Source organism: Hordeum vulgare, chromosome 3H, assembly GCF_904849725.1.
Source record: "Hordeum vulgare subsp. vulgare chromosome 3H, MorexV3_pseudomolecules_assembly, whole genome shotgun sequence".
Taxonomy (NCBI): domain Eukaryota; kingdom Viridiplantae; phylum Streptophyta; class Magnoliopsida; order Poales; family Poaceae; genus Hordeum; species Hordeum vulgare.
Window position 1 is genome coordinate 595,663,861 of NC_058520.1, and position 72,089 is coordinate 595,735,949.

Consider the following 72,089-nt stretch of genomic DNA (forward strand, 5'->3'; position numbering starts at 1 on the left):
CCATGAAAATTGTTATGCAGCAACGTCATTAGTCTTTCAGCACAGATACATTGACAATATTTTCCCTTACCTTCTTCCATCTTGGAACAAGGATGCCCTCTTGCACAATGCGTCATGTTTCACGAGCGCTTCTGCAAAAGCAAGTGTGTAGAATATTGTTAGCCACCTAAAACCATATCCTTATTTAGTTTGCAAAGAGAGTCTTGACTTAGTGGTTGGGCATGCAATTGTGCAGCCTAATAAGCCTAGTTCAATTTCTAAAATTGACTAGTGCTGCACGTGTTCATCATCAAATATAAATGTGAGTATGCTCAAAGGATCCGAAATTTAAAATCCATATCCTAGTATAATTTATAATAAATTTGCATAAATGGGAACCTATATAAAACTATTCTAGAATGAGCTTTCGGAGATAAATTATAATTGAACATAAGAATCTTAACATTCCTTTCAAAAACCAATAAATGCATTCAAGAAACAAAATGCTAGGTGTTTGCCAAGAGGCATTTGATATTAATATAAAAATAAATGAGGTTACATTTGCTTTTAACATCATCTACTACCACTAAAAAAGCACGAGAGGGCAGATCCAATTCGCAATCTCAGCCGTCTAATAGCATCATCAATGGTTTAAAATCATCGTTAACGAAAAACGAATCTTCGTTAACGCTAATCCCCCGTCCACTTCGCCAACTGCCCGCCCGCACGCACCACAGTTTTGCCCTCGCTCTGCGCGCTGCCCTTGTCTCCGCCCACTGCCCCCGTCTCAACCTCGCCTCCGCCGCTCGCCACGTCCGTCGCCTCCCCTTCGTGTCGCCCCGCTCAGCCCCGCCTCCGCCCGCTCGACCATCCCACCGCCTCCCCTTCAGACCGCCCCCGCTCATCCTTGCCCTCGACCGCCGCCCCCCTTCACGCCCTTGGGATAGTTAGGCGGAGTGCCGGCCTCCAGATCCGCCACCGCCCGATCCGACCTCCTCTCATGTTCTTTGCCTAAGGAGCAGCTCCCCACGCGCCGCTCTGTCTCCTAGATGGCATTGTACTGCTCGGCGAACGCCGATTCTTCCTCCACCTCCTCGACGCGCGCTGGTGAGCTCACCCATGGCGATCGTGGATCTCCGACCATGGTGGGTTGGCATGAATCCCTACCATCCACCCTTCTCTTCTCTGTTTCTTCATCTACACATCTTCTGATTCTTTCTTCCTTTGTTTTATGTGCAGATTGCTCCGATCTGGAGAAGAAGCAGCTGCAGGAAACTAAAACAGCAACATAAAACTGCAGGGGATGGTACCATGTCATATTTCTAGGCCTTTTCCATGTACAAGCAAAGCAAGATGAATACGAGGATGACCAAAGATTTGCACATACATAGCATGATTAATTCTACGGCATAACGCAACCAGATGTCCCGCAGACAGATTCACAGTGGAATATTAAAACACTTGGTACTGAAATTAACCACTCACCCTTGATCGACGAGCCAATGTACCATTCTAGCAGTGATGCCCTTTGTCACCGAGAAAACCGGAAACAGATCAGAATCAGGTTGAACGGGGCGCGGATCGTATTTCCCCAATGTGCCAGCAGAAGTATCTATTATGACCTTTCCATCTTTGTATGCGCATACCTGTGAGAAGAATATCATATCAATATGGCTGCATTGCAACAAGGTAACCATCATATGCATATATCGTAGCTAAACTCGTGATGCAAAGTTTTGGCATACAAATATTGCTACAACAACATCATGGCATGTAAATGAATGGCAAGAGACTATTGACCCACTTGTAAACCCAAAATTTTGTCGCTTCCCATCTCAATTAGAAGATTCCTCAGTTTAGACTCCACTTTAGAGTTAACAGGTGAGTCATAGATCCACTCGCTGTTAGTTGAGGGACTGCGTGTCATACTCCTGATATCAATGAAATCATAAATTAGCAAATTCGAAAAAGATGATCCCTACAAAGCTGATGCAAACATAAGCATGACGCGCATCTCACCCTAGCAAAGTTGATTCAGCAATATGGCCTCATGATGTCTAAATAAACTATCCTAACATTCAGTGAAGCCGAAAGCCCTGCAGGTATAAATGAAAAACTGCCACTGTGATGCTGGAAATATTAGAGGAATGTACAAGTTCAAGAGACCAAGACATGCCTCTAAGAAGATTCAAGACCCTCATGAAAATTATCGCATCCCCAGGGGAAGCGTCAACCTGACAGCGAGAAAACCTCCATTTAACACCGGACTCTTGGTTGACAAACCCAACACAGCTTACAGGAAAGTAATTAAAGTACCAGGATGAGGATCTCCGTTGAAGAAACCGTCAATGTATATTTGATGAGCATAAGCATGGGTTATCTCTTCAACGAGTTTTTTTTCTTATCGACACCATATTCTTCCAATGAATCATTGTCATGTAAGCGAATTCCGTCCATGTATTCCAGAATCAGAATCTTTTCAGTAGACTGATACAGAAAAGAATGGGTCAGATGATGGTCCCGGTTCACGTGATTTGCAAACTCTAATGCAAGACAAACAGAATAAAGTTTAGGCTGCCGGTTAATACCTGAATAATTTCTGGTATCAGTACATCAACATCACTGGAAACACTGCCACTCCCACCTTCAGTTTTCCAACTAAGATTCTTCGAGACGGTCCTAGTGTTCTCTGAAAGTAGATTTTGCACCTTACATTATCATGATGACCTCTTTATGAATGACTGTACCTAAGAATCTGAGCAAGGAGAAGTACATGCTTCATGATTGAAATCAAGTTCCTTGGGTGCCTCCTTGCACCATTCATCAATCATTGGTTTGAAGTCATATTGAGGTTCTGCCCATGCAATCCATTCGATCAATGATTTTGCATTCTTCAAATCCTGACCACAGATGAAAAGTTGCAATAGCAATCCTACTTATCTTACAAAACACTATTCACAGAAAAGAAAAGAACCTCTAATATGTTCTCTTTGATACCATCATGCTGAATTTTCACAACAACTTCTCTGCCATCTTCCAGAGTTGCACGATGAACGTGTGCTATCTGTCAAGAAGTGTTCATTCACTTGAGCATATTACGAATTTACACCAGTGAAAGTATAGTTCATTTGGGAGGCATGGAACTTACTGATGCGGTTGCAAGAGGGTCAAGGACAAAAGTAGCAAAGAGTTCACTCATGGGTTTACCAAGTTCTTTTCCTATGGTTCCACGAACCTGCACACGACAGACAAAAACCAAGACTAAGATAAACTGCATCACAGTTATGCTATCTGATGATGCCAGTTTGATTGGTCACAAATGAATGGAAGTACAGTTACTTATGATACCATTTACTAATGAACAGTTTTTCTTTCTTTCTTGAGAGTAACTAATGAAGAGGAAATGCATACCTCTTCAAGAGGGCGTGGAGGAAGCGAGTCCTACAACTGCTTCAGGACCTCTATGTATGGCTCAGGAAGCACGTCCGCTCTGGTGAACAAATACTAGCCCATCTTCACCCACAAACCTTCTAGCTCTATCAACAGGAGTGAGTTCAACGAATCAACTTGAATAATTCATGCGGCTACAAAGATACAAACTGTAAAGATGAACTGTTGTGGGAAGCGAGGCGGAGGAGGAGCAGGATCTGGGACGGACCTGTAACTCGCGCCGGCGGGCTTCTTCCTGGACAGGGACGTGGCGAGCGGGGGAGGCGGATGGCGTCCTGCGGCGCGAGCGGGGGGAGGCGGGGCGAGCGCGGCACGTGGCGAGCGGGGCGAGCGGGGGAGGCGGCGCGGCGTCCTGCGGCGCGAGCGGGGGGAGGCGGGGCGAGCGCGGCGCGGCGCGGTGGCTCGCTCGCCGGCCGGGCGAGCGCGTCGCGAGCGGCGGGGCGAGCGGCGCGGCGCGGCGGGGGGGAGCGACGCGGCGGCCTGGATGGCCGAGCAGGGCGAGCGGGGAGCGGCATGGGGGCGACGGCGGCCAAGCGAGGCGCGGCGCAGGGAGAGCGCAACGGGGCGCGGCACGGCGCGAGGAGAGCGGGGTGCGACGCGGGGCGAGCGGGATCGGCGCTGAAAGGAGGGCGGCGGTGGCGCGGCACGGGGCGGGGAGAGCGGGGTGCGGCGCGGGGCGAGCGCAGCGGGGCGCGGCGCGGGGCGGGGAGAGCGGGGTGCGGTGCGGGGCGAGCGCAGCGTGGCGCGGCAAGGCACGGGTAGCGGCGTGGGGCGAGCGGAAGCGGATGGCGGCGATGGCAGGGCGGGAGAGGAGGGCGGCGGTGGCGCGGGGCCAACGGTGGCGGTACTCGGCGACGGGAGAGGAGGGTCGCGGCGGCGGGTCGGGAGAGGAGGGCGGCTCGGGGGCGGGGAGCGGGGGGAGGGGTCGCGGCAGCTGGGCGAGTGGGAGCGGCGCGCGGGGGCGAGTAGGAGCGGCGGGCGATCGGGGTGAGCGGGGCGAGGGCTTGCGGGAGCAGTTCCAGATCGGGGTGAGGGGGAGGCAGACGGGGAGGGGGAGTTGGACGCAGAAAGTTTCGTTGGTGGAGTATGTTCAGCCAATTATAATTGCTAAGTACACCCAGCAGACGGTGGATTAACGAGGGCTATTAGATTAAGATCTGTGGGATTAATCGTGGGGTGCTCATTGGTTTTTTTTATGGGGCGTTTCATGAGGTGCCTGTAGTGTAATTCTTGTTCGATTGTTTAATAGTAGTATAGATAGGTGATACACAAGAGTTTTTCCTCATTTATAAAGTATCAAGTTTGATGTGCTGAAACCACTCATTTAAAAGTATCATATTTATCTTGGTACCCGTACTAAAATGGATGTATGCATCTTCAGTTGATGTACAGGCTAGGAAGTGAAAATATCTCCCATTAAAAGGTGTGATGGGTTTAACCGCAAGATATTTCTTTTGTGACGCGCGGGGTGGCTCGGCCGTGCGGATCTGACGCGCGGGGTTCCTTTCACTTGGCGAGGAGGTGCAGGAAGGCACAACGTGTGGGGAGGTTCGGCACCGGCGAGGCCGGGAAGGGAGGCTCGACGGGCGTGCGAATGAGGCCCGAGTAGCTTGGATCGACTGGATGGCCACCTGCAGGTGGTAGAGGGGCTTGGGCAACCTACATGGTGCTGGGCAGCGGCTTCGGCCGCGAGGGGCGCAGGGTGCACTGATACGTCCATTTTGCATCATGCTTTCATGTTGATATTTATTGCTTTATGGGCTGTTATATTACTTTGTGGTACCATATTTATGCCTTTTCTCTCTTATTTTGCAAGGTTTATTTGAAGAGGGAGAATTCAGGCAGCTGGAATTCTGGACTGAAAAATGAGCAAATCTTAGTCCACTATTTTGCACATCTCCAAATGCCCTGAAAATTTACGTGAATTTTTTTGGGATTATATAAAAAATACTGGGCTAAAGAAGTACCAGAGGGAGCCACCAGGGCGCCACAAGCCTTGCCACCGCCACCCCCTGGTGGCGGCTAGCAAGCTTGTGGGGTCCTTGACGGCCCACTGGCCCCCTCTTTTGCTATATGAAGGGTTTCGTTCCAGAAAAAATCAATCGGAAGCTTTTTCGTGGTTTCGCCGCCGCCACGAGGCAGAACTTGAGCAGATCCAATCTAGAGCTCCGGCAGGACGATCCTGCCGGGAAGACTTCCCTCCCTAAGGGGGAAATCGTCGCCATCGTCATCACCAACACTCCTCTCGTCGGAGGGGAGGCATCTTCATCAACATCTTCATCAGCACCATCTCCTCTCCAATCCCTAGTTCATCTCTTATAACCAATCTCCGTCTCACGACTCCGATTGATACTTGTAAGGTTATTAGTAGTGTTGATTACTCTTTGTAGTTGATGCTAGTTGGATTACTTGGTGGAAGAGTTTATTTTCAGATCCTTGATGCTATTCATTACACCTCTGATCATGATTATGATTATGCTTTGTGAGTAGTTACTTTTGTTTCTGAGGACATGAGATAAGTCATGCTGATAATAGTCATGTGAATTTGATATTCGTTCGGTATTTTGATATGTTGTATGTTGTTTTTCCTATAGTGGTGTTATGTGAACGTCGACTACATAACCCTTCACCATATTTGGGCGTAGATGAAGGCATTGGTGAGTAGTAAGTAGATGATGGGTTGTTGGAGTGACAGAAGCTTAAACCCTAGTCTATGTGTTGCTTCGTAAGGGGCTGATTTGGATCCACTAGTTTAATGCTATGGTTAGATGTTGTCTTAATTCTTCTTTCGTAGTTGCGGATGCTTGCGAGAGGGGTTAATCATAAGTGGGATGCTTGTCCAAGTAAGGGCAGTACCCAAGCGCCGGTCCACCCACATATCAAACTATCAAAGTAATGAACGTGAATCATATAAACATGATCAAATTAGCATGACAGAAATTCCCGTGTGTCCTCGGGAGCGTTTTTCCTCCTATAAGACTTTGTTCAGGCTTGTCCCTTGCTACAAAAGGGATTGGGCCACTTGCTGCACAATTGCTATTACTTGTTACTTGTTACTTTTCGCTTGCTACGTTTCACCTCACTACACCATCACTTGTTACCGCTACTTTCAGTGCTTGCAGTTATTACCTTGTTGAAAACCGTTTATCAGAGCCTTCTGCTCCTCATTGGGTTCAACACTCTTACTTATTGAAAGGACTACGATTGATCCCCTATACTTGTGGGTCATCAAGACTCTTTTCTGGTGCCGTTGCCGGGGAGTGAAGCGCATTTGGTAAGTGGAAATTGGTAAGGAAACATTTATATACTGTGCTGAAATTTATTGTCACTTGTCACTATGGAAACTGTTCCTTTGAGGAGTTTGTTCGGGGTATCTTCACCACGAACGAAAGCACGAGGAGTTGTTCCTCAACCTGTGGTACCTACTGAAAATATCTTTTATGAAATTCCTTCGGGTATGCTTGAGAAACTGCTGGCTAATCCTTTCACAGGAGATGGATCTTCACATCCAGACTTGCATCTGATCTATGTAGATGAAGTTTGTGGTTTATTTAAGCTTGCAAGTTTGCCCGAGGATGAGGTAAAGAAGAAAGTCTTTCCTTTATCTTTGAAGGATAAGGCGTTGACATGGTATAGGCTATGTGATGATACTGGATCATGGGACTACAATCGGTTGAAATTGAAATTTCATCAAAAGTTCTATCCTATGCATTTAGTACATCGTGATCGGAACTTTATTTATAACTTTTGGCCTCGTGACAGGGAAAGCATACCTCAAGCTTGGGGGAGGCTTAAATCAATGCCATATTCATGCCCCAATCATGAGCTCTCGAGAGATATTATCACTCAAAACTTTTATGCTCGGCTTTCTCATGAAGATCGTACCATGCTTGACACTTCTTGTACCGGTTCTTTTATGAAGAAGGATATTGACCACAAGTGGAATTTATTGGAAAGAATCAAATGTAACTCTGAAGATTGGGAGCTGGAGGAAGGTAAGGAGTCAGGTATGAATTTCCAGTTTGATTGCGTTAAATCTTTTGTTGAGACAAACACTTCTAGAGATTTTAGCGCTAAGTATGGACTTGACTCTGAGATCGTAGCTTCTCTATGTGAATCTTTTGCTGCTCATGTTGATCTTCCCAAAGAGAAGTGGTTTAAGTATCATCCTCCTGTAGAAAGCAACGTCGTCAAAACCAATCTAGTTGAGGAGAAAGTCATTGCTTTTAGTGATCCTATTGTTCCTTGTGCCTACACTGAGAAACCACCATACCCTGCTAGGATAAAGGATTATTCTAAAGCTCCAACTGTGATATGTAGGGGTTACATTAGACCACTTGCGCCCCCTGAGGAGATTAGAGTTGAACCTAGTGTTGCTATTATCAAAGATCTCCTAGCCGAAGACGTAGACGGGCATGTTATCAAATTTTGTGAGGACTCCGCTAGAATTGCTAAACCTCACGCGAAAGACAAACACGGACCTGTAGTTCGCCTGCCCGTTGTTTCTGTCAAGATAGGAGATCACTGTTACCATGGTTTATGTGATATGGGAGCTAGTGTTAGTGCAATACCCCGTTCTTTATATGATGAAATCAAAGATGAGATTGCACCTGCTGAGCTAGAACCCATTGATGTCACTATTACGCTAGCTAATAGAGACACTATCTGCCCTTTGGGAATTGTGAGAGACGTAGAAGTCCTCTGTGGTAAGACGAAGTATCCTACTGATTTCCTCGTCCTTGGTACTGCACAAGATAGCTTTTGTCCCATCATATTTGGTAGACCCTTTCTCAACACTGTCAATGCTCACATTGATTGCATTAAGCAGACCGTCACTGTTAGTTTCAAGGGTGTGTCTCATGAATTTAACTTCTCCAAGTTTGGAAGACAACCCCATGACAAAGAGTCATCTGGTAGGGATGAAATCATTGCTCTTGCCTCTATTGTCGTACCTCCTACGGATCCTTTAGAGCAATATCTGCTTGAGCATGAAAATGATATGCATATGGAGGAGAGAGATGAGATAGATAAAACTGTCTTAGAACAATATCCTATTCTCAAGAGTAATCTGCCTGTTGAACTGCTTGGGGATCCTCCCCCACCAAAGGGTGATCCTGTGTTCGAGCTTAAACAGTTGCCTGATACTCTTAAGTATTCCTATCTTGATGAGAAGGAGATATATCCTGTTATTATTAGTGCTCTCCTCTCAGAGCACGAAGAGAAGAAGTTACTAAAAACTCTGAGGAAGCACCGTGCTGCTATTGGATATACTCTTGATAATCTTAAGGGTATTAGTCCCACTCTATGTCAGCACAAGATTAAAACCGATCCTGACTTTAAACCAGTTGCTGATCATCAAAGGAGATTAAATCCTAAGATGAAAGAGGTCGTTAGAAAAGAAATATTAAAGCTTCTGGAAGCAGGAATCATTTATCCTGTTGCTCATAGTGATTGGGTAATTCCAGTACATTGCGTACCTAAGAAGGGAGGTATGACCGTCGTTCCTAATGATAAGGATGAACTAATCCCACAAAGGATTATTACTCTCTATAGGATGGTGATAGACTTACGGAAACTGAACAAGGCAACCAGGAAAGATCATTATCCTTTGCCATTTATCGACCAAATGCTAGAAAGGCTATCCAAACACACACACTTATGCTTTCTAGACGGTTATTCAGGTTTCTCGCAAATACCTGTTGCACAATCTGATCAGGAGGAAACCACTTTCACCTGCCCCTTCGATACCTTTGCTTATAGACGTATGCCTTTTGGCTTATGCAATGCACCTGCCACCTTTCAAAGATGTATCATGGCTATATTCTCTGACTTTTGTGAAAAGATTGTAGAGGTTTTCACGGATGACTTCTCTGTTTACGGGTCTTCCTTTGATGATTGCCTCAGCAACCTTGACCGAGTCTTACAGAGATGCGAAGATACCAACCTCGTCTTGAATTGGGAGAAGTGCCACTTTATGGTTAATGAAGGCATCGTCTTAGGACACAAAATCTCTGAAAGAGGCATTGAAGTTGATAAGGCTAAGGTTGATGCAATTGAGAAAATGCCTTGCCCCACAGATATCAGAGGCATACAAAGTTTCCTAGGTCATGTTGGTTTCTATAGAAGGTTCATTAAAGACTTCTCTAAGATTTCTAGGCCTCTTACCAACCTCTTGCAGAAGGATGTTCCTTTTGTTTTTGATGAGGATTGTGAGGAAGCCTTCGAAATACTTAAGAAGGCTTTGATAACCGCACCTATCGTTCAACCACCTCACTGGAACTTTCCCTTTGAAATCATGTGCGACGCTAGTGATGATGCTGTTAGTGCTGTTCTAGGACAAAGAGTTGACAAGAAGATGAATGTTATTCACTATGCTAGTAAAACTCTAGAGAGTGCCCAAAGAAACTATACCACTACGGAAAAGGAGTTTTTAGCAGTTGTGTTTGCATGTGAAAAGTTCAGATCTTATATAGTTGATTCCAAAGTCACTATTCACTCTGATCATGCTGCTATTAAGTACCTTATGGAGAAGAAGGACACTAAGCCTAGGCTGATCAGATGGATTCTCCTGCTACAGGAATTTGATTTGCACGTCGTTGATCGAAAGGGTGTTGATAACCCTATAGCAGATAACTTGTCTAGGCTAGAGAATGTCCTTGATGACCCACGACCTATTGATGACAACTTTCCCGATGAGCAATTAAATGTCATCCGCACTTCACACAGTGCACCATGGTATGCCGATTACGCAAACTATATCGTAGCCAAATACATACCACCCAGTTTCACCTATTAGCAAAAGAAGAAGTTCTTCTTTGATTTGAGACACTACTTTTGGGATGATCCTCACGTTTATAAGGAAGGAGTAGATGGTGTTATTAGAGGTTGTGTGCCTGAACATGAACAGGGACAGATCTTGCAGAAGTGTCATTCCGAAGCCTACGGAGGACACCACGCTGGAGATAGAACTGCACATAAGGTATTGCAATCAGGTTTCTATTGGCCCACTCTCTTCAAGGATGCCCGTAAGTTTGTCTTGTCTTGTGATGAATGCCAAAGAATAGGGAACATCAGTAAGCGTCAGGAAATGCCTATGAACTATTCACTTGTCATTGAACCATTTGATGTCTGGGGCTTTGATTATATGGGACCCTTCCCGAGTTCCAATGGGTACACTCACATCTTAGTTGCTGTGGATTACGTCACTAAGTGGGTAGAAGCTATCCCCACTAAAAATGCTGATCACCACACCTCTATTAAGATGTTAAAGAAGTAATTTTCCCAAGATTTGGAGTCCCTAGATATTTGATGACTGATGGCGGTTCACACTTCATTCATGGTGTTTTCCGCAAGATGCTCGCTAAGTATGATGTCAACCATAGAGTTGCATCTCCTTATCATCCTCAGTCTAGTGGTCAAGTGGAGTTGAGTAGTAGGGAGATCAAATTGATCCTAAAAAAGACCGTCAATAGATCTCGAAAGAATTGGTCTAGCAAACTTGACGATGCACTATGGGCTTATAGGACTGCTTATAAGAATCCCATGGGCATGTCGCCGTATAAAATGGTTTACGGTAAGGCCTGTCATTTACCTCTTGAGCTGGACCACAAAGCTTATTGGGCAATCAAAGAGCTCAACTTCGATTTCAAACTTGCCAGTGAGAAGCGGTTGTTTGATATCAGCTCATTAGATGAATGGAGGGCCCAGGCATATGAGAATGCCAAGTTGTTCAAGGAAAAGGTTAAGAGATGGCACGACAAACGAATACAGAAACGAGAGTTCAATGTAGGTGATTATGTCCGGCTATACAATTCTCGTTTGAGATTCTTCGCACGCAAGCTTCTCTCTAAATGGGAAGGTCCTTACGTTATGGAGGAAGTATATCGTTCCGGTGCCATCAAAATCAATAACACGGAAGGAAATTTTCCTAGAGTGGTAAATGGGCAAAAGAATCAAGCATTACATCTCCGGTACTCCCATAAATGTTGAGACCAATATCATCAATGTCATAACTCCACAAGAGTACATAAGGGATGTTTATCAGCCTGTTTTAGACCCTGAAAACGAAGAGGTATCTGTTTCGGTAAGAAATTGGACTCCGATGCTTTTCCAATAGGAAATTTCCTCCGTTTTGGAATTTTTGGAAAATTAGAAAAATAAAAAGCAGTCCGAAGAGCGCACGAGGCGGCCACAAGCTTGGAAGCCGCCACCTACCCCCTTGGTAGTGGATGGAGGGCTTGTGGGCACCTCGTGTGCCTCTCGGACTCCGTTTTCTTGCGGAGCACTCCTTCTGGTCCAGAAAAAATCAATATATATTCGCCCAAAGGTTTTGATCTCCGTATCGCGCACTCTTTCTCTGTTTTCGTTTCGAGCCTATTTCTGTGGCAGATCTAGATCATCATGACTTCCCCAAACGCTCCTAAAGACAAGATCTTCGAGAAGGTCATCAATCCCTACCTCACGGAAGTGCTGAAACACCCTCAATCTATCAAGATGAGCGAGGGGATGTTGCACATCCGTGATGTTGAGGGTCCTAAGAAGACCGGAAGCGTGGAGACGAGGCTCGAAGCAATGGAGCAACAAGTCTTCAAGTTCCAAGGGATGGTGGAGCGTGGACTCAACGCCAAGCACATGATGATCACGGAGTTCACCAGCAAGCACAATATGGATGCCATTGACATTGGGAAACACCTCTCCAGGCTCTATGACAGGGTTGATCAACTTCAGGGCCAGATCTATGACCAGCAGAACCAAAACTGTGAGTATGAGTACACATTTAAATCAATAAGGTTGGCTATAGATTTGAGGATTCCGGCGACTCGTTCATCCTGCCATGATGGAGCACCTATGCCTTGGAAGACGGAGGATCAGACTACTTCAACAACACCACCACCATCACCACCAAAGGAAGACAACTAAGCATTGGTATGGGCAATACCCTTGGCTTTTGCCAAGCTTGGGGGAGTTGCCCTGGTATCGTATCACCTTTATATCTTTTGCTTTTACCTTTGTTTTAGTTCTTTCCTTTTCAGTTTTTTATCTCTTCTCTTAGAGGAATAAGTCTTTAGTGTTTAGTTTGAGTCTTTTTCTTTTGTCTCTTCCCCGATGTATTCGAGCTCGTGAGCTATATAATAAATAGTATCTTAGTCAAAAGCTTTGCGTTATGTCGTTATCAGAAGTATGAAAAGAACGATAGCATGAAAGATCATGAGACGATCTTATGGAAAGTGATAGCTTCACACATGACACGTATGATGACTGAAACTTGTTGAGAATAAAACAACATAGACCTCAGTCATTGTTGCAATTAATAATAAGTAATAAGGAAAGAGAGGTTCACATATATATAAATATATCATCTTAGACACTTTTTACAATTGTGAGCACTCACAAAACTATTACATGCTTAGGAGTAGATGTTGGACAAGGAAGACAATATAATGAATTGTGTTTGCTTGATTCCAAACAATGTTATATGATTAGAGATCCCTTAGCATGTGATGATTTCTTCCACCTCATATTAGCCAAAACTCCCGCACCAAGTAGAGATACTACTTGTGCATCCATAAACCTTCAACTCAGTTTTGCAATGAGAGTCCACCATACCTACCTATGGATTGAATAAGATCCTTCAAGTAAGTTGTCATCGGTGCAAGCAATAAAAATTGCTCTCTAATATGTATGACCTATTAGTGTGTGGAAAATAAGCTTTGTACGAACCTGTGATGAGGAAGACATAAAAGCAACAGACTGCATAATAAAGTTCTTTATCACAGGAGGCAATATAAAGTGACGTTCCTCCGCACTAAGAGGACACGCATTCCAACCTCAAAAGCGCATGACAACCTCTGCTTCCCTCCGCGAAGGGCCTATCTTGTACCTTTACTTTTTGCCCTTGTAAGAGTCATGATGATCTTCACCAATTCCCTATTTTTGCCTTTGTCTTGGCTATCGTCACATGCTTGGGAAAGATCTATATTCATATATCAACTTGGAGTTGAGTACTTATGCTTTATTGTTGTTGACTTTACCCTTGAGGTAAATCGTTGGGAGGCAAAACTATAAGCCCCTATCTTCCCTCGTGTCCAGCTGAAACTTTGACACCATGAGTACCACGTGAGTTGTAATAATTGTGGAAAACAAAAGAGATGATTGAGTATGTGGGTTTGCCTTACAAGCTCTTATTTGACTCTTTCTGATGTATGATAAATTGCAATTGCTTCAATGACTATGGACTGTTGTTGGTTACTTCTCGGTAAGGTTTTTGCTTCATACTTTGCTTTGTGAAGGAATTGTTACTTTCCCATAAGAATCTTTATGATATATTGCTGTTTTATGTGTGATCATGATGCCATCATGTCCGTATTATGTTTTATCGACACCCTCGTCCCTAAACATGTGACATGTTTATGGAACTTAGTTTTCGCTTGAGGACAAGCGAGGTCTAAGCTTGGGGGAGTTGATACGTCCATTTTGCATCATGCTTTCATGTTGATATTTATTGCTTTATGGGCTATTATATTACTTTGTGGTGCCATATTTATGCCTTTTCACTCTTATTTTGCAAGGTTTATTTGAAGAGGGAGAATTCAGGCAGCTGGAATTCTGGACTGGAAAAGGAGCAAATCTTAGTCCACTATTCTGCACATCTCCAAATGCCCTGAAAATTTACGTGGAATTTTTTGGGATTATATAAAAAAATACTGGGCTAAAGAAGTACCAGAGGGGAGCCACCAGGGCGCTACAAGCCCTGCCACCGCCAGCCCCTGGTGGCGGCTAGCAAGCTTGTGGGCTCCCTGACGGCCCACTGGCCCCCTCTTTTGCTATATGAAGGGCTTCGTTCCAGAAAAAAATCAATCGGGAGCTTTTTCGTGGTTTCACCGCCGCCATGAGGCGGAACTTGAGCACATCCAATCTAGAGCCCCGGCAGGACGATCCTGCCGGGGAAACTTCCCTCCCGGAGGGGCAAATCGTCGCCATCGTCATCACCAACACTCCTCTCGTCGGAGGGGAGGCATCTTCATCAACATCTTCATCAGCACCATCTCCTCTCCAATCCCTAGTTCATCTCTTGTAACCAATCTCCATCTCACGACTCCGATTGGTACTTGTAAGGTTATTAGTAGTGTTGATTACTCTTTGTAGTTGATGCTAGTTGGATTACTTGGTGGAAGAGTTTATGTTCAGATCCTTGATGCTATTCATTACACCTCTGATCATGATTATGATTATGCTTTGTGAGTAGTTACTTTTGTTCCTCAGGACATGGGATAAGTCATGCTGATAATAGTCATGTGAATTTGATATTCGTTCGGTATTTTGATATGTTGTATGTTGTTTTTCCTCTAGTGGTTTTTGATAAGTCTCCAACGTATCTACTTTGCCAAACTATTTTGCCCTTGTTTTGGACTATCATTTGCATGATTTGAATGGAACTAACCTGGACTGACGCTGTTTTCAGCAGAATTGCCTTGGTGTTATTTTTGTGCAGAAATCGAAGTTCTCCAAACGTCCTGAAAATTCACGGGGAGCAGTTTTGGAAAATATCAAAAATATATGCGCCAAGTTCCACCTCAGGGAGTGGGCTAGTGGGCCACAAGCCCCTGCTCCGCCACCACCCCCCTGGTGGTGGTGGGCAGGCTTGTGGGGCCCACAGGCACATGCCGCCCCCAACTCCAGCTCTATAACTTGTCTTTCGTCCCAGAAAAAATAAAAAGAGAAGTTTTCGTCGCGTTTTCGATACGGAGGCGCCGCCACCACCTGTTCTTCATCTGGAGGGCAGATCTGGAGTCCATCTTGGGCTCCGGAGAGGGGAAATCATCGCCATCGTCATCATCAACCTTCTTCCCTCTCCAATTCCTTGAAGCTCTTCGTCGTTCGTGAGTAATCTATTCGTAGGCTCGCTGGGCGGTGATGAGTAGGATGAGATCTATCATGTAATCGAGTTAGTTTGGATGGGGATTGATCCCTAGTATCAATGTTCTGAGATTTGATGTTGCTACTACTTTGCCATGCTTAATGCTTGTCACTAGGGCCCGAGTGCCATGATTTCATATCTGAAATTATTATGTTGTCACCAATATATGTGTGCTTTAGATCCGATCTTGCAAGTTGTAGTTACCTACTATGTGTTATGATCCGGCAACCCCGGAGTGACAATGACCGGAACCACTCCCAGTGATGACCATAGTTTGAGGAGTTCATGTGTTCACCAAGTGCTAATGCGTTGGTCTGGTTCTTTATTAAAAGGAGAATCTTAATATCCCGTATTTTCCTTTTGGACCCCGCTGCCACGGGAGGGATGGACAATAGATGTCATGCAAGTTCTTTTCCTTTAGCATGTATGACGACACACGGAATGCATGCCTACATCACATTGACGAATGGGAGCTAGCCACATATCTCTCCGTGTTATAGCTGTTGCATGATGAATATCATCCAAACAAATCACCGACCCATTGCCTACGAGTTCGTTCTACTACTGCTGTTACTTGTCTTGCTCTGCTGGTGTTACTACTACTGTTGCTACTACTGTTGTTACTTGTCTTGCTCTGCTGCTGCTACTACTGTTGCTACTACTGTCGCTTGCTACTGTTGCTACTTGCTACTGCTGTCATTACTGCTGTTCCTTGCCACTGCTATTGCTCGTGCCACTGCCATTATTCGTTACCTTGCTATTAGTACTGTGCTTGCAGATACTAATCTTTCAGGTGTGGTTGAATCTGACAAATTCAGCTGCTAATACTTGAGAGTATACTCTCACCTCTTGACTGGCTTACCTACAAATTTGGGTTGAATACTCTACCCTCAAAAACTGCTGCGAACCCACACGCTGGTGGGCCATCAACAACATTCTTCCAGTTTCATTGCCGGGGAGTGCTAGCAGCATTCTTCTGGTGCTGTTGCAGGAGAAGGTTCGTTGTTATAAACATTCGTCTAGCTAAAGCCAGAGATTGCAGTATCAGTCCTTTTCTTGAGCCATTGCCAGGGAAGCACATCTGACGTCAGTGTTATGTGAACGTCGACTACATAACACTTCACCATATTTGGGCCTAGAGGAAGGCATTGGGGAGTAGTAAGTAGATGATGGGCTGCTGGAGTGACAGAAGCTTAAACCCCAGTCTATGCGTTGCTTCGTAAGGGGCTGATTTGGATCCACTAGTTTAATGCTATGGTTAGATGTTGTCTTAATTCTTCTTTCGTAGTTGCGGAGGCTTGCGAGAGGGGTTAATCATAAGTGGGATGCTTGTCCAAGTAAGGGTAGTACCCAAGCGCCGGTCCACCCACATATCAAACTATCAAAGTAACGAACGCGAATCATATGAACATGATGAAATTAGCATGACAGAAATTCCCGTGTGTCCTCGGGAGCGTTTTTCCTCCTATAAGACTTTGTTCAGGCTTGTCCCTTGCTACAAAAGGGATTGGGCCACTTGCTAAACCATTGCTACTACTTGTTACTTTTCGCTTGCTACGTTTCACCTCACTAAACCATCACTTGTTAGCGCTACTTTCAGTGCTTGCACTTATTACCTTGCTGAAAATCGTTTATCAGAGCCTTCTGCTCCTTGTTGGGTTCGACACTCTTACTTATCGAAAGGACTAGGATTGATCCCCTATACTTGTGGGTCATCATGCACCTGCACGATCTCGTATTGCGAGGGAAGCCCTGGTGGTGCACGGATCGGGGGCCGAGATGGCGAGGGAGGCAGATCTCAGAGCTCTTCTTCGTCAAGTTGCAACTCCAATGATGGGGTGATTGGTGGGCTTGTCGGTACCGGTGCGGGATGATGTGCGGCTGTGGAAGTGTAGCAGTTTGGGTGAAGACCCTGTTTTGGCTTTGTATCGTGACCAACGATGGCGGCGGTTGTGGCCGTCGTTGACCTTCTTGGAGGCATCGTTGCGTTGTTGTTGCACTCCTCCCACGTGGATCCGGCCATCTCGACCTCTTCGAGGGACCCTTGATCCATGATCGGACAATGGTGGCGCCTTGGTGTCGCATTCCCTCTTGAGGGCTTCGTCTTGGGAGCTCGGCATCGGCAAGCGAGACCGGTGGAAGCACAGCTGACGTCAGCATTTTTCTGGCGCCGTTGCCGGGGAGGTATTGCTATATTCTCTGAGTTACTTGGGATTTATATCTGCTGATCACTATGAAGAGTCTGAAGGATCCGAAGACCAAAGTCTTGCCCTCAACTACGAGGGGAGGTAAGGAATTGCCATCTAGCTCTGCACTTGATTCACCTTCAGTTAGGAGTAAGTTTGCGACATCACCTCCTGCTAGAAATCTTGATATGTCGCCTGTGCTTGATGATGCTTATGATGCTACTGCTAGAGATGCTATGCTTGATGCTATGCCTGATGATACTATGCTTGATACTGCTAGAGATGCTATGCTTGATACTGGTAGAGATGCTATGCCTGATACAGCTAGAGATGTTATGCTTGATACTGCTTTGCCCGATGATGCTAGAGATGCTATTTTGCCTGATGATGCTATGCTTGATACTGCTAGAGATGCTCCTTTGACTGTTCCACTAGGAGTGTTCCTTGATGCTCATATTGCTAGAGTTAATGCCAATGCTTGTGATGCTTCTGAAACTACCCATACTATTGAGATAGAACCTGCTTTTGCTCCTACTAGATCTAGATCTCCTAGATATGAATTGCCTGATATACCTGAGGGTTACGTTATGGAAGGAGAGATAGTTGAGGATTTTCTTGCATGTAAGGATGCCTATGATGCTGAGAAATTAATTCTCAAGTGGAAGGAAAAATCTCGGGAAGCTAGGATGAAAAATGACCCGAAGTCTGCCACTTCGCCTATCTTTGTCACCGATAAGGATTATGAATTCTCCGTCGACCCTGAGATAATCTCTCTAGTCGAATCTGATCCTTTTCACGGTTATGAGTCTGAGACAGTCATAGCCCATCTTGCCAAACTATCTGAAATAGCCAACCTTTTCACTAATGAGGAGAAGATCCGCCACTACTATATCCTTAAGCTGTTTCCTTTCTCTCTAAAGGATGACGCTAAAGCCTGGTTCACCTCTCTTGCTCCTGGATGTGTGCGTAGTCCCCAGGAGATGGTCTATTACTTCTGTGAGAAATATTTCCCTGCCCATAAGAAGCAAGCTGCCTTGCAGGAAATATACAACTTTGCTCAACTCCAAGAAGAGAGTCTTCCACAAGCTTGGGGGAGGCTCGTCCAGCTACAGAATGCTTTGCCTGATCACCCTCTTAAGAAGAACGAGATACTTGATATCCTCTATAACGGACTTACCGATGCCTCTAGAGACCACCTAGATAGTTGTGCCGATTGTGTTTTTAGGGAACGAACTGTAGAATAAGCTGAGACCCTACTGAATAACCTCTTGATCAACGATAATGCTTGGACTATTCCCAAACCACCTCCTAAGCCAACTCCTAAGAAAAGAGGTATTCTATTCCTCAGTCCCGAAGATATGCAAGAAGCCAAGAAATCTATGCAAGAGAAAGGCATTAAATCTGAAGATGTCAAAAATCTACCACCTATCGAAGAGATCCACGGTCTCGATAACCCGATACAGGTAGTAGAAGTGAATTCTCTGCGTAGGTTTGACGAGAGTGATATTCCTTTTGATAAACCTGCTAGCCTATGCTTTGATGAATTTGACAACTTTGTTGCCAAACAACAGAGTTTCAATGATTATGTTAGCAAACATTTGGAACAAAGTGCTCGTATGCTTAGCCATTTAAGTGCTTGTGTAGACAGAAATGTCAATGCTCTAAAACTTCTGAGTAAACATGCCTCTATGATTACTACTCGGGTAGAACAAGTACTTAAAGCTCAGAATGACCTGCTCAATGAATTAAATGACAACTCTGTCAGCGTCATTACTAGAGGAGGCAAAATGACTCAGGAACCTTTGTATCCTGAAGGTCATCCTAAGAGAATTGATCAAGATTCTCAAGGAATCAATGCTGATACACCTAGTCATCCTAAGGAGAAGAAGACAGATGATAGAAACCTGCATGCCAGTTCACCAAATACTATCACACCTGAAGAACCTAATGATATTTCTGCGTCTGATGCAGAAACACAATCAGGTGATGAACATGAACCTGGTGACAATGTGGACAGTGATGTTCATATTAATGCTCAACCTAGCCATGACGAGGATGTGGAGATTGAACCTACGGTTAATCCTGATAATCCACAACCTAAGAAGTACGACAAGAATGACTTTACTGCTAGGAAGCATGGTAAAGAAAGAGATCCATGGGTTCAGAGACCTATGCCCTTTCCTCCTAAGCCATCCAAGAAAAAGGATGATGAGGATTTTGAGCGCTTCGTTGAGATGATAAGACCCGTCTTTCTGCAGATGCGGTTAACTGATATGCTCAAGATGTCTCCGTATGCCAAGTACATGAAAGATATCGTGACTAATAAACGGAAGATACCAGATCTTGAGATCTCCACCATGCTTGCCAATTACACTTTCAAAGGTGGAACTCCTAAGAAACTTGGTGATCCCGGAGTGCCCACTATACCTTGCTCCATTAAAGGAAACGACGTAAGAACTGCCTTATGTGACCTTGGAGCCGGTGTTAGTGTTATGTCGCTCTCTCTTTATCGTAGACTTGAATTGGATAAGCTGACACCCACTGAAATTTCTCTGCAAATGGCCGACAAATCAACTGCTTTCCCTATCGGCATTTGCGAGGATGTGCCTGTTGTGGTTGCTAATACCACTATCTTAACAGACTTTGTTATCTTGGATACTCCCGAGGACGATGCCATGGCTATCATCCTCGGAAGACCCTTTTTAAACACTGTAGGGGCTATTATAGATTGCAACAAAGGCAATGTCACTTTCCATGTCAACGGTAATGAGCAGTGCACTTTCCGAAGAAACGATATCCAGTACATTGCATCAATGCTATCGAAAAGACTTCATCAATTCTCATTGGGAGCTTTGAATGCCCTATTCCTCGTGTAAAGATGAAGTATGATTTGCTTGTTGGGGAGATTCATATCCCCATTGAGGTGACTTAGTGGCTATTTGAAAATACTCCGTTCTCTCTTGCGATTCGAGAAGGTTTTGTCATAAGGACTTGATTTATCCCATTGACGGATTTGTTTCGATGACCATGAAATGGATGAATCAGAGAGTCACATACCTTTGTTTTGAGTCTTCATTTTCTATTGCTTAGAAGAAAAATGATGGAATTAGTTTAGCTTTTCCTGTTTTCTGTTTTAGCATCCCTGAGAAAAATACTTTGAAAATAAAAGTTCTCCGATGGTCCTGAAAATTTAGTATGATTTTTTCTGGAAATTTTGAAAATTTCTGGGCCTGAGAGCTGGTCAGGGGGCCTGACCAGTGGGCCACAAGCCCTGGCTCCGCCACCACCCCTTGGTGGCGTGGTGCAAGCTTGTGGGGCCCACAGGCACCCCCTCCACTCACTCCAGCTCTCAGCCTCTTCTTCCACCTCCAGAAAAAATGTTTCGCAGCTCAAACCCGTGTTCTTGCTCATTTGGCTGTGATTTTCGATCTCCTTGCTGAAAACACCATTCTCCGAACTCTTTTGGGGAAATTGCTCCTTGGTAAGTGACTCCTCCATTGGACCAATTAGTTTTTGCTCTAGTGCTTTATGCTTCGCAAATTCTTGCTACCTTGGTGACCCTGTTCTTGAGCTTGAAAGGTTGATTTTAGCTGGTTCCAAGTAGTTTTAGTGCGTGATACGGTCTCTAGGCACTAGTAGGAGTAGTTGCTACAAGTTGGGTTAATCCTTATTCACTTTTCTTTCGAAGTCTCTAAAAATTTCAGAATTTTTCAGAGCTAGGAAAGGGAAAAGATGAGGAGGTTCTTGAGAGGCTCTTCAAGCCGTAACCACAAGGAGGATGAGAAGAACCACCCCAAGTACGTAGTCCCTCGAGTCATAGAAGTTCGAGCGTGCGAGTGGCCAAGTGATGAATTTTTGCGCGCCGCCGGACTTTATGAAAACTTTTATTACTTGGTGGAGAACGCAGGTCTTACTGCGTTCGTTGAAGATAAGTGCCCACAATATCTCCTCCTCACCAATATTTTCGTTCAAAGCTTCAACTTTTATCCGAGGAAGAATCCTCCCATGGTTGAGTTCATGATTTACGATATCCCCCAGTGCATGACGTTGCAGGACTTTTGCAATGTATGCAAATTACCTTATGTTGGGGATATCCGTGACCCTCGTCCACGGGACTTGGAGGATTTCATTGGTTCTATTGATGTTGGAGAGGAGAGAGGAGTGTCTCGCGCTAGAATTGCTAGCATACATTTTCCTATGCTTCGGTACTTCTCACTATTTGTGGGAAAATGTTTGATTGGTTGTGGGGAGGCTGGATCACTTAGTTCTCCAGACCTTGCGGTTTTGGCGCGAAGGCCTTTATAACAATAAGACTTATAGCTTGGGAGCTATAGTAGCTCATTGGTTGAACCTGAACCGTTCTAAAGGTGTCGTCTATGGAGGTATCTATGCTACCCGTCTTGCCAGACACTTTGAGATACCCATTAGACTGGGAGAGGAAGGAGAGATGCTTCTCCCTGAGAGATATCTGGATTATGACAGCATGGTTCGCCATGATTTTCTGGATAGAGATGCTAGTAGACGGATGATTTATAACTTGGTGTTTAGTCAGGGTACTCGAGAGACTATTACTTTGCCTGCTCCTTCTCTGTTTGATCTTCATGCAGGCAGGTACACTATTATGCCCGCTGACATCTACGCATATTGGGGTTTGGCCCAACCACAGGCGTCCATGCCCGAGCCGCCAGTCGAGTACCAGACGCCAGTTTATCAGTGGGAGCCAGAGGAGCTCACATAGCAGTGGCATCCAGAGTCTGCTCCGGAGTATCCTGGAGCTGGTTATTTCCCACCTTGGGAGTAGACCAAGCTAGGCCAAAAGCCTAAGCTTGGGGGAGTACGTGTTCTCACCGACTTTACATTCATGCTTATGCTTTCACTTTGTTAGCCGGTGTTTACACTTTGCCACTGTATTTTCCATGCTAGTTTGTTTTTGTTTTCTTGTTTTGTGTCCTTTTGAGAAAACCCAAAAAGATTTTTCTTTCTTCTTTTGCTTGTTGGGAGCTTTCCCGTGTAAATAGCTTTCTTTTTCTTTGTGTCAAGGTAGAAGATATTGGTTACAATGCTTAGTGGTTCTTACATGCTTACCTGTTTAGCTTTCAAAGAGCCATATTATTTTGTCTTCTCCTTTGTGTTTGCCTGCAGATTCAGCTTAGTCCAATGCGCTTATTATCGTTTTCATCGTTCGATCGTGCAAATGAAAGGCAACAATGATGATATATGATGAAGTGACTTAGACTGAAAAGCTGGTATGAACTCTATCTATTTTGTTTTTGTAAATACGACTAGCTTGTCGAACCAGATTTAGCTTTGTTGTGAGAGAACCATGCTTGCAATGAGAACTTAGAGATCATAGTTTCTGATGCCATGCTTATTCAGCTGAGAGCTTATAATGGTTTGTCTTGATTGCCAACATAGATTTTGAGATGACTATGATGTAGTATGATATGATGGTATTCTCCTTTGAATGTTTCAAGTGGCTTGACTTGGCGCATGTTCATGCATGTAGTTGAAACAAAATCAACATAGCCTCTATGATGTTTGTGTTCATGGTGATTTATATCCTGTTCATGCTTGCATTTAATGTTAGTCAAACTCATTGCATCTTGATGACTGTTGTCGCTCTCTAGTTGGTCGCTTCCCAGTCTTTTGCTAGCCTTCACTTGTACTAAGCGGGAATGCTGCTTGTGCATCCACTTCCATGAACCCAAAAGTTTTTACATGAGAGTCCACCATACCTACCTATTTGTTGTATCTACCTGCCGTTCCAAGTAAATTTGCGTGTGCCATTCTCTAAACCTTCAAGAAATAAATTTGTTTTGCATGCCCGAACCGCTGATGTGGTTACACACGGCTATTGGTATCTTCCATGCTAGGAGTGTTATCCTCGACATGTGTTTATTCACAGTCCTTCACGAGAAAGGGGCCGGTATTTGGGATGCCCAGTTCCATGCTTAAATCGAAAACATAACTCTAAAACAAGACTTCCCTCGGATTGATGTTAGTATGGACGGTACCCGAGGATTCGGCTAGCCGTGGAGTGTGATTGATTGGTGGTGCGGGAGTTAAAACTTTACTTTTCTGTTTGGGAACCGCCTATAGCATGAGCAGCATGGAAGATATTGAGAACTCTTGGTCATTGCGTTGACAATAGAAGCATGCCACCCAAAACTATTATCTCTGTTTTCAAGGCTTGAGCTCTGGCACCTATGCAAATCAATGCTTCCCTCTGCGAAGGGCCTGTCTATTTATTTTCCTGTCGAGCCATCCTCCTCTTATATAAGCACCAATTAGAGAGCACCTCTGTCATTTTTATGCTTTGCTTTTGATTGATATTGAGTATGACTATGACTGGATCTTCGTTGCTATGAATTACAATGTTTAGTCAGCCCTTGATCTTTGAAAGTGCTCCGCATTTATGTTTTGCGGTCTCAGAAAGAGCTAGCGAGATACCACCTATTCATATTGCTTCATGCTTGTTTTGATTGAAGTGTTGGTATTTGAAACTCATTATTATTTGCTCGTTAGCTGATTATGCCATTGATATTAGTTTATCGTGAGACCTTTGTGTCATTTGCTTATGTGGTTAACTTGTGATCTTGCTGAAATTCTGGTTATGAGTTAGACATAGTTGCAACAACAAGATCAAACAGAGTTTGTCAAAGTTTTTCTTTCTCTCTTAGTTTGTCAACTGAGTTGCTTGAGGACAAGCAAGGTTTTAAGCTTGGGGGAGTTGATACGTCTCCAACGTATCTACTTTTCCAAACTCTTTTGCCCTTGTTTTAGACTATAATTTGCATGATTTGAATGGAACTAACCTGGACTGGCGCTATTTTCAGCAGAATTGCCTTGGTGTTATTTTTGTGCAGAAATCAAAGTTCTCCAAACGTCCTGAAAATTTACGGGGAGCAGTTTTGGAAAATATCAAAAATATCTGCGCCAAGTTCCACCTCACGGGGTGGGCCAGTGGGCCACAAGCACCTGCTCCGCCACCACCCCTGGTGGCGGTGGGCAGGCTTGTGGGGCCCACAGGCACCTACCGCCCCAACTCCAGCTCTATAATTTGTCTTTCGTCCCAGAAAAAATAAAAAGAGAAGTTTTCGTCGCGTTTCCGATACGGAGGCGCCGCCACCACCTGTTCTTCATATGGAGGGCAGATCTGGAGTCCGTCTTGGGCTCTGGAGAGGGGAAATCGTCGCCATCGTCATCATCAACCTTCTTCCCTCTCCAATTCCATGAAGCTCTTCGTCGTTCATGAGTAATCTATTCGTAGGCTCGCTGGGCGGCAATGAGTAGGATGAGATCTATCATGTAATCAAGTTAGTTTTGATGGGGATTGATCCCTAGTATCCATGTTCTGAGATTTGATGTAGCTACTACTTTTCCATGCTTAATGCTTGTCACTAGGGCCCGAGTGCCATGATTTCATATCTGAAATTATTATGTTGTCACCAATATATGTGTGTTTTAGATCCGATCTTGCAAGTTGTAGTTACCTACTATGTGTTATGATCCGGCAACCCCGGAGTGACAATAACCGGAACCACTCCCGGTGATGACCATAGTTTGAGGAGTTCATGTGTTCACCAAGTGCTAATGCGTTGGTCCGGTTCTTTATTAAAAGGAGAACCTTAATATCCCGTAGTTTCCTTTTGGACCCCGTTGCCACGGGAGGGATGGACAATAGATGTCATGCAAGTTCTTTTCCCTAAGCACGTATGACGACACACGGAATGCATGCCTACATCACATTGACGAACGAGAGCTAGCCACATATCTATGCGTGTTATAGCTGTTGCATGATGAATATCATCCAAACAAATCACCGACCCATTGCCTACGAGTTCGTCCTACTGCTGCTGTTACTTGTCTTGCTCTGCAGCTGCTACTACTACTGTTGCTACTACTGTTGTTACTTGTCTTGCTCTGTTGCTGTTACTACTGTTGCTACTACTGTCGCTTGCTACTGTTGCTCCTTGCTACTGCTGTCACTACTGCTGTTCCTTGCCACTGCTATTGCTCGTGCCACTGCCGTTACTCGTTACCTTGCTGTTACTACTGTGCTTGCAGATACTAATCTTTCATGTGTGGTTGAATCTGACAAATTCAGCTGCTAAGTATACTCTCACCTCCTGACTGGCTTACCTACAAATTTGGGTCGAATACTCTACCCTCGAAAACTGCTGCGAACCCACGCGCTGGTGGGCCATCAACAACATTTTTCTAGTTTCATTGCCGGGGAGTGCTAGCAGCATTCTTCTGGTGCTGTTGCAGGAGAAGGTTCGTTGTCATACACATTCGTCTAGCTAACGCCAGAGATTGCAGGATCAGCCCTTTTATGGAGCCATTGCCAGGGAAGCACATCTGACGTCAGTGTTATGTGAACGTCGACTACATAACACTTCACCATATTTGGGCCTAGAGGAAGGCATTGGGGAGTAGTAAGTAGATGATGGACTGCTGGAGTGACAGAAGCTTAAACCCCAGCGTATGCGTTGCTTCGTAAGGGGCTGATTTGGATCCTCTAGTTTAATGCTATGGTTAGATGTTGTCTTAGTTCTTCTTTCGTAGTTGCGGATGCTTGCGAGAGGGGTTAATCATAAGTGGGATGCTTGTCCAAGTAAGGGCAGTACCCAAGCGCCGGTCCACCCACATATCAAACTATCAAAGTAACGAACGCGAATCATATGAACATGATGAAATTAGCATGACAGAAATTCCCGTGTGTCCTCGGGAGCGTTTTTCCTCCTATAAGACTTTGTTCAGGCTTGTCCCTTGGTACAAAAGGGATTGGGCCACTTGCTGCACCATTGCTACTACTTGTTACTTGTTACTTTTTGCTTGCTACGTTTCACCTCACTAAACCATCACTTGTTACCGCTACTTTCAGTGCTTGCAGCTTTTACCTTGCTAAAAACCGTTTATCAGAGCCTTCTGCTCCTCGTTGGGTTCGACACTCTTACTTATCGAAAGGACTGCGATTGATCCCCTATACTTGTGGGTCATCATGCACCTGCACGATCTCGTATCGCGAGGGCAGCCCTGGTGGTGCGCGGATCGGGGGTCCGAGATGGCGAGGGAGGCAGATCTCAGAGCTCTTCTTCTTCGAGTTGCAACTCCAATGATGGGGTGATTGGTAGGCTTGTTGGTACCGGTGCGAGATGATGTGCGGCTGTGGAAGTGTAGCAGTTTGGGTGAGGACCCTGTTTTGGCTTTCTATCGTGACCAACGATGGCGGCGGTTGTGGCCGTCGTTGACCTTCTTGGAGGCATCGTTGCTTTGTTGTTGCACCCCTCCCACGTGGATCCGGCCATCTCGGCCTCTTCGAGGGACCCTTGATCCGTGATCGGACCACGGTGGCGCCTTGGTGTCGCATTCCCTCTTGAGGGCTTCGTCTTGGGAGCTCGGCATCGGCAAGCGAGACCGGTGGATGACGACGGTTGTGGCAACCAGGCTTCTGTGGCAGCGATGGTGGTGCGAGCGATATCGGCGACGTGAAAATGGTTGTGGTAGTCGGTTCTTCTTCGGCGTGTGTGTGGGTTTGTCTCTGTTTGTTTGTTGTTGTGAAGTCAAAGCTGTTGTGGCGGGGCCCTATATGGTATACGATGACCGGCTCCAGGTGAATCGTTCGGTGATCTTTCGCGGCGCCAGCCGTGCCTGATTTTGTCCTCCGTAGCTCTTCGTCAGAGTCGGAGTTGCGCTGCCTGGTTGCAGATGGTTGAGTATTGGTGCGGTTCTTCGTAGTTCTTCACACGGCCTTTACAGTGTGTGTTGAGTCAACGATCGCCTACGGTGAAGTCGGAGTCTTGCTCAAGATTTAGGGATGGAGATGACGCATCTAGGAAAGGAGTGGTGATGATGACGCCTGTGTGCTGTCTTAACGAGGCCCTCACTGGTGGGATGTGTGTGTACTGCTCAGCGGTTTTAATGGTTTTCGCTCAGTTTTTCATGATGAACTGGGCAATCTTGTTTTCGTTCGATTTTTTTTTAATTAACTGAGCAACTATTTTCTTCTTAATGAATGCAGGATAACTGCCATTTCGAAAAAAAGACTAAAAGAATCCAGGGGTATAGACGTATAGTACATATGTACTAGCGATGGCATTGAGAATATATAGGTGGCATCCTGATTAGCATGACAATGTTTTTGGCTTGTATGCGAAGACATACTCTAGCACAAGCTTCTATGGGATACCTTGCTAGTGCCAGTGTAAACCATGTAGGTCCAGCTTGAACTGACCTGGAGCTAACTAAACACAGACATATCCTATGTTGATGGATTAATGAACACGTCTGTACGCATGACGCATACATGTTTACTAGCTTAGCTGTTTTGTTTTACCAGAACATATAATTACCTACACGCCCACATCCTGTGAACAATCCAGTATGTTGGTTTGGTCATACAAGATAACTTCAAACTAAGATTATAAGAATGTAGGAATTTCCCTCTAAAAAAAAAGAATGTAGGAATTTCAAGATGTACACTAGAGTACAAGTGTAAGCAAATTCAGCTGATTCTCAATCACAGCATGAGCATATTTGTGGGGATTCCATCAAATATTGTAACTTCTAATTGTTCGTTTCGTTTGTAATACAGATAGTAAAATAAATTAAAATGGATAAATATCGATGTGTGCCTTCGTCCACGAAGTGTCCCTAGGCTAGGCAAACCCGACACGGCGCGTCGTCAGCTACATGTTCCTCCTGGTGCACCACTATTCGACACCACTGCACCCATGACTAACTCGGCACCTCCTTGCACCTACGGCTCCACGATGATTTCATCGACGCTGGCCATCCAGACTTGACATCGACCACGTCGTTCTTCGCACGACTACCTCGGCCACGGATACACCATCCTACGCTCTTGGCTACCTCGACATTGGCACAAAGGACTACCGTCTTGCTTGAGCAATCTCGTTGGCTTTCACTCTAGCCATAACCTTCGCGATGCATCGGCTGTTATGATTGTGTGTGTTTGGGGGGGGGGGGGGGGGGGGGGTCCACCTTTGGATTCTTCTGTAGTCTCACCGTCTACGTCGTTATCATTATGACTGCAGGGGTGTCGAATATCGTGATTAGTTAGGAAACATAAGATAGATTAAAAATTATTCTAGCTTGTCTTGTACTTTAAATTGATATCATGTACTTTTATATGTATGCCCATGCTCAACCAATAATCAACGATTCCACCAATCTTCCCCTATCCCTTCTAACAATGCACCATGTCGACACAATCCAGCTACACAGCAGCACGATCACGGTCATAATCACAGACGTGATACAGACAGGATGCCGTGGAATGAGCAGGGTGCGTTGCGCGCTAATGCACCGCACTGTGGGAACCCTCAAGTATTTCTGCACGTTACCCAAAAAGTGTACTATAGAAGCAGGCTCTGACTGAGGACCAAAGATATCCCCGGCATCGCGATTGTACGTGAGCACACACTAAAACAAGACCGAGAATACTTATTAGTGCCAGACGGGCGTATCTGCAAAAACATGTGTGCACAATACTGTTAGCATCCTTACTTATCACCTCTAACAAGGTAGATATATTACGTATACACTAACCTCTCTGGATCACATAAGCATTTTGGAGATTTCTACATTGACCCTAACAGTTAGTTCGCAGAGCAGTGAAACAGTTTCATTCCCAATGCCTCATAATCCTAATGTGTATTCTCCAACTCTAAAATACAAGAGGAATTGTGGAATCGGTGTGAGTCTTTTCTAGTAAGTAGATGTATAGAGTTGGCTGCCTTATATATGGTATTTGTCATAGGAGACACATTCCAGTAGCTAGGTAGTCGTGAGTGATTGATTTCTTTTGCATGTCAAGAGTAAATAAAGTGTATGACATGTCCATGTGAGTTTAATGATGATGTCACTATATTTCAACCATGAGAAGCGTAGGTGATGGTCATAAGGACAGTTGTAAGATTATTGACTTGTGCTGGACTAATAACAGACATAATAGTAAGAGCAAGTATAATTAATAAGGTGATGTAAGTCGGTTACCAGAGTTTTATTTTATTTTTAAGTTGTAAGAGAGAGAGAAGGAGAGAGAGAAGAGAAGGAGATTAGAGCAAGTATAATAAAATAATGTAAACAACCAATAATAATTTAAATATTAAATTTAGTCTTAGTTCATGAGAGAGAAATGGAAAGAGAAAAGGAGTGGCATGTACATTAAGAGCCAGATGTAACACGTGTTTCAAGAAACTTTATAGAAGAACCATGTAGGAACTACTAAGAAATAGCTTATAGATAGAACATTACTAGTGTCATGGTTTTAGTGTCACACGCCACTATTACTTAGCAGTAGCGTTTCTCATCAACACGCGCTACAGGTAACTCATAATAGTAGCGCCACTCACTTGACCCCGCGCTGCTAATATATGAGGCACACCTTACGCCCATGCATGGGCTGGCAATAGTAGCAGCACGTGTCACGAACCAGCGCTACTGGTAAGACAATTAACAGTAGCGCTTGTTGTGGGTCGGCACTACTAATATATCCAGTTGAGACCCGCATCTCTTGCCCGCACTTAGTTGTAGCACGTTTTAAAGCTCTGCGTTGTTGCTAACCCTAACTTATCCTCTTCCCCGGCCACGTCGCCCCCTCACTCTCCTCACGCGCCGCCTCCTCACTCTCTCCCTCTCCATTCTCTCCCCCGCGTCCGCCGCCCTCCCGCACCTGTCGCCGCCGTTGGCCATTGTCGTTGTCTGTCGTCTGCCGCCGTCGTCCCGTGCTCGCCGCCCTCCCACTCTCTTCGCTCCCGTACCGCGCCCGCCGCCGCCCAGCCAAGGTTGCTCCTCCCTCCACTTCCCTCCCTCCCTCCTAACTCAGTTCTTGTAGAGATTAAAATGGTATTGATTTTTTAATATAATAGAATAGGTTTTAAACAGAATAGAATAGGTATAGAAATTTAGTAAAAATATTTATGTATAGAAATAGAATAGAATTAAAAATAGGTATAAAAATAGAACAAAATAGGTTTTACAAATTTAGTAATTAAAATTTTTAGTAAAAAAATTAATCAAGTGTATATCATTATCACTTTATCAACAAAGAATGTTATATTTCATTCTTGGAGTGTATGATTTTGCAGTGAACACCTTCGAGTGGCCTATGTTTTGCTAAATGTTGATTTACTTCCGTTTTGATAAATTTCACATGTTCGTTATGTCCTGTTTTTAGAAAAGGTCATGACAATTTTTTGATTTCGGCATGACTTGTACTAGAAAGTTGGAAATATTCACTGCTCCTGATTTGTTAGAATAGGAATTAGATGACATTCCGACAAAACGCGTAGGACATTTTTATGTCAATACTCCATAAATGTATTGTTAATTGACTAATGCTTGTAGAGTTGACTTTCAATCTGTGAGAGCTCCTTGTGTGAATTTCAGTATGTTCTTGATGGAGGAATACCAACTGCTGCCATGGGGGTCGCTTCCTCTTCTTCTTTTCTTGCGATATATACGTCGGTATAATGCGCAAGGAGAGAAGAAGAGTTGCAACCATTACTGACGATCGAAATATTATGAGGAGGGAGTGTCCATCAACATACACCACCATATTAGTGTGACATGGTATGGATCATATACACTATGAGATACGAGAGTTTCTCAAGAAAAGTCTCGATAGACTGAAACTCAACCCATGCTGAATTTTCATATACACCAATAGTTGTCGTTGGTTCTTAATCTTTGAATCATGAACTTGAGTGTGATTATTGCGGCGAAGGTCGGGGTTTGTGCAACAGGCCTCACCTGCGAAACGGCGGGTTCTTCACCATCAAGCTTCACGAGATCTTGGGTGTTTTTATAGTACGCAATGATGACCACTATTTTTGCTTCTTTGCTTTGTGTTTCTTTGCTTCAATCAATACGTAATTTCTCTTCTTTACAATTTGACTAGTGCATCCCTTGCAATGCAAGACGTGTTTCTTGGAGAAGCTCGGTTTCCAAGAAATGGAGAATATGGAGACGAGGAGAGCTCACCTGAGGACTAAACATGGTTTCACATTTATGGTTAAACTATACAATGCGGTTGATCACTCGCATTTTGGTTGCTCAACTTGGGAAGCTCTAGACAAGGCATATGGATTTTAGGAGGATATAAAAATAACCTTCGATATTCATCTAGAAGATGATATTGACGGTAATATCGATATTTAGGTAGATGTAGATATGCTTTTAGTGTTACCTCCATATGAGTTTGACAACCATATTTGTTAAGTAATTTGCATTGTTTATTTAAAAATAGTTGGTGTTCATCCCTACTTAACTTGTTTATTTTTAATTGACATCTTATTTCTCTTCTTCAAAAAATACACAAAAGGCAGTAGACATGACCTACTATAGTATTGGCTCCAATCTAACTTGGTTGGAAAAAAATCATCTGATCTCATTTATTGATGATGTAGAATATTATAAGAATAATTATGAAGATATTGGCGAAGGTTATTCTGAATATGTGCCACTAGTGCACGAGTTGAACCCTAATAATTTCATGTAGATATCATGGTAAGATTATTTTTTACTAATGTGTCATTAGTTAGTCCATCTTTTGCATACATAATTTTTTTCTTAAGAAAAACAAGATTGATGACTATGTTAATATTATGTTCTTCAACAGAAATTCCCGTGAGAGGTTGTCCCTGAACTAATGAGTATAGAAGGTCGTCATTTGAATGTTATCAACTTACGGCCACGGTGGCCTATATGTTTTTGCAATGTATACTTGCTTTCTAGAAGGGATGGAAGCCTGAAACTTAAAGGATTTACAATTTAATGAAAAACGGCTGAAAACTACTTGGTGGGGATGCGAAGGGTTTGTGCATGCCACATGTTGGAGATAGGTGAATCTCTATTCTTCACAATGGAGAGAGTGGAGCTTATATTTTTATGCTATTTTACCAAGTAGAGAGTAATAGGTTCTACCTAGGACAGAATAATATGTGCTAGCTAAGAGAGATGACCCTTTTTAGTTTATGACATTATGTACTAACACTAGTAGGAATCAGGGCTTCGGTCCAGGGATGAAATCCCATTAGTCCCGGTTCACTCACGAACCGGGACCCATGGTGGCATCGGTCCCGGTTCGTGAGGCCAGGGCGCCGACCGGGCATCATGGGCCATTAGTCCCGGTTCATGTCACCCCTTTGGTCCTGGTTCCACACACGAACCGGGACCAATAGGCTGACAACCGTTCGTATCCCCCTTTAGTCTCGGTTGGTGGATCAAACCGGGACTAAGTGGTGGTGGCAACCGTTCGTACCACCCTTTAGTCCCGGTTGGTGGCTCAACCCGGGACTAAAGATCCGAACGGTTCTCCTTCCGCATCGTTTCCAGCGATGAAAAGCACAACCGAAGCAGAGTCTCTCGCCATTCTCTGTTCTTCTCCTCTCTCGCTCTCCTCTCTTCTTCCTCTCTTCTTCCCCTCTCTTCTTCCCTTCTCTTCTTCCACCATGCCAACAACTCGCTTCGGAGAGGTGCTCGCACATGGCACGACCAAACTCGATGTCGTGTACACGAACGACAGTAGGGAGGTGCCGCATTTTCTTCGACGGTTGCAGGCATGGCTTGACGCCGCGGAGGAGCATGAGCATTTCTTGGGGCTTGATCTGGAGTACACGGCCAATCAACAAGGTGTTTCTGTCATCCAACTATGTTTCAAACTCCATGTCTTGATCTTCCAACGGGCGAGGTATGTTTTGAGGCTTTCTTTGATCCAAGGTTATGAAAATTGCATATAGTGATCTCTGTAGGTTCCATTGGATAGCAATATGCAGTTTCTATATATGTTCCATTGGATAGTTAATTGAGGGTTTCTTGATCAATTCATAGGATATGAAAATTGGATAGGATAGCAATATGTTCCATTGGAATCCTATAAAGATGAATTTCTCTTTAGTTGTAGTGAAACAATTTTCCGCGGCGTTCTTTGATCCAAGGTTATGAAATTGCATTTAGTGATCTCTCTAGGTTCCATTGGATAGCAATATGCAGTTTCTATATATGTTCCATTGGATAGTTAATTGAGGGTTTCTTACATAGGATAGCAATATGTTCCATTGGAATCCTATAAAGATCAATTTCTCTTTAGTTGTAGTCAAACAATTTTCCTTGTTGCATATTTGCAAAATCGTGGGAGAATATATATATATATATATATATATATATATATATATATATATATATAGACACACACACACACACACACACACACACACACACACACACACACACACACACACGTCACAGTTAATTTACGGTTTCTTGATCAATTCATAGGATATGAAAATTGCATAGGATGGCAATATGTTCCATTTGAATCCTAAAGATAAATTTCACTTTAGTTGTAGTGAAACATTTTTCCTTGTTGCAACAGTATGTAACATGTGTTCCATTTTAATTTGTTGCTATCACAGTAGTGACAAGCATTGTTCAGAACTTATGGACTTCCTTCACAGCGGCATACGTTTTGCTAACGTTGACATAAGGAACGACAAGGTGAAGATGAGACACAGCTTCGGTATTGAGATACCAGCTGACAGCCACATTGATATCCAAGAAAAATTCAAGCTCGAACATGATAGGACTTCGATGGCTCATATGGCAATTGCCTTGATCGACGAGGAGTACGCTAATATGAAGAGCAAATTCCTAAAGCATCAACACAAACCGTAGGAGAGGACCTCACTTGACCCTATCAACATTAAGTATGCAGCAAAAGATGCATACGTTTCATACGAGTTGTACCGCAAGATTCGAATCATGAACCATGGCCAGCATCACCTCACACCAGCTTGGGGACATTCTGATTCAGACTATTAGTGTTCACAACGGCGACCACTTGTATATATATCTGTGCTATCTATTATTATGTACTTCTTGGACGAGTATTATTATGTAGTGCTTGGACCAATTTATATATGTATAGTTTCTGTTTGTGCCATTATAGTTTCCAAATTTGAATAGTTTAGTCCTTTCTATATTCATTTGCTAATTTCCATGGTATCATGCATTTCGACCACATATATATAGCACGCTTCATTTTGACCAGATGCATGGTATTCAGAGTTCATTTGTAGTGCTTTTCAATTTCTAGGTCATTTAGCTCAAAAAAACAGTAAATGCATGAAGAATACCAAATGAAGTCAGAAAGTGTTGAAAAATGATGATGTGGACTTGAATTGTCAATTTTGAACACACAAAAAGTCTAGAGTTCAAATAAGTTCAAAAAAAAAAGAAATCCCTTTTGTAACAGATGAATTTCCATAAGAAACCGTCATACTTTGAAAGAGATTGTCCGATTTGTACACGAAGTGCATCTAGTTTTTGCCGCAACCCTCTCAACTTTTTAGCACATGTTATATGGGTGAAATGATGATACCATGCCAACGTTCAACCTATTGAGAGTTCATTTGTAGTGCTTTTCAATTTCTGGGTCATTTATCTCAAAACAATCAGTAAATGCATGAAAAATACCAAATGAAGTGAGTAAGTGTTGAAAATTGATGATGTGGCCTCGAATGGTAAATTTTAAACACACAAAAAGTTTGAAGTTCAAATAAATGAAATCCCTTTTGTAACAGATGAGTTTTTATAAGAAACCCTAATACTTCGAAAGAGATTGTCTGATTTATACATGAAGTGCATCCAGTTTTTGCCGCAATGCTCTCAAGTTTTTAGAACATGCTATGCGGGTGAAATGATGATACCATGCCAACTTTCAACCTATTCAGAGATCGTTTGTAGTGCTTTTCAATTTCTAGGTCATTTAGCTCAAAAACAAATCAGTAAATGCATGAAAAATACCAAATGAAGTTAGAAAGTGTTGAAAATTGATGATGTGGCCTTGAATGGTTAATTTTGAACACACAAAAGTCTGAGTTCAAATAAGTTCAAAAAATGAAATCCCTTTTGTAACAGATGAGTTTTCGTAAGAAACCGTGATACTTCGAGAGAGATTGTTCGTTTTGTACACGAAGTGCATCCAGTTTTTGCCGCAACCGTCTTAACTTTTTAGCACATGCTATGCGGATGAAATGATGATACCATGCCAACTTTCAAGCTATTCAGAGTTAATTTGTAGTGCTTTTCAATTTCTAGGTCATTTAGCTAAAAAAATAGTAAATGCTTGAAAAATACCAAATGAAGTTAGAAAGTGTTGAAAATTGATGATGTGGATTTGAATGGTTAATTTTTAACACACAAAAAGTCCGGAGTTCAAATAAGTTCAAAAAATGAAATCTCTTTTGTAAGAGATGAGTTTTCGTAAGAAACCCTAATACTTCAAAAGAGATTGTCCGATTTGTACACAAAGTGCATCCAGTTTTTGCCGCAACCCTCTTAACTTTTTAGCACATGCTATGTGGGTGAAATGATGATACCAGGCCAACTTTCAACCTATTCAAAGTTCATTTGTAGTGCTTTTCAATTTCTGGGTCATTTAGCTAAAAAACAGTAAATGCATGAAAAATACGAAATGAACTAAGAAAGTGTTGAAAATTGATGATGTGGCCTTGAATGGTGCATGTTGAACATACAAAAAGTCTGGAGTTCAAGTAAGTTTAAAAAACGAAATCCGCTTTGTAGCACATCTATTTTTGATTGAGATAGACATTAAAAATAACCTAAAACCTACCATATTGAATATAATGATAAAACAAAGTAATATTAAATAGCAGGAAAAAGAATAACTCAAAAATCTATTTTTTTAGTAAAGTTATTCACAAAATAAAATAAATAAAGTAAAAAACGAAACAAAAAACTAGATTTTTTAAAAAAAATGCCACCTACTCGGCCACCATGCCTGGATACGACTAGAAACCCAACCAGAGAGTTTGGCCAGAATTCACGCCCGCAGACAGTTACAGATTAGGCCCGAAAGCCTGCAGTTCAGAGGAGCTCGACAGGGTCTGCGCACCGGCGCTTATAAACCACTCCCGAGCTCTCTCGGCTAGCGAGGTGGGACTAAACATCCAACCGCAACGCGCCTGTGGCAGGCACATGCCTTTCGTGTCGGTTGGTGGCACCAACCGGGACAAATGACACCCTTTCGTGTCGGTTGGTGGCACAAACTGGGACTAAAGGTCTCTTCGTCACGCCCTTTGGGTTGCTGAAAATTGACCTTTAGTCCTGATTTGCGGCACGAACCGGGACGAAAGGGCGACATTCGTCCCGGTTTGTGCCTCCAACTGGGACCAAAGGTTTTCGCATATAGGCGGGAGTTGTCGAAATTTCCACCAAACTCTCCCATTTGCCCCGAGCCCGTCCTCCTCGTCGTCGACGCCATCTCGAGAACGTCGTCCTCCCCGTCGTCGCCGACGCCTAAAGTATGTCCTCCTCCTCCTCGTCGCCGCCGCCCCCGATCCATCACCGTCGCCACCCCCGATCCAGTCCTCCTCGTCGTCGCCGCCGTCCCCGAGCCCGTTGTCATCGCCGCCCCCGAGCACGTAGTTGTCGCCACCCCGAGCCCCTCGTCGTCGCCCTCGAACCCGTCGTCGTCGCCCCGAGCCCGTCGTTGTCGCCGTCCCGAGCCCGTCGTCATCGCCCCCGAGCCAGTCGTCGTTGTCGCTGTCCCCCGAGCCCATCGCCGTCGCCGCCCCCCGAGCCCACCGGCCCCGGTGAGCTCCTCCGCTACCTAATTAAATTGCTAGTTTTAGATGTCTTTTAGTTTTAGATTTCATATTAAATTGGATGAGTCAAAGCTTTTGCAAATTTAGTTTTAGACGTATTTTAGGTTTAGTTTTAGATTTCTTTTTTGCGGTAAAAGATGAGACAAAGCTTGCGCAAATTTGTTTCTCTATTCCTGCCCATTGCTACCTAATTAAATTGGAATGCGCAAACAAATCATCAACGACATATATTAATTCTTGATTTATTCTTTAAATAGTAGGGCTTTAAATAGTTGTAGAAATTGTTCTCGACGTCGACGATGCCCATCCCGCATTCTCGTCCTCGACTCGGTGGCGACCACCTGCTTGATAGGCGCCAGCATGTGCGGGACTGGGCTCCGTCGGGCTGGCACTGGGAAGTGCTACCTTCTGGGGTGCGCATCTTGGCGAGGAATCAGGATCCCGTCGTCGACCCGGAGCTTCTTTGGTGGCTGTCGCGTGTGCCACTTTTGGTGCGGAGGCAGCCGGCCCGCTAGGAGGAGGTACTTCGCCATGTGGGGGAGGAGGACGAGCACATACGTCGCTACTTGGTTGCGTTGGACGCCAGGTTCTCCAATAATTAACAGGTTCTTTAGGGATCTCACCCGAACTATGATCTTGTTATGGTTCCTTCTCTGTGGGTTTACACCGCCCGTGCCTTAGTACAACGACAACTCTTTGGGTGATCAGTTTGATGATGAACAGCGAGTGGAAGAGGTTACACTAGAGATGTATTCGAGATTATATTCGATAAAATTTGAGATGTATTAAGTTGATTATTGGTTGTAACTGAAAGAAAACCTTTTTGCCTCTTGAGATCTATTGCATTATATATCATAACGTACATCTATGAACAATTCAATATTTGGAAATGAAATATAAAAAAGTATGTGCATGTTTAAAACATAGAAGCTCGTGCAATTCGGTTATTCATACAAGGTGCTGAAATATTTGCAGAAACTATGGATCAAAGAGACTTGGAACGAGACTAGTTGTTGGGGGAGATAATCCTCGGTAGAGGTGATTTCTTGTCGTATCTGAATGACGCCGATGGTCTGGAAGGAGAGGATAACGGCTCGGGTGATCGAACAATGGAGGAGGGAGGACATGATTATGATGGCTCCGGTGACCGAATGCGGGAGGAAGAAGGAGACCATGATGACAACTTCGGTGACCGAACGGAGGAGGGAGCTGTTGCAAAGTCCGGGAGGCATATATATTAATTAAGCCCGAAGGTATGTACATATATTAACTCTTATTTCTTCTTTTATAGCCCTTCAGATCGAACCAAACTTCGGTAAAGATATGAGGCCCGAAGAGAAGGTTGCGCATGGATGAAAAGTTCATGATCACAGCACTCGCAGACGATGACCTACCGATTCTACCCAAGCGGACCAAGGGCGTATTTTCTGCTCAATGCGGAGCTATTGTTAGAGGCAACATCCCGATCAGCATCAAGCAATGGAATAAGCCTAAGGGCGACAACGTCCCTCAAGGTGATTATGTCACCAATAGGCATAAAGATGATCTTTGGACCGCGTGGAAGGCAAGTTTCACCCTACCGCTAGAGGAGGATCCGAATAAGCCAGTTATAAAGCCATTGGTCAAGGCGTGTGCTCTTAAGAAGATGGCACATCTATTCGGGAGGTGGAAGAATGATTTGAAATCAATGTTTGTGGACAAAGGGAAGACTCCAGAATTCATCGGCCGATTTGAGAAGATAAGAGATCACTGGCCCGCATTTGTGGCCTACAAGACATCGGACAAGAGTAAGAAAATATCAGAGACAAACAAGAACAATGCCACAAAGAAGCAGTATCACCATCACACGAGGTCAGATGGCTACCTCAAAGCCCGTCCATTCTGGGAGAAAGCTGATAATGACCTCATTGCTAAAGGGGTCGAACCACAGACACTAAACTGGCCAGACCGTTCATGGACTTGGTTCTTCGGGGTTGGGGGAACTTTGGACCCTGAAACAGGGAAGTTACGTTGGACGGACGAGCAACTTGCAATACCCATCAACAAGCTTCAGAAGTATATAACCGCAGCGCAGGAAGGGACGTTCATTCCCGACAGAGAAAAGGACGAGCTGACTGAGGCCCTAGGGAATGCTGAGCACCTTGGACGAACAGGAGGCACACCAAGCTCCGTTCAGTGGAAGGTTGGGTTTCCTGACGTAGGCGGTTACAGAATCCGGGAGAGAAAGAGGAAAGCGGAGTTGAGCGACATGGAGAAGATCCAAGAAAGACTACAAAAGCTTGCGGAACTTGAGAGCCAGCGAGCTCCGGGCCAACCATCTCAGCGGCACGAAGCTACCCCAGAAGGTACCCTGCCATCTCAGCGGAGAAGCAGCGTGGCTTCCACGGAGCCCGTTCAGCATGACTTCACGGCTCCTAGCTACCCCGTGGATACTATCATGGAGGCTCAACATTGCGAGCTTATGATGAAATGTCGGAACCTAAATTTCAAGGCGGTTGTCGGCTCTGTTGCACCTCCTCAACCCAACGGAACTTTTAACTGCCTTCCGATTCCACATGGCTATGTGCTGATGCAACAAAAGACCTTCCAACGGTGCCAGAAACACGTGCTGGCGGGAGACTACTCTTGTCTTGATTCTCCTCAGCAACGGCACCAGGAATCCTTCTGCTACGGCTACGCCTTTAGGGACTTCCTAGGCAAATATGCAAAGGATTTCCCCGTGGCCTTGGAGCCTTGCGTTGGTGTTCCCTCGAAGCGGAAAGGGTGATGTAGCGCAGTGGTGGTAAGTATTTCCCTCAGTTTTGAGAACCAAGGTATCGATCCAGTGAAGGAGTATCACAAGTACCTGCACAAACACAAAGAACCTGCTCCCAACGCTATGAAGGGGTTGTCAATCCCTTATAGATTGTTTGCCAAGTGAGAACTGAAAGCAACAAAGTAACAAAGCAAAGTAAAAGCGGAGGTGTAAACAATAGGTGTGAATAGACCCGGGGGCCGTAGTGTTCACTAGTGGCTTCTCTCATGAAAGCAAGTAGACGGTGGGTGAACAAATTACTGTCGGGCAATTGATAGAACCGCGCAAAGTCGTGATGTCATCTATGGCAATGATTATATCTATAGGCATCACGTCCAAAATAAGTAGACCGATACTTTCTGCATCTACTACTATTACTCCACACGTCGACCGCTATCCAGCATGCATCTAGTGTATTAAGTCCAAAAGAACAGAGTATCGCCTTAAGCAAGATGACATGATGTAGATGGACAATCTCATATCTACGACAAAGCCCACCTTGTTACCCTTGATGGCAACTACACGATGTGTGCCTTGCTGCCCCTACTGTCACTGGGAAAGGTCACCACACGGTAAGAACCCAAAACCAAGCACTTATCCCATTGCAAGAATCATAGATCTAGTTGGCCAAACAAAACCCAAGACTCGGAGAGACTTACAAGGATATCAAATCATGCATATAAGAAATCAGCAAAGACTCAAATATATATCATAGATAATCTGATCACAAATCCACAATTCATCGGATCTCGACAAACACACCGCCAAAGAATATTACATCGGATAGATCTCCATGAAGATCATGGAGAACTTTGTATTGAAGATCCAAGGGAGAGAAGAAGCCATCTAGCTACCAACTATGGACCCGTAGGTCTAAACTGAACTACTCACGAGTCATTGGAGGGGCGATGATGTTGATGAAGAAGCCCTCCAACTCCAAAGTCCCCTTCGGCAGGGCACCGGGAAGGGTCTCAAGATGAGATCTCGCGGAAACGGAAGCTTGCGGCGGCGGAAAAGTGTTTTCGTGGACGACCTGATTTTTTCTGGATTTTTAGGGAATTTATAGGCCAAAGACCTAGGGCAGGGGAGCACCAGGGGTTCCACAAGCTTGGTTGCCGCGGCCTCCCCCCTGGCCGTGGCAACAGGGCTTGTGGGCTCCCTGTGGGCCCACTTGCTTGGCCCTCAAGCCTCCCGATCTTCTTTCGTTCTGGAAAAAATCATTTTGGGGATTTTATTCCATTTGGACTCCGTTCCAAAATCAGATCTGAATAGAGTCAAAAACACAGAAAAACAGGAACTGGTGCTTGGCACTGAGTTAATAAGTTAGTCCCAAAAAAAGATATAAAAGGTAAACAAAACATCCAAAGTTGATAAGATAACAACGTGAAACCATCAAAAATTATAGATACGTTTGAGATGTATCAAGTATCCCCAAGCTTAACTCCTGCTCGTCCTCGAGTAGGGAAGTGATAAAGAATGAATTTTTGATGCTTTCATGCTACCTAGCATAGATGTCCTTTGTAACTCTTCTTATGTGACGTGAATGTTTAGATCCATTAGATTCAAAACAATAGTTTTCTATTGACGTGGAAACAATAATAATTCAAGCAAACTAGCAAAGTAATCATGAACTTTCAAAATAACAAGGCCAAAAGAAAGTTATCCCTACAAAATCATATAGTCTGGCTATGCTCTATCATCATTGCACAACGAATTTAAATCATGCACAACCCCGGTATTGGCCAAGTAATTGTTTTCACACCTTTACTTTCTCAAACCTTTTCAACTCTCACGCAATACATGAGCGTGAGCCATGGTTTTAGCACTATAAGTGGTGTGGAGTGTGGTGGAGGTTGCAAGAAAAACAAGGAGAAGATGGTCACATTGACTAGGCATATCAATGAGCTATGGAGATGCTCATCAATAGATATCAACGTGAAGGAGTAGGGATTGCCATACGAATGATGCACTAGAGCTAAGAGTATGTGAAAGCTCTTAAAGAAAACTAGTGGGTGTGCATCCAACTTGCTTGCTCACAAAGACCTAAGGCAAATTTGAGGAAGCCTATCATTGGAATATACAAGCCAAGTTATATAATGAAAATTTCCCACTAGATATATGGTGGTGACAAAACGAGAGACTCTCAATCATGAAGATCATGGTGCTTAATATGCACAAGTGTGGAAAGATAGTAGCATTGTCCCTTCTCTCTTTTTCTCTATTTTTTTTGGATGGGCTCTTTGGCCTCTTTTTTTTGGTGGGCATCTTTGGCCTCTTTTATTTCCTCACATGGGACAATGCTCCATCAATGATGATCATCACACTTATAACTCAAAACTTAGAGCAACGATGACTCTATATGGAATGCCTTCGGTAGTGTACCGTGACAATGATCTAGCATGGCATAGACATAAATGGAAACATCATGCTAGCTATCTTACGATCATGCAATGGCAATGTAGACGTGGTGGCACATGTCATGGAGGTAGTTGCATGTCAATATATCTCGGAATGACTTTGAAAAAGCCATAGTAGGTAGGTATGGTGGCTGTTTTGAGGGAGGCTAATGGTGGGTTTTGTGCACCGGCGAAAGTTGCACGGCACAAAAGAAGATAGTGATGGTGGAAGGTGAAAGTGCATCTAAACCATGGACTCAACATTAGTCATGAAGAACTCATATACTTGTTGCAAAAGTTTTATTAGAAATCGCAACAAAGCATTCAACGCATACTCCTACGGGAAGGGTTGGTAGGGATAAACCATCGCGCGACCCCGACCGCCACTCAAAGGATGACAATCAATAGACTAATCATGCTCAGACTTCATCACATAGCGGTTCACCATAAGTGCATGCTACGAGAATCACTAACTTCAACACAAGTATTTCTAGATCCACAACACCTTACTAATATAACTTCAATATTACCATAACCACAACTCAAAACTAATTGAGATGAATCAAACTTCTCTAACTATTCAATACACATGAAGGTGGAAGTTTTCGTATCCCTTTGGATAACTACCCCTTTTGAGACTACTTTCATAGCATAGATCAACTACCAAGCCACGCACCGCCGTGCTCTAAAAGATATAAGTGAAGTACATAGAGCAAAAGCAACTAGCTCAAAAGATATAAGTGAAGCACACAGAGCAAAAGCAACTAGCTCAAAAGATATAAGTGAAGCACATGTGAGCTGAATTGTCTAACCAAAAGATATAAGTGAAGCTCGACAAAATCACGATGAGTGCATGTCTCTCTCTAGGTGTGCAGCAAGGATGATTGTGACACAACAAAAATAAAAGACTCCTACGATACAAGATTCTCCAAGCAAAACACATAACATGTGGTGAATAAAAATATAGCCCCAAATAACGTTACCGATGGATTAAAGACGAAAGAGGGGATGCCTTCCTGGGGCATCCCCAAGCTTAGGATTTTACGGCATCCTTGAATCATCTTGGGGTGCCTTGGGCATCCCCAAGCTTGAGCTCTTGCCACTCTTTATCTTTTTTTTCCATAAGAACTTCACCCAAAACTTGAAAATTTCACAACACGAAACTTAAACAGAAACTCGTGATAACATTAGTATAAGAAAGCAAACCACCACTTCCTTCGGTACTGTAGCAAACTTAAATTCTACTTATGTTGATGTTGGGTTACTGTATTTAAATCTTCCATGGCTAATACCCCCCGATACTATCCATAGTTTCATCAAAATAAGCAACCAACACAACAAAAACAGAATCTGTTAACAGCAGACCAGTCTATAGCAATCTGTATACTTCGTATACTTATGGTACTTCAACAATTATGAAAAATTATGACAGTCTGAAGAATTTGTGTAGCAATCAGCAGCAAAAAGAATCAACTCAAAAGCTCTTACAGAAAAAAAATGAAAATTATTTTCGTGAGCAGAAAGTTTCTGTCTTTTCCAGCATGACCAAACGATCATCCCCAAGACTAACCATAACGGTTTTGCTTGGCACAAACGCAAAAAGAAACACAAAAAACACAATCATAACAGAATTATTAAAGTGTGTAAAACACAAAACATAAAGAAAAATGATAGATTCGTTGGGTTGCCTCCTAACAAGTGCTATTGTTTAACGCCCTTAGCTAGGCATTCAATGATGCTCTCACAAAAGACAAGAATTGAAGCACAACGAGAGCATCCTAAAGCATGTGAAAATCACATCTAAGTCTAACATACTTCCTATGCATAGGCATTTTATAGGAAAACCGATTGTCAAGACAACCAATAGTTACCAAATGCAAGGAAGAAGAAAGATACAATAGCAATCTCAACATAACGAGAGGTAATTTGGTAACATGAAAGTTTCTACCAAAATATTTTTGTGTCTCATAGAAATTACATGTGGGATCATATTCGAATTCAACGATATAGCTATCACATAGGATATTCTTTTCATGATCCACATGCATGGAAAATTGACGCTCTTCAAAAATAGTGGGATTATCATCTAAAGTCATGACTTCTCCAAACCCACTTTTAATAATATTGCAAATATCATATTAATCTTGAGGCTTGAACAAATTTTCAAGATCAAAAGAAAAATCATCACCCCAATCATGATCTTTGCAACAAGTAGTGGTCATAGCAAGACTAGCATCCCCAAGCTTAGGGTTTTGCATAATTTTAGCATGATTGTCACTAATAGAATTTATAGTGAAACCATTGCAATCATGCTTTTCATCCAAGGAGCCCTCGTGAATCACTTCATGAATTTCTTCATCACGATTTTCAGATTCACGCATCTCAAGCAAAACTCCATAGAGAAAGTCAAGTGCACTCAACTTACTAGCAATTGGTTCCACATAAGTGGATCTCTTAAAGAGATTAACTAGTGGATGAGGATCCATATCAATGGAGTTTTAGCAAGCAAAGATGCAAGCTAAAAGAAGGCACGTGATAACACAAGCAAACAGAAAGCAAGCAGAAGAAGGGCGAACGGAAAAAGGCAAATGAAAACGGCAAATGTGAAGTGGGGGAGAGGAAAATGAGAGGCAACTGGCAAAAAAGTAAATGCGAGAGATGAGTTTGTGAGACCTACTTGGATAGATCTCTCCTTCCCCGGCAACGGCGCCAGAAATACTTCTGCTGATGCAACAAAAGACCTTCCAACGGCGCCAGAAACACGTGCTGACGGGAGACTGCTCTTGTCTTGATTCTCCTCAGCAACGGCACCAGGACTCCTTCTGCTACGGCTACACCTTTAGGGACTTCCTAGGCAAATATGCAAAGGATTTCCCCGTGGCCTTGGAGCCTTGCGTTGGTGTTCCCTCGAAGCGGAAAGGGTGATGTAGCGCAGCGGTGGTAAGTATTTCCCTCAATTTTGGGAACCAAGGTATCGATCCAGTGAAGGAGTATCACAAGTACCTGCACAAACACAAAGAACCTGCTCCCAACGCTATGAAGGGGTTGTCAATCCCTTATAGATTGTTTGCCAAGTGAGAACTGACAGCAACAAAGTAACAAAGCGAAGTAAAAGCGGAGGTGTAAACAATAAGTGTGAATAGACCTGGGGGCCGTAGTGTTCACTAGTGGTTTCTCTCATGAAAGCAAGTAGACGGTGGGTGAACAAATTACTGTCGAGCAATTGATAGAACCGCGCAAAGTTGTGACGTCATCTATGGCAATGATTATATCTATAGGCATCACGTCCAAAACAAGTAGACCGATACTTTCTGCATCTACTACTATTACTCCACACATCAACCGCTATCCAGCATGCATCTAGTGTTTTAAGTCCAAAAGAACAGAGTAACGCCTTAAGCAAGATGACATGATGTAGATGGACAATCTCATATCTACGACAAAGCCCACCTTGTTACCCCTGATGGCAACTTCACAATGTGTGCCTTGCTGCCCCTACTGTCACTGGGAAAGGTTACCACACGGTAAGAACCCAAAACCAAGCACTTCTCCCATTGCAAGAATCATAGATCTAGTTGGCCAAACAAAACCCAAGACTCGGAGAGACTTACAAGGATATCAAATCATGCATATAAGAAATCAGCAAAGACTCAAATATATATCATAGATAATCTGATCACAAATCCACAATTCATCGGATCTCGACAAACACACCGCCAAAGAAGATTACATCGGATAGATCTCCATGAAGATCATGGAGAACTTTGTATTGAAGATCCAAGAGAGAGAAGAAGCCATCTAGCTACTAACTACGGACCCGTAGGTCTGAACTGAACTACTCACGAGTCATTGGAGGGGCGATGATGTTGATGAATAAGCCCTCCAACTCCAAAGTCCCCTCCGGCAGGGCACCGGGAAGGGTCTCCAGATGAGATCTCGTGGAAACGGAAGCTTGCGGCGGCGGAAAAGTGTTTTCGTGGACGACCTGATTTTTTCTGGATTTTTAGGGAATTTATAGGCCTAAGACCTAGGGCAGGGGAGCGCCTGGGGGGCCACAAGCTTGGTTGTCGCGGCCTCCCCCCTGGCCGCGGCAACAGGGCTTGTGGGCTCCCTGTGGGCCCACTTGCTTGGCCCTCAAGCCTCCCGATCTTCTTCCGTTCTGGAAAAAATCATTTTGGGGATTTTATTCCGTTTGGACTCCGTTCCAAAATCAGATCTGAAAAGAGTCAAAAACACAGAAAAAACAGGAACTGGCGGTTGGCACTGAGTTAATAAGTTAGTCCCAAAAAAAATATAAAAGGTAAACAAAACATCCAAAGTTGACAAGATAATAGCGTGAAACCATCAAAAATTATAGATACGTTTGAGACGTATCACTATACTCTTGTGATGGTGGATCAAGTAATGGAGGGATTTGAGGAGCTCGAGCTTGACCACCCTACAGGTGAAGGGGAGAATCAACTGGTTCTTGCTGTGAGGAGTACATGTCTATGGCAGAAGGAGTTCATCAAGCTTCCAAACTGGACGCCTCCGCCTCCTCCTCCGACGACGACGAGTCACGGCACTCCGCCTCCTCCCTCTCCTCCTCCTCTCCGGCGAGTGATCAGGGCACTCCACCTCCTTCTTTGGCTCCTCCGACGCATGAGAGAACTTCACCTCCTCCTTCGCCTCGCCGGAAACGTCGGAAGACAAACGCCCCCGCTCCGGCTCCTCCGGCGCGTCAAAGCAGTCTGCCTTCTTCTCTAAAGCGGAAAAGATACTCCTCCTTCTCTCCAACAGCTAGCAGTACAAGAAGAGGCGGGAGGCAATACGGTCCATCTCTCAAGCCTGTGGAAAAGTTACCATATGAGAGGACCAAGCAGGAAAACGAAGACATATGTCGTGCCGAATTGAGGGCCCATTTTGCAAAGAAAACTCCTCCTTAGAAGGAGAAGCTAGATCCGGTGAAACTGGAGCGCACTATCAATCAACTGAAGCGACTACCACCGCCTCCGTCGGATTCCAACTATGATCGCATTCTTAAAAGACATATGCACAAGCGCGGCAGTCGGAAACTACTTCCAGTGATGCAAGGTATATAACAGAACGAAGTAGTGGGAAAACAATTCCCCAGCTTGTCCAATAGGAAAAGCAATCGTGCCCCCGCTCAAGGTAACAAAAGAACAATATAAATACGTGCACGGGAAGCCTCTTGTCAAACCTGGTCATCCTCCTGTAACAACGATGATGCAGAAATTGCATGAGTGGTACATCAAAACCTGCATGGAGTCTGAGAAAGACGCTATGTATGTGGCAGTGAAACCAGAGCACGAATTCATTGGACTTCACGTGATTCATATTCAATTTGAGGAGTTATTTCAGTTATACAATCAACTGTCCCTCGACAAACAACTCATGACTTCCTACTGTCTGTAAGTATTACTTCTAAAGTTAAGTCTCTAGCCCAGCTCGTTCATTGCATGTATATATAATTATCCTCGCTATATATATTATGCAGATTGAAGATCGCCGAATTAAAAAAAAAGCAACAATCTTCGATGTTGGGTTCAGTAGCCCAGATGCCGTAAATGAATTGACGGTACGAAACTCAATCAAAGAGACCGAGGATAACTTGCTAAACTCGTTCCTTATACATCAAAACAAAAGGGAAATAATCTTTCCTTACAACTTCAAGTGAGTGTTGTTGTCTTCTCTGTATACTCAGTTTCGCTTACTTGAGGTTAAGTAATGTGATTGATGAGTTATATATGCATGTGCATATACCACTTTATTCTGCTATCCATTGATGTTGGCAGTGCATTAGTAACTGTCTTAGACTCGAGACGTAAAGCCGAAGAATATTATGCGGACATGATTGCAATGCTCAAAAAGTAAGTTCAGTCAATACCGGGACCATATCGGCATGCAACTTTCGTTAATTTCCTGATATCAAGTAATAATTTTCTTTACCTGGTAGGGTTTGGAAGAAGTTCGCCAATAAGGTTCCCGGTCTAAACAAAGAGTTGCGATTTACGCACCCAAAGTAAGTAGTACTAGCTAGTTCCACGCATCTCTAATTGATTCAAATTTGCATCAATATATCATTATCATGCTTGCTTATCAGTTTGATTTAACTCTATTCTCGTAAAGTGTATGTACAAGAAAGAAGAGACTGTTTTATGTGGATACTACGTATGCGAGTTCATTCGCCACTCAACCTCTGAGCGGGGCTTCTCTAAGGAACTATTTGAAGTACGTAAATAATATTCACAATTTTATTTTATATATTACCATCAATTGTGTTGAGTTTTATTCATATGTATGCATGTATTGACCCCCTTCTTTAAATTAGATCTGGAAGATGCGGGATGAACTCCTACCATATGATCGCATCCGAGCAATTCAAGAGGAATTGGCGGGATTCTTTCTTGACCACGTCATACCTAAAGACGGAGAATACCATTCAGGTTTGTGATTGGATCTTAATTAGATAATGTTAGGGATTGTAAAAGATGTTAGGGATTGTAAATGGTTTCCTTCATTTTCCTATTAGCTAGCGTCAAGTTCTTTCTATATGTATAGTAGTTAGCGTCGACCACGCAAGGAGAAAGAGAGGACACTTATCTCTATTAGCTAGCTAACACAATATGAAACCACTAAATTAACCCTCAAAAACCCCCCAACCCCCCCCCCCCCCACCACCACCACCACCATTCAAAAAAAACAAAAACCCCAGTTCCGACCAGATGCTGAGGTGTGGATGCCATTTGGTCCCGGTTGGTGTACCAACCGGGACTAAAGTTCCTCCTCCCTCGGCTCCCCGTAGCGGCCACGTGAAGCTCCTTTGGGCCCGGTTCGTAAGCCAACCGGGACTAAAGGTTTGGGCCTTTAGTCCCGACCCTTTAATCCCGGTTCCGGAACCGGGGCTAACGGGCCTCTGGAACCGGGACAAATGGATCATTTTCTACTAGTGTAATGATTAGATGATGGTAAGTTGTTAGATGATTAAGATGATAATCAAGATGATGATGTGTTGTTAGATGTATGAAAGTATGATGAGTGTTTAGATGGTTAAGAAGATGATGAATTGTTAGATGGCTAAGGGGATGATAAGTTATATGACAGATATAAGATTAAAGTGGATGGATGCAAGTGACCAACTTGGATTAGAGGAAAATATGATGTTGTGATGTGCAACATCATATTTTCCCTCTAACCAAACTTGATCACTTGCACCCATCCACTTTAATCTAAATATTGTTTTCTGCATAATTACTATTGTTGTTGTATATTAATATGTGTACTGTATGTAAATACAATAAAAAAATATATAAAATAAATACCCCCGTTTAGTGGTGGCGCGGCTTCTAAAAGATCGCTACTGCTATTGCACGTTAGTAGTAGCGCGGCTTCTAAAATATCGTTACTTCTATTGCATGTTAGTAGTATTTAGTGCGTGTACCCAAGAAACTATTGGGCTGCGCTACTTCTATCGGGCTGTGCTACTGCTAAATATTGTGTTGCCTCTAAATATTGTGTTGTCTTCTTGCTACTTCTATTGGGCTGCGCTACTGCTACGGGGAAAACCCGCGCAACTGCAAGGCTTTTTCCTAGTAATGAGGTCATATATAAATAAAGTGCATTTTATTCCTGCACGATCACAAAAAAGAAACACTGATAATCTCACTAGTAATCAAGCAACGGATGTAGCAGAAGACAAGTTGATCATGCTCGGCAATTCTTGCAGCTAGGTTACATCTTCCATTCTCAGAAATTTTCCGGAATGATCCATCGGTAGCAAAAAGAGTAATATGGTGTCTCTATAGAAGAATTTAGTGTGTGTACCCTAGAAGACAACACCTCCGACGTATCCACGTATACCGATCTAGAGGTACTGCATCACTTCATGGACCAACTTAATAAACTACAAAGAGAACTAGGGCGAGAAGAGCAACCTAGCGGCGTACAAAGAGGGTGTAGGGCAAGGGGTTAGGCCTCCAAGGGACAAGTGTACACCTTGGTGTACCCCTCACCACTTATATAGGCGGAGGGGCCATGGGGTTGGCCAACATGGTAGAGGGACTTTCATTCCATGCAGGGAAGTCCTCTCATGACTCCTACACCTACTCATTGTTGGAAATATGCCCTAGAGGCAATAATAAAATGGTTATTATCATATTTCCTTGTTCATGATAATCGTCTATCGTTCATGTTAAAATTGTATTAACAGGAAATAGTAATACATGTGTGAATGAATAGATCACAATGTGTCCCTAGCAAGCCTCTAGTTGGCTAGCTCGTTAGTCAATAGATGATCATGGTTTCCTCATCATGGGCATTAGATGTCATTGATAACGGGATCACATCATTGGGAGAATGATGTGATGGACAAGACCCAATCTAAGCCTAGCACTAGATCGTATTGTTCGTATGCTAATGCTTTTCTAATGTCAAGTATCTTTTCCTTCGACCGTGAGTTGTGCAACTCCCGGATACCGTAGGAGTGCTTTGGGTGTATCAAACGTCACAACGTAACTGGGTGACTATAAAGATGCACTACGGGTACCTCCGAAAGTGTCTGTTGGGTTGGTACGAATCGAGATCGGGATTTGTCACTCCGTGTGACGGAGAGGTATCTCTGGGCCCACTCGGTAGAACATCATCATGAGCTCAATGTGACTAAGGAGTTAGTCACACGATGACGTGCTACGGAACGAGTAAAGAGACTTACCGGTAACGAGATTGAACAAGGTATAGGTATACCGACGATCGAATCTCGGGCAAGTTCTATACCGACAGACAAAGGGAATCGTATACGGGATTGATTGAATCCTTGACATCGTGGTTCATCCGATGAGATCATCGTGGAGCTAGTGGGAGCCACCATGGGTATCCAGACCCCGCTGATGGTTATTGGCCAGAGAGGTGTCTCGGTCATGTCTGCCTGTCTCCCGAACCCGTAGGGTCTACACACTTAAGGTTCGATGACGCTAGGGTTATAGGGAATTGTTGTACGAGGTTATCGAAAGTTGTTCAGAGTCCCGGATGAGATCCCGGACGTCACGAGGAGCTCCGGAATGGTCCGGAGGTAAAGATTGATATATAGGACGGATGGTTTTGGACACCGGAAGTGTTTCGGGCGTCACCGGTAACGTACCGGGACCACCGGGACCACCGGAGGTGGTCTCGGGGGACCACCGAAGGGGGGCAACGACCCCGGGAGGCTAGATGGGCTAAGTGGGGAAGGGAACCAGCCCCTAAGTGGGCTGGTGCGCCCCCCACCCAGCCCATGCGCACCAGAGAAAGGGGGGAAGGGGGGAACCCTAACATAGGTGGGCCTAAGGCCCACCAGAGGGGTGCACCACCCCTCCTCCCTGCCCTGGCCGTCGCCCCCTCTCCCATCTGGGGCTGCCGCACCCCTTGGGGGTGGGAACCCTAAGGGCTGCGCCCCTCCCTCTCCCCTATATATAGATGAGGGTTCGGGGCTGTTTGGGACACCATTTCATCTCTCTCTCGGCGCAGCCCTGCTCCTCTCCCTCCTCCTATCTGCCGGCGCTTGGCGAAGCCCTGCCGGGAGACCTCGTCTCTCCACCGACACCACGCCGTCGTGTTGCTGGACTTCTTCCCCAACCTCTCCCTCCTCCTTGCTGGATCAAGGTGCGGGAGACGTCACCGGGCTGCACGTGTGTTGAACGCGGAGGTGTCGTTGTTCGGCACTAGATCGGAATCGCTGCGAGTACGACTCCATCAACCGCGTTCTAGCAACGCTTCCGCTTAGCGATCTTCAAAGGTATGAAGATGCTCGTACCCCTCTCTCGTTTCTGGTCTCTCCATAGGAAGATCTGAACATGCGTAGGAAAATTTTGAATTTATGCTACGTTACCCAACACTGGCATCCGAGCCAGGTTTTCTATGCGTAGATTCTATGCACGAGTAGAACACAAAAGTTGTGGGCGATGATTTGTCAATTTGCTTGCTGTTACTAGTCTTATTCTTTTCCGGCGGTATTGTGGGATGAAGCGGCCCGGACCGACCTTACACGTACGCTTACGTGAGATTGGTTCCACCGACAGACATGCACATCGTGCATAAAGGTGGCTAGCGGGTGTCTGTCTCTCCTACTCTAGTCGGATTGGATTTGATGAAAAGGGTCCTTATGAAGGGTAAATAGCTTTGGCATATCATCGTTGTGGCTGTCACGTAGGTAAGAAGGCGTTCTTGCTAGAAACCCAAATCAGCCACGTAAAACTTGCAACAACAATTAGTGGACGTCTAACTTTTTTTTGCAGGGTTTGACATGTGATGTGATATGGCCAAAGTTGTGATGTTGCATGTATGATGTATGAGATGATCATGTTATTGTAATAGGTTTCATGACTTGCATGTCGATGAGTATGACAACCGGCAGGAGCCATAGGAGTTGTCTTAATTTATTGTATGAGATGCAACGCCATGTGCTTACTACTTTTACTTCATTGCTAACGGTTAGCTATAGTAGTAGTGATAGTAGTAGTTGGCGTGACGACTTCACGGAGACACGATGATGGAGATCATGATGATGGAGATCATGGTGTCACGCCGGTGACGATGATGATCATGCGATGCCTGAAGATGGAGATCGAAAGAGCAAAGATGATAATGGCCATATCATGTCACTATATGATTGCATTGTGATGGTTATCATGTTTTACATCTTATTGCTTAAAAAGATGGTAGCATAATAAGATGATCCCTCTTAAAATTTCGAGAACGTATTCCCCTAAGTGTGCACCGTTGCGAAGGTTCGTTGTCTCGAAGCACCACGTGATGATCGGGTGTGATAGATTCTAACGTTCGCATACAACGGGTGTAAGCCAGATTTACACACGCAAAACACCTAGGTTGACTCGACGAGCTTAGCATGTACAGACATGACCTCGAACACAAGAGACCGAAAGGTCGAACATGAGTCGTATGGTTGAATACGATCAGCATGAAGTTGCTCACCATGGTGACTAGTCCGTCTCACGTGATGATCGGACACGGGTTAGTCAACATGGATCATGTATCACTTAGATGACTAGAGGGATGTCGATTTAAGTGGGAGTTCATACTTAATTTGATTAAATGAACTTAATTGTCATGAACTTAGTCTAAAAGTTGTCTTTATAAATATTGTAGATGTCCAACGTCAACCTCAACTTCAACGCATTCCTAGAGAAAAACAAGCTGAAAGATGATGGTAGCAACTATGCGGACTGGGTTCGCAACTTGAAGCTCATCCTTGAAGCAGCTAAAAAGGCTTATGTCCTTAATGCGCCGCTAGGTGACCCTCCCGCTCCCGCAGCAGCCCAGGACATTCTAAACGTCTGGCAAGCGCGGAGTGATGACTACTCTTTGGTCAGGTGTGGCATGTTATACAGTTTAGAAACGGGGCTCCAAAGACGTTTTGAGCAACACGGGGCATATGAGATGTTCCAGGAGCTGAAGCTAGTTTTTCAAGCTCATGCCCGTGTCGAGAGATATGAAGTCTCCGACAAGTTCTTCAGCTGTAAGATGGAGGAGAACAGTTCTGTCAATGAGCACATACTCAAAATGTCTGGGTTACACGGTCGTCTGACTTCACTTGGAGTCGAACTTCCGGATGATGCTATCATTGACAGAATCCTCCAGTCTCTCCCACCAAGCTACAAAGGCTTTGTGCTTAACTACAACATGCAAGGGATGGAGAAGACCATTCCCGAGTTGTACTCGATGCTCAAGTCTGCAGAAGTAGAAATCAAGAAGGAGCATCAAGTGTTGATGGTCAACAAGACCACTACGGGGCTCAGACCCTTACGGAATCTTGCTTGCTTCTTGGCGTCAGTAGACACCTCCTCTGTTGCATAGCGGGCGAGGTTACCGAACTCGCGGCTATAGGCATCCACAGACAACTTGCCCTGAGTGAAGGCACAGAAGTCCTCTCTCTTTCTGTCCATCAGGCCCTCTGGAATATGGTGCAGACGAAAAGCTGCACTGAAGTCTGCCCATGTGGCCACTGGTTCAGCGGGACGCATAGCTTCAAAATTCTCCCACCACAGATTGGCGGGTCCTTCCAGAAAATACGTCGCGAAGGTCACCTTGTCGGCCTCAGACACATTCGCAGAGCGAATCTTGCATGAAATGCTGCACAGCCAGTCATCAGCGTCGAGGGGATCGACGGAATGATGAAACTTTGGAGGATTCAGCTTCACAAAGTCATTGAGGGACACTGCAGCATTCCTAGGCTGTCGAGCCGTATTCTGCTCAATACGCTCTAGCAGTCGGTTGGTCTCCCTTTTGTTTCTTTCTGCCTCAAGCATCACTTCTGCCAGAGAAGGTGGGTGAGGCAGGTCTTCCTGCGACGCTTGACTACCCTCACCTTGCTCATGAGCAGGGGCACGGTTCAACCTGGTGAACACCATCCTGACAAACAAACTCATAGCTTAGACCAATATCATATCAATACTAGCTATGGATTAAGAATGTACTGAACACACGGAATGCGGAATTGAATATCCGAACAACATGGTAACAAGCAACTGCTATATATACACCATGGTTCATACACACCCTTACATAGTTCAGTACAAACTTACCCGAAGAGCAAACTACTGAAATGGTGGAACTACTCATCAGAGGCTTACAAGCTTCCTATACATTATTTATCTAGGCTTCCGGAATTCGTTTCACATTACTACCATACTCCACAAGTCACACAGGACTGTGAACGTACGGCTACTACCATACTATCCTTCCGCTCACAGCTCAGGCATCCGCATAGAACATCTCATAGAGATTACCTCCATGACCTGGAAGCTCAACCTGCGGATCAGGAAACACTCTAGCCTGAGATCCCTGGGATCCATAAGGACATGGATGTGGCCTTGGTCCCCTGACTGGTGGTAAGAGGGGTCCCCGAAGAGGTGTGACTCCTCCTATAGCTGGCCAGTCAATGTGGGCCGGAAGATGGGTCCTAACAGGGTTCAGCATCTCCATCTCTCCATACCCTGTCTGGACTACCGGTGCCAGCTGCGTCAAAGCTGTCCACAGACGGGCACGGGTAGCATAAAGCTCCATGCGGAGAGCACGAGCATCCTTGTCTCTGTTCTCTAGCATCTCAACAGTGGACTGCAGAAGTGGATCCTCCATAGAAGAATCAAAATAGACTCCACTGAGGTATCCCTCTTCACCGGACTGAGAGGCCGGAACATAGCAGAACTCTGAATTCTGCAGCAGTGCATGTCTCGCTCTCATAATAGTCAGCATTGAATAGGCAGCATCTTGTACTGCCATGTCAACAGTGACTCCCAACCCATAGGACCAATGGATTGGCTTCTCCGCTCCAGGGTAGTCTGGAAATACCCTAACAGTGCAGATGTACTGGCTCTGGTTGAAGTCTCGGTACTGTTCCTCCACTGTGTACTCGGGGTACCAGCGGTAACCGCACACCGACATCATCCTGACCAGCATGGCCGTATGACCCGGTACATCAATGCACCTGGTCAGACGTACCACCTGACGAGAAGGACGGCCAGGCATCTGTAAATAGAGAGTAATGCAAAAAGCATTAGAGCTCTGAATGCAAAATTGGGCAGCATAACGGCTGTAAATGCTCAAAACAAATTTTGAGACAACCCAAAATGAAATAGCGTCACCACTCAACTATCAAGTTCAACTCTCTGATCATCAAACTTACTTCCGGCTTCCTAGGAATAAAAGAAACCCAATATCTCTCGACCCGTAGTCCTATAATCTACCGATCAAAAATCCGAGCCTAGGAGAAGATGAGTAACCTAGTCCTTAATTCCCGCAGAAAAGACGAGGATGACCAGAATAGAATATCTTGAGAAGAGAACAAGAGTGTTACGTTCCCTTCCACAAACAATTCCCTTATATATAACTAAAGCAATTCTAGACTCAACTTCGACCAGTTTGGCTTAGTAATCCTACAGTCAGTCAGGCTCTGATACCAACGCTGTCGGGACCCCGATCCTAAGCCATAGGAATCCAGCCTGTAACACATCGCATCCCTTTGTGGTCTCACGCATGGTTAACTCCACGGCTGCAGCCTTACCTTAGCCGGGACCGTTTGCGTCTTTTGACTCACGTATGCGATAGTGTCGCTAGCAATCCAATGTCAAAGAACCCGGGTCGACATGTCTAGTCATAAACCAAAGTGGCAGTTCCGCACAAGGACAGGCATACATGACCCAACAAAGCAGGTGTCGGTCATCAACGAACGTAGACGAGTCGTAGCAAGCTACAAGGACTCCATTACGTCGCGTGACATTTCCCCAAAGGGGACAGACACAGCAGCTAAGAAGGACACATGCCGGTCAACCAATGTGTCCGGAGCAGTAGCGAACTACCAGGGCTCGTTGGATCACAAAGGGGCATTTCCTTGTAAGGAGTACTACTAAAGTTCACGACTAGGTATTCAAACCCCATACATATCAAGTAGGACACACGTACGCATGGCATACCGATATGTATAGATACATCGATGGCATCACAACATAACCATAAACATACAAGCTTTATTTAAGAGGCTCGGAAGAGCCACACACATAATATTACACATTAAGGGTCTCTCGACCCATAATAGCAGTCATACAAATACAAACCAGCGGAAGAGTTATAAACTGTCTGGGTACAGACAGAGCAACTAGAAGGCACATGGCCTGACTATACTACAGAGCCGACGTAGGGCCAGATCGTAGCTGGGACACCAGCTACTCGTCGTCGTCGATGTCTACGAAGAACCCTCCATTAGGGTCATTAGCAACCTCTGCAACATTTATTAAGCAAACATGAGTACGAAGGTACTCAGCAAGACTTTAGGATGACTAACTACTCATGCAAGGTATCAAGAAGGTGTTGTGGGGTTTCATGCGGAAAGCCAGCATTTGACTCGTGGCTAGACAACTTGCTTTTTGAAATTAGTTTTGACAACTTGATTTCTCGTACACGAGTCCACTAACACCACGACAATACACTATCGTGGAATCATTCCGTCTCCATACGGAAATGCCGTCCACGACACTCACGCTTATCTGGACAATTTTATGAGTAGCCATTGAAGTTATCTATGAACAACATATGTCTCCAAGTAGTCCATATCCGCGGACGCGGCTATTCGAATAGATCATAACCCTGCAGGGGTGTACTTCGTCACACACGCTCCCGCCACTTATCGCCATGTGCACGTCATGCACCTCGGCAACCTTCAAGCGGAAGCCCAGCGAGGGAGTCGGCCACCACCGTTAACCACACTAGTACCTAGTCCAGGTTTATCGCCTATCTGAGAGTAACCCGTACGGAAGTCCGGCCGAGGTTTCCGCCACGGCCTCAAACGATGTGCGGAGGGTTCCCAAGCCCACCATCCGGGTTCCACTTGGTACACCGTGCCATTGCCTACCGCATCACGGTCCACCTCTCAGGTCAGCACCATGCACGGCCTCCAGCATTACTATAAACACCAGAAACTACTTGCAACTCCTGGACCGAGTACTACGCGATTAATAGGCCGAGCGGGGTCATATTTCAGGGCCCAGCATGTGGTAGTATCTAATCTTGGATTACATACACGGAACTCAGTTCCTAAGGACGGTTCCAATGAAACAACCCGCCATGTACTCCTACACAGCCTTTCACCGGTACCTTTACCAAATCAAGTTCAACACACGACCTTTGCTCACCGAACACATTCCACATTTCTGTTCATCTCCCAGATGACAGACCATACACAACTCTAAGCATAGCATGCATAGCAGGATAAGGCACATCATAGCTCAAGCAACTACCAGGTATGCTAGGTTGCAAGGTTCGGCTATTTACTGTGACAAGGTTAAGTCATGCAAAGGAAGTGGGTCCAACTATCGTGGCAAAAGCAGTTGAAGTATTTGATCCTAATGCAATGAATAGGTGCAGGAGCAAGAACATAGGAGTTATCGGGATGATCAAAAGGGTTGCTTGCCTTGTTGCTCATAGGAGGAACGATATCCGTCAGACGGATATTCGGTGGAATCCGGGGGTGCGGAGCCTACCGAAATGAATGGCAACATTCAATAACAATCATATGCAATCAAAATGATGCATGAGCATGGCATGAGAATGCAAAGTGATAAGTTATTATAACCAAGATGTTTTAGGTTTAGAGTTGATTTGAATCACATTCGAATAGCAATTCAAACGGGTATTCTCGGATACCGGTTTAATTGATTCGACCTGATGCTCAGATCAACCTAATGTTAACATGCATGAAATGTCATGTTATGGTACTGATTTACCTCTAGGGCAGTGTGTGATCATTGTATTTATAATAAAATTTGGATATTTTTGCAATTTCCATTTATAAAGTGATTAAAGAATTGAATTATTCCTTATTTCACAATTTAGGGTTCTGTAACTTTTTCAAATATAGTTGAAAATAGCATAATCAGAATCCTTGAATTTTTCTTATACTTTTTCATATATAAATTATTTTCATTGGAGTTACATGATTTTTGCAAATTTTAGCAATTTCCTGAATTATTTTTATACTGGAAATTTCTTTTATTGCATCAGGCTGACGTCAGCAGGTCAGCCGACCTGTTCAGGTCAAACCTGACAGGGGGGGCCCCACTGGTCAGCCTCTCTGGGGCTAATCCCGCGCTGACCAGCCCCTAATTGGGGTTTGACCAGGCGTGGGGCCCTCTGGCAGCGACTCAGAGGAGGGCGATTAGGCCCTAATGGTCGGCCACGTCGACGGCCACCGGAGGGTGGTCGCCGGCGACCAAACCCGCGGCGGAGGGCTCGCCGGAGGCGACCTAGACGGCGCTGCACAGCGCGGAAACGCACGCGGTTGGCAACTACAGCAAGCTCGCGAAGTGGCCGATCTGGCAGGACCAACTGGGGAGGCTAGGGTCGCCGGAAGAGGCGTCGGCGACGAGCCGGAGCGGAGGCCGAAGCTCGAGCGTCGTCGGGGGCTTTGAATCAGAGGGATCCACGCTTAGTTCTTAGCTGCTACGGCATCTACGCGTCGTCCTGGAGCTGCTGGTGCTCTCGGAAGGACGAGATGGACATCGGAGGGCTACCGGCGACGCGCGGCAGCGGCGGTGCTCGTCGGGCTCCGGTGAAACTAGGGCTAGAGGAGGGGATCGACGGGGAAACCTTAGGGAAAACCACCGCATGCTCAAAGGGGGTGCAGAGAAGAGCTCAGACGGCTCGGGGGAGGCCTGGGGGCGACGAATCGACGGGAGAGGTCCGGCGGCCGGAGGAGGAAGACGACGGTGTTGCGGGCGTTGCAGGGCTCGAGGAGGCTTCGGCTTCTGTAGAGACGACCAGGGCGACGAGGCGGATCTAATGGCGTGCTCGGGGAGGGGTTCCTATGGCCAGGGGCACGGCCAGCTCGAGCTCGAGCTCGGCTATAATGGCGGCAGCAGGGAGAAGGAGGGGATCCGGGAGGTGGGGAAGAACCGAGGCGAGGAATGGATAGGGGAAGCTCTGGGGAGCTTATCCCCGTCGTCGCCAGCGCGAACCGGCGGCCAGGCAGGCACGCAGGTGCGTGGCCGCGCCGGAGGAGGCGGCGGCCACCTCCTGCTGCCTACTGGCGCGGGGAAGGGGACGAGCGGCGAGATGGGCCGGGCCTGGCTTGGGCGGCAGGTAAGCCTTTTCCCATTTTCTCTTTTTTGGTTTTTCTGTTTTGCTATTTATTGCTTTGCTAATTATTTCAGCTCCAAAACAAAAAGTAAAAACTCATTTTGACCCCCTGAAATATTTGTTATAATATCCCCACTCATTTCCAAGACTTTCAACATTTTTGGAAAATTATAGTTTCTGATTTCAAATTTTAAATTTGAAACCAGTGGCTTTTGCATTTATTTAAAATGCTTAAAGTGTCAAGAAAATAGTTTTCTCTAGTGCTCATTTACTTTCATGGTTTATCAGAAAGTTTGAACATTTCTTGAGGCCATTTTGGGTTCATTGATTTTGAACTAGTTGAAATTTCCTTTAATTGAAATGGTGGCTAGGGTTTTTGAGTTTTTCCTTTGCCACTTTGTTGTTTTTGTTGAAACTTCTTGGATGCAAATGCAAAGAAGACATGAGCACAATACTATCTTGGTTAAGGGTTAGGGATGTGACAACTCACCCCCACTCAAAAGAATCTCGTCCCGAGATTTAGAAGTCGTCGGAAATAACACAGGATATTCAAGTCGGAGACGATCCTCTCTTTCCCAAGTTGCCTCTTTTTCAGAATGATTTGACCATTGAACTTTAAGAAACTTGAGGTTTCGACGTCGAGTGGTACGCTTAGCTTGATCGAGAATACGCACGGGGTATTCTCGGTAAGAAAGGTTATCTTGTAGATCAAGCGTTTCGTGGTCCACTTCACGGATAGGATCCGAAAAGCAACGCCTGAGTTGCGAGACGTGGAAAACATCATGAACCTTGGAAAGATGCGGAGGAAGTTCCAACTGGTAGGCAACTTCTCCTCGTTTGGCAAGAATGCGGAAAGGTCCAATGTAACGAGGAGCCAATTTGCCCTTGATACCGAATCGATGGGTACCCTTCAAAGGTGTAACCCGAAGGTAAGCCTTCTCGTCAACTTCAAAAGTCACAGCCTTATGATGACGATCATATTGGCTCTTTTGACGAGACTGGGCTGTTTTCAACTTTTCACGAATAATGCGAACCTGCTCTTCTGCATCCTGGATCATGTCCGGGCCAAAGAGTTGCCTCTCTCCGGTTTCTGACCAATTAAGAGGTGTTCGACATCTTCGTCCATAGAGAACTTCAAAAGGGGCTTTGCCCAAGCTTGATTGATAACTATTGTTATAAGCGAATTCGGCGAATGGAAGGCACTTCTCCCAATTCATACCGAACGAAATAACACAAGCTCGGAGCATATCTTCTAGGATTTGATTCACTCTTTCTACTTGACCACTTGACTGGGGATGGAAAGCAGTGCAAAAAGATAAGTGAGTCCCCATGGCATTCTGAAAACTTTCCCAGAAGCGAGAAGTAAAGATACTTCCACGGTCCGAGTTAATTTCCAAGGGAACACCATGAAGAGACACTATTCGAGAGATATATAACTCTGCTAGCTGGCTAGCTGCTATACTCTCACGAACAGGAAGAAAATGAGCCACTTTGGAAAGACGGTCAATGACCACAAAGATAGCATTATTTCCTTTCTTGGTCTTGGGAAATCCGGTAATGAAATCCATGCTAACTTTATCCCATTTCCATTCAGGAATAGCTAAAGGTTGAAGGGTGCCAGCAGGCCTTTGATGTTCTGCCTTAACTCGGCGACAAACGTCGCAGTTAGCAACGAACTCAACAATTTCTCTCTTCATCCTAGTCCACCAGAACCTCTGGCGTAGGTCCTGATACATCTTAGTACTACCGGGATGAATGGTGAGAGGGGAATCATGAGCCTCCTTAAGGATTAACTGCCTTAGATGTGGGTTCTTAGGAACCACTAAACGATTATGGAAGAACACAACACCTTGATCATTTATGGAAAATTCTTTAGCGTTTTCGCTAAAAATATTCTCCTTGATCCGTGATATACCCTTGTCACGCTTTTGGCCAGCTACAATTTGATCCTTAAGAGTACGCTTCGCCACCAGGGTAGAAAGGAATCCTTGAGGAACAATATGAAGATTCAACTTCCGAAAGTCCTCATGGAGAAGTGGTTGACCTTGTTGTAGCATCAAATTGTTACAATAAGATTTACGACTTAGTGCATCGGCCATAACATTGGCCTTCCCCGGGGTGTAAGTTATCCCTAAGTCGTAATCCGAGATCAACTCAACCCACCGTCTTTGCCTGAGATTCAAATCCGGCTGGGTGAAGATATAATTCAGACTTTGGTGATCAGTGAATATTTCGCAACGATTACCCAAAAGGTAATGTCGCCAGGTTTTTAGTGCATGGACCACAGCTGCAAGCTCAAGGTCATGTGTGGGATAATTATCCTCATGTGGACGCAACTGTCGAGATGCGTATGCAATCACATGACGATCTTGCATGAGAATGCAACCTAATCTCTGTCGCGAGGCGTCGCAATAGATAACAAAGTCCATAGAAAAATCTGGTGGTACCAACACAGGTGCGGAAGTCAGGCGTCTTTTCAGTTCCTGAAAACTATGCTCACACTGTGGTGTCCACTCGAACTTTTTATCCTTCTTGAGGAGTTCAGTGAGAGGCTTTGCAACTTTGGAGAAATTCTCGACGAAGCGGCGACAATAGCTCGCTAGACCAAGAAAACTCCTAACTTGCTTAACCGATTCAGGTTGAGTCCAATCAAGGACAGCTTGAACTCTCTCGGGATTGACAGCAATACCCTTACCAGAGATTACGTGGCCTAGATAGGTCACTTCTGGTAACCAGAATTCACATTTTGAAAATTTGGCATAAAGGCGATGCTCTCGAAGTTTCATCAATACCAGCCTTAGATGCTCGGCATGTTCTTGTTCATTCTTGGAGTAGATGAGAATATCATCGAGGTATACTACGACGAATTTATCCAAATACTCCATAAAGATTGAATTCATCAGTCGAGAGAAGGTGGCTGGGGCATTGGTTAAACCGAAGGACATAACGGTGTACTCATATTGGCCATAACGAGTAACAAAGGCCGTTTTTGGAATGTCCCCGTTCTTAATCTTGATTTGATGGTATCCCAACCTCAAATCCATTTTGGAGAAGACTGAGGATCCAGCGAGCTGATCGTACAGATCGTTGATCCTGGGGAGCGGATACTTGTTCTTTATGGTGACCAGGTTAACTGGTCGGTAATCTACAACCATCCGATCCGTTCCGTCTTTCTTCTTGACGAAGAGGACGGGACAAGCCCAAGGAGAAGAGCTAGGACGAATGAAACCCTTGTTCAAGGCCTCATCTAATTGCTTCTTAAGTTCGGCTAGCTCCAGGGGTGCCATCTTATAAGGTCTTCTGGCTATTGGGACAGTTCCCGGAACAAGATCTATCACAAACTCTACATCTCTGTCAGGTGGAATTCCTGGCAGTTCCTCTGGAAAAACATCCGGGAAGTCACAGACTACCGGAATGTCTTCAAGTTCCGGAAGAGGGTTGGCATTTAGGGAATAGAGCTGGCGTTTGGCAACTCGAGTAGAGACATTTACTATCTCACCCGAGGGATGGGTAAGCTGGACATTTCTAGAGTGAGTATCAATCTTGGCATAGTGAGCTGACATCCAGTCCATGCCCAAGATGATATTAATATCCGAAGATTTCAATGCTATCAATGAGGCTAGAAAAACTAGCCTGTCTACTAGAATTTCATTGTCATAGGTTATCCTAGAGGTTTGCCATTTACTACCAGGGGTTTGGACAACCAATGGGATTGGCATATCACAAAATGACATGTTATGCAACTGTGCATAACTTTCTGAAATGAAGGAATGAGAAGACCCAGTGTCAAAGAGAACGGACGCTGGGTGATGATTAACAAGAAGCGTACCCAGCATGACGTCGGGATCCTCTGCAGCTTCTTCTGCTGACACATAGTTCACACGGCCACGTGCAGGAGTTGGCTTCACATAAAACGCTTTGCCCGACTTGGCCTGCCCGACGGACTTTCCGGGTTGCTTGGCACCCACATTCTGAGGACACTCACGGGAATAATGCCCTGGTTCTCCACACTTGTAGCATATCACCTGGTTGGCACGTGGTGCAGCATTGCTAGCTGGACCACCATAAGCTTTTGCTGGAGGGTTGGCCTGATTCATCTGAGGCGCCATGTAGGATGGCCTCGGAGTGTATCTTGGCGGCAGAGAACTGTTTGGAACCCACAGCCTGCGTTTTGGAAACGCGGAACCAGAAGACGAGCCGAAGTCACGGGAGTGCTTCCTTGTGGCTTCGAAGTCAGAAAGACCAGTCTCCGCACTGATCGCTTTGTTGACTAGGGCTTGAAAACTTGCACACTCATGGAGGCGCAGATCACGACGGAGCTCAGGGCTCAGACCCTTACGGAATCTTGCTTGCTTCTTGGCGTCAGTAGACACCTCCTCTGTTGCATAGCGGGCGAGGTTACTGAACTCGCGGCTATAGGCATCCACAGACAACTTGCCCTGAGTGAAGGCACAGAAGTCCTCTCTCTTTCTGTCCATCAGGCCCTCTGGAATATGGTGCAGACGAAAAGCTGCACTGAAGTCTGCCCATGTGGCCACTGGTTCAGCGGGACGCATAGCTTCAAAATTCTCCCACCACAGATTGGCGGGTCCTTCCAGAAAATACGTCGCGAAGGTCACCTTGTCGGCCTCAGACACATTCGCAGAGCGAATCTTGCGTGAAATGCTGCACAGCCAGTCATCAGCGTCGAGGGGATCGACGGAATGATGAAACTTTGGAGGATTCAGCTTCACAAAGTCATTGAGGGACACTGCAGCATTCCTAGGCTGTCGAGCCGTATTCTGCTCAATACGCTCTAGCAGTCGGTTGGTCTCCCTTTTGTTTCTTTCTGCCTCAAGCATCACTTCTGCCAGAGAAGGTGGGTGAGGCAGGTCTTCCTGCGACGCTTGACTACCCTCACCTTGCTCATGAGCAGGGGCACGGTTCAACCTGGTGAACACCATCCTGACAAACAAACTCATAGCTTAGACCAATATCATATCAATACTAGCTATGGATTAAGAATGTACTGAACACACGGAATGCGGAATTGAATATCCGAACAACATGGTAACAAGCAACTGCTATATATACACCATGGTTCATACACACCCTTACATAGTTCAGTACAAACTTACCCGAAGAGCAAACTACTGAAATGGTGGAACTACTCATCAGAGGCTTACAAGCTTCCTATACATTATTTATCTAGGCTTCCGGAATTCGTTTCACATTACTACCATACTCCACAAGTCACACAGGACTGTGAACGTACGGCTACTACCATACTATCCTTCCGCTCACAGCTCAGGCATCCGCATAGAACATCTCATAGAGATTACCTCCATGACCTGGAAGCTCAACCTGCGGATCAGGAAACACTCTAGCCTGAGATCCCTGGGATCCATAAGGACATGGATGTGGCCTTGGTCCCCTGACTGGTGGTAAGAGGGGTCCCCGAAGAGGTGTGACTCCTCCTATAGCTGGCCAGTCAATGTGGGCCGGAAGATGGGTCCTAACAGGGTTCAGCATCTCCATCTCTCCATACCCTGTCTGGACTACCGGTGCCAGCTGCGTCAAAGCTGTCCACAGACGGGCACGGGTAGCATAAAGCTCCATGCGGAGAGCACGAGCATCCTTGTCTCTGTTCTCTAGCATCTCAACAGTGGACTGCAGAAGTGGATCCTCCATAGAAGAATCAAAATAGACTCCACTGAGGTATCCCTCTTCACCGGACTGAGAGGCCGGAACATAGCAGAACTCTGAATTCTGCAGCAGTGCATGTCTCGCTCTCATAATAGTCAGCATTGAATAGGCAGCATCTTGTACTGCCATGTCAACAGTGACTCCCAACCCATAGGACCAATGGATTGGCTTCTCCGCTCCAGGGTAGTCTGGAAATACCCTAACAGTGCAGATGTACTGGCTCTGGTTGAAGTCTCGGTACTGTTCCTCCACTGTGTACTCGGGGTACCAGCGGTAACCGCACACCGACATCATCCTGACCAGCATGGCCGTATGACCCGGTACATCAATGCACCTGGTCAGACGTACCACCTGACGAGAAGGACGGCCAGGCATCTGTAAATAGAGAGTAATGCAAAAAGCATTAGAGCTCTGAATGCAAAATTGGGCAGCATAACGGCTGTAAATGCTCAAAACAAATTTTGAGACAACCCAAAATGAAATAGCGTCACCACTCAACTATCAAGTTCAACTCTCTGATCATCAAACTTACTTCCGGCTTCCTAGGAATAAAAGAAACCCAATATCTCTCGACCCGTAGTCCTATAATCTACCGATCAAAAATCCGAGCCTAGGAGAAGATGAGTAACCTAGTCCTTAATTCCCGCAGAAAAGACGAGGATGACCAGAATAGAATATCTTGAGAAGAGAACAAGAGTGTTACGTTCCCTTCCACAAACAATTCCCTTATATATAACTAAAGCAATTCTAGACTCAACTTCGACCAGTTTGGCTTAGTAATCCTACAGTCAGTCAGGCTCTGATACCAACGCTGTCGGGACCCCGATCCTAAGCCATAGGAATCCAGCCTGTAACACATCGCATCCCTTTGTGGTCTCACGCACGGTTAACTCCACGGCTGCAGCCTTACCTTAGCCGGGACCGTTTGCGTCTTTTGACTCACGTATGCGATAGTGTCGCTAGCAATCCAATGTCAAAGAACCCGGGTCGACATGTCTAGTCATAAACCAAAGTGGCAGTTCCGCACAAGGACAGGCATACATGACCCAACAAAGCAGGTGTCGGTCATCAACGAACGTAGACGAGTCGTAGCAAGCTACAAGGACTCCATTACGTCGCGTGACATTTCCCCAAAGGGGACAGACACAGCAGCTAAGAAGGACACATGCCGGTCAACCAATGTGTCCGGAGCAGTAGCGAACTACCAGGGCTCGTTGGATCACAAAGGGGCATTTCCTTGTAAGGAGTACTACTAAAGTTCACGACTAGGTATTCGAACCCCATACATATCAAGTAGGACACACGTACGCATGGCATACCGATATGTATAGATACATCGATGGCATCACAACATAACCATAAACATACAAGCTTTATTTAAGAGGCTCGGAAGAGCCACACACATAATATTACACATTAAGGGTCTCTCGACCCATAATAGCAGTCATACAAATACAAACCAGCGGAAGAGTTATAAACTGTCTGGGTACAGACAGAGCAACTAGAAGGCACATGGCCTGACTATACTACAGAGCCGACGTAGGGCCAGATCGTAGCTGGGACACCAGCTACTCGTCGTCGTCGATGTCTACGAAGAACCCTCCATTAGGGTCATTAGCAACCTCTGCAACATTTATTAAGCAAACATGAGTACGAAGGTACTCAGCAAGACTTTAGGATGACTAACTACTCATGCAAGGTATCAAGAAGGTGTTGTGGGGTTTCATGCGGAAAGCCAGCATTTGACTCGTGGCTAGACAACTTGCTTTTTGAAATTAGTTTTGACAACTTGATTTCTCGCACACGAGTCCACTAACACCACGACAATACACTATCGTGGAATCATTCCGTCTCCATACGGAAATGCCGTCCACGACACTCACGCTTATCTGGACAATTTTATGAGTAGCCATTGAAGTTATCTATGAACAACATATGTCTCCAAGTAGTCCATATCCGCGGACGCGGCTATTCGAATAGATCATAACCCTGCAGGGGTGTACTTCGTCACACACGCTCCCGCCACTTATCGCCATGTGCACGTCATGCACCTCGGCAACCTTCAAGCGGAAGCCCAGCGAGGGAGTCGGCCACGACCGTTAACCACACTAGTACCTAGTCCAGGTTTATCGCCTATCTGAGAGTAACCCGTACGGAAGTCCGGCTGAGGTTTCCGCCACGGCCTCAAACGATGTGCGGAGGGTTCCCAAGCCCACCATCCGGGTGCCACTTGGTACACCGTGCCACTGCCTACCGCATCACGGTCCACCTCTCAGGTCAGCACCATGCACGGCCTCCAGCATTACTATAAACACCAGAAACTACTTGCAACTCCTGGACCGAGTACTACGCGATTAATAGGCCGAGCGGGGTCATATTTCAGGGCCCAGCATGTGGTAGTATCTAATCTTGGATTACATACACGGAACTCAGTTCCTAAGGACGGTTCCAATGAAACAACCCGCCATGTACTCCTACACAGCCTTTCAACGGTACCTTTACCAAATCAAGTTCAACACATGACCTTTGCTCACCGAACACATTCCACATTTCTGTTCATCTCCCAGATGACAGACCATACACAACTCTATGCATAGCATGCATAGCAGGATAAGGCACATCATAGCTCAAGCAACTACCAGGTATGCTAGGTTGCAAGGTTCGGCTATTTACTGTGACAAGGTTAAGTCATGCAAAGGAAGTGGGTCCAACTATCGTGGCAAAAGCAGTTGAAGTATTTGATCCTAATGCAATGAATAGGTGCAGGAGCAAGAACATAGGAGTTATCGAGATGATCAAAAGGGTTGCTTGCCTTGTTGCTCAGAGGAGGAACGATATCCGTCAGACAGATATTCGGTGGAATCCGGGGGTGCGGAGCCTACCGAAATGAATGGCAACATTCAATAACAATCATATGCAATCAAAATGATGCATGAGCATGGCATGAGAATGCAAAGTGATAAGTTATTATAACCAAGATGTTTTAGGTTTAGAGTTGATTTGAATCACATTCGAATAGCAATTCAAACGGGTATTCGCGGATACCGGTTTAATTGATTCGACCTGATGCTCAGATCAACCTAATGTTAACATGCATGAAATGTCATGTTATGGTACTGATTTACCTCTAGGGCAGTGTGTGATCATTGTATTTATAATGAAATTTGGATATTTTTGCAATTTCCATTTATAAAGTGATTAAAGAATTGAATTATTCCTTATTTCACAATTTAGGGTTCTGTAACTTTTTCAAATATAGTTGAAAATAGCATAATCAGAATCCTTGAATTTTTCTGATACTTTTTCATATATAAATTATTTTCATTGGAGTTACAGATTAATTTCTATGATTTTTGCAAATTTTAGCAATTTCCTGAATTATTTTTATACTAGAAATTCCTTTTATTGCATCAGGCTGACGTCAGAGGTCAGCCGACCTGTTCAGGTCAAACCTGACAGGGGGGGCCCCACTGGTCAGCCTCTCTGGGGCTAATCCCGCGCTGACCAGCCCCTAATTGGGGTTTGACCAGGCGTGGGGCCCTCTGGCAGCGACTCAGAGGAGGGTGAATAGGCCCTAATGGTCGGCCACGTCGACGGCCACCGGAGGGTGGTCGCCGGCTACCAAACCCGCGGCGGAGGGCTCTCCGAAGGCGACCTAGACGGCGCTGCACATCGCGAAAACGCACGCGGTTGGCAGCTACAGCAAGCTCGCGAAGTGGCCGATCTGGCAGGACCAACTAGGGAGGCTAGGGTCGCCGGAAGAGGCGTCGGCGACGAGCCGGAGCGGAGGCCGAAGCTCGGGCGTCGTCGGGGGCTTTGAATTAGAGGGATCCACGCTTAGTTCTTAGCTGCTACGGCATCTACGCGTCGTCCTGGAGCTGCTGGTGCTCTCGGAAGGACGAGCTGGACATCGGAGGGCTACCGGCGACGAGCGGCAGCGGCGGTGCTCGTCGGGCTCCGGTGAAACTAGGGCTAGAGGAGGGGATCGACGGGGAAAGCTTAGGGAAAACCACCGCATGCTCACAGGGGGTGCAGAGAAGAGCTCAGACGGCTCGGGGGAGGCCTGGGGGCGACGAATCGACGGGAGAGGTCCGGCGGCCGGAGGAGGAAGACGACCGCGTTGCGGGCGTTGCAGGGCTCGAGGAGGCTTCGGCTTCTGCAGAGACGACCAGGGCGACGAGGCGGATCTAATGGCGTGCTCGGGGAGGGGTTCCTATGGCCAGGGGCACGGCCAGCTCGAGCTCGAGCTCGGCTATAATGGCGGCAGCAGGGAGAAGGAGGGGATCCGGGAGGAGGGGAAGAACCCAGGCGAGGAATGGATAGGGGAAGCTCTGGGGAGCTTATCCCCGTCGTCGCCAGCGCGAACCGGCGGCCAGGCAGGCACGCAGGTGCGTGGCCGCGCCGGAGGAGGCGGCGGCCACCTCCTGCTGCCTACTGGCGCGGGGAAGGGGACGAGCGGCGAGATGGGCCGGGCCTGGCTTGGGCGGCAGGTAAGCCTTTTCCCATTTTCTCTTTTTTGGTTTTTCTGTTTTGCTATTTATTGCTTTGCTAATTATTTCAGCTCCAAAACAAAAAGTAAAAACTCATTTTGACCCCCTAAAATATTTGTTATAATATCCCCACTCATTTCCAAGACTTTCAACATTTTTGGAAAATTATAGTTTCTGATTTCAAATTTTAAATTTGAAACGAGTGGCTTTTGCATCTATTTAAAATGCTTAAAGTGTCAAGAAAATAGTTTTCTCTAATGCTCATTTACTTTCATGGTTTATCAGAAAGTTTGAACATTTCTTGAGGCCATTTTGGGTTCATTGATTTTGAACTAGTTGAAATTTCCTTTAATTGAAATGGTGGCTAGGGTTTTTGAGTTTTTCCTTTGCCACTTTGTTTTTTTTTGTTGAAACTTCTTGGATGCAAATTGAAAGAAGACATGAGCACAATACTATCTTGGTTAAGGGTTAGGGATGTGACACCAGCGCTCGTAGTAGCTCCTGGGTATTTGATACCGGTGTTGTTGCTCACATTTGCAACTCAAACCAGGAACTGCGGAATAAGCGGAGACTGGCCAAGGACGAGGTGACGATGCGCGTCGGAAATGGTTCAAAGGTCGATGTGATCGCCGTCGGCACGCTACCTCTACATCTACCGTAGGGATTAGTTTTAAACCTTAATAATTGTTATTTAGTACCAGCTTTAAGCATGAACATTGTATCAGGGTCTTGCTTAATGCGAGACGGCTACTCATTTAAGTCAGAGAATAATGGTTGTTCTATTTATATGAGTGATATGTTTTATGGTCATGCTCCGCTGGTGAATGGTTTATTCTTGATGAATCTCGATCGTGATGTTACACATATTCATAGTGTGAGTACCAAAAGATGCAAAGTTGATAATGATAGTCCCACATACTTGTGGCACTGCCGCCTTGGTCATATCGGCGTTAAGCGCATGAAGAAGCTCCATACTGATGGACTATTAGAGTCTCTTGACTTTGAATCATTTGACACATGCGAACCGTGCCTCATGGGCAAGATGACTAAGACTCCATTCTCAGGAATAATGGAGAGAGCAACCGACTTATTGGAAATAATACATACTGATGTGTGTGGTCCAATGAACGTCGAAGCTCGCGGTGGTTATTGTTATGTTCTCACTCTCACCGATGATTTGAGTAGGTATGGGTATGTCTACTTAATGAAGCACAAATCTGAGACATTTGAAAAGTTCAAGGAATTTCAGAGTGAGGTTGAGAATCAACGTGACAGAAAAATTAAATGTCTACGATCTGATCGTGGAGGAGAATATTTGAGTCACGAGTTTGGCACACACCTAAGGAAGTGTGGAATCGTTTCACAACTGACGCCGCCTGGCACACCGCAGCGCAACGGAGTGTCTGAACGTCGTAATCGCACTTTATTAGATATGGTACGATCTATGATGTCTCTCACCGACTTACCGCTATCATTTTAGGGATACGCATTAGAAACTGCAGCATTCACTTTAAATAGGGCACCGTCTAAATCCGTTGAGACGACACCGTATGAACTGTGGTTTGGCAAGAAACCTAAGTTGTCGTTTCTTAAAGTTTGGGGCTGCGATGCTTATGTGAAGAAACTTCAACCAGAAAAGCTCGAACCCAAAGCGGAGAAATGCGTATTCATAGGATACCCTAAGGAAACTATTGGGTATACCTTCTATCTTAGATCCGAAGGTAAAAACTTTGTTGCCAAGAACGGATCCTTTCTAGAGAAAGAGTTTCTCTCAAAAGAAGTAAGTGGGAGGAAGGTAGAACTTGATGAGGTAATTACACCCCCTCTCGAACAGGAAAGTAGCGCAGTGCAGGAAGTTGTTCCTGTGGCGCCTACACCGACTGAAGAGGAAGTTAATGATGATGATCATGAAGCTTCG

At 45.1% G+C, this 72,089-nt stretch overlaps 1 pseudogene; it reads right to left on the reverse strand.

Moving 5' to 3' along the window:
• Nucleotides 1-1,460: 1,460 nt before the first annotated feature.
• On the reverse strand, nucleotides 1,461-30,252 carry LOC123442170 (annotated as a pseudogene).
• Nucleotides 30,253-72,089: the final 41,837 nt, after the last annotated feature.